This window comes from Mustela putorius, unplaced genomic scaffold (assembly GCF_011764305.1).
Source record: "Mustela putorius furo isolate JIRA1106 unplaced genomic scaffold, ASM1176430v1.1 tig00000592_pilon_pilon_pilon, whole genome shotgun sequence".
In the NCBI taxonomy this organism is placed as follows: domain Eukaryota; kingdom Metazoa; phylum Chordata; class Mammalia; order Carnivora; family Mustelidae; genus Mustela; species Mustela putorius.
This window is the reverse complement of record NW_025421426.1, coordinates 2715473-2787561: the sequence shown is the minus strand read 5'-3', so window position 1 is coordinate 2787561 and position 72089 is coordinate 2715473. Positions and strand designations below refer to the sequence as shown.

At 43.5% G+C, this 72089-nt stretch overlaps 2 long non-coding RNA genes across 4 annotated transcripts; both read left to right on the top strand.

Moving 5' to 3' along the window:
* Window positions 1–31993: 31993 nt before the first annotated feature.
* LOC106006580 lies at window positions 31994–42171 on the top strand. Of its 3 annotated transcripts, none has more exons than XR_006607344.1 (4): window positions 31994–32362; window positions 36465–36585; window positions 39535–39672; window positions 41447–42171. It is a non-coding gene; the product is annotated as an uncharacterized LOC106006580 (long non-coding RNA). The 3 variants fall into 3 exon arrangements; XR_001180724.2 differs by having other exon boundaries at window positions 39535–40913; XR_006607345.1 differs by lacking the exons at window positions 31994–32362; window positions 36465–36585 and adding an exon at window positions 38739–39042.
* Window positions 42172–55982: 13811 nt separating this feature from the next.
* On the top strand, window positions 55983–60540 carry LOC123392629. The gene is made up of 2 exons (XR_006607381.1): window positions 55983–56759; window positions 58726–60540. It is a non-coding gene; the product is annotated as an uncharacterized LOC123392629 (long non-coding RNA).
* The last annotated feature ends 11549 nt before the right edge of the window (window positions 60541–72089 follow it).

The following is a 72089-nucleotide window of genomic DNA, read 5'->3' as shown; positions in this document are numbered from 1 at the left end:
TGGGTATGGAAGGGGTCATCTTACTATCCTCTCCACCTTTGGGTACATTGCAAAGTGTTTATTAAAAATTCTTAAATTGGGGTGCCTGGGTGGCTCAGTGGGTTAAAGCCTCTGCCTTTGGCTCAGGTCATGATCCCAGAGTCCTGAGATCGAGCCCCTCATCGGGGCTCTCTGCTCAGCAGGGAGCCTGCTTCCTCCTCTCTCTGCCTGCCTCTCTGCCTACTTGTGATCCCTATCTGTCAACTAAATAAATAAAATCTTTAAAAAAATTTGTTTTTTTTAATTAGGGGGTGCCTGGGTGCTCAGTTGTTAAGTATCTGCCTTTGGCTTGGGTCATGATCCCAGGGACCTGGGATCAAGCTCCCCACATCAGGCTCCCTGCTCAGTGGGAAGCCTGCTTCTCTCTCTCACACTCACCCTGGTTGTGTTCCCTCTCTTACTGTCTCTCTCTCTATATCAAATAAATAAGTAAAATCTTTAAAAAATAAAAATTTTAAATTGAAAAAATTAAGCAGTTTTTGATAATAGCATACGGATGACCTTTTTCCACCTCCTATTTTTCTCAGATCATTTTCTATAACATGCTTGAATTACCCTTGAAATAAAACAAATTAACCTTTATCTTACCAAAAAGACATTAAAAATAAGAAGAGTTGACAGTCCACAGAGATGTTTTTATTGCTGTGTAATAGTAGTGAATCCCCAGAATGCCGTGATAAGCCCGTGAACCTTAACGTGAGCTCATAAATGGTCCAAATCCTCTCTCTGGGCTAGCACCCTGCCATCTGAGACTATGCTGTAAATATGATCTGCTGATAAAAAGCCCAGCTGCCATGGGCCATTTTAAAGATTAGGAACCATTTAAACACACACACACACATCACCTCTTGCCTCTTAAATGTTAAGTGGCAAGATACTCTGGTTTTACTTCCAAAGTTTCATGCAATAATCATGTAAGTAGCAAGCAGCAGAGGTCCACATACCTCCCAGCTGACTCAGAAGGAAGGGTTCCACATTCCTTAATTAGAAGCATCAGAAAAGCTGCTCTTCCTGCAGCCGAGTTTCCCTTTTCAGCCAGCTACTCATGGACTCCACACACCCCCACAGGTTCCCACAGAGGAGTTCCATCAAGCCTGGAAACAGACACGATGTTATTTATTTAATGCACGTTAACAATTTCCTCTGTTCCCTTCTGTCCTGTTTTATTCTCTGGTACTCTATTGTATTCTAATTTTTGCAGATCGATGATGTCCATGATAACACGATGCATTTTCTTCTTTGTCTCCAGACTTTTATGGACACCCTGTGTATACGGAGATCACAGTTGGGAGCAGAACAAATGAATACTTCACCAACTTGAAAATACAATTCTCTCGGTTATTAATAGTCAAAAGATTCAAAGTACTGGGCCAGAAGTTTCTTTTTTAGTACCAATGACTTAAATTAACTTTCTGACTTGTATTAAAGTTCTCTGGCAGAGCTCATACAGGACACAAGAGCATGAGGAAGATTTCCAAACAAGATTACACGGTTTTCCAATGCGATATATTTGATCATCTTTGAAAAGGCAGGGGCAACACTACTGCCATCTTAATTGAAATGTCAAATTCGTGGGAAACATTCTCCTTGTAAACATTGGATTTAATTGTTGTAACAATTATTTACTTTGAACTTTAGAGGTTTTGAAGAAATGTAAAATAATCCTTAGCAGGGGTGCCTGGGTGGCTCAGTGTGTTAAAGCCTCTGCTTTTGGCTCAGGTCATGATCCCAGGATCCTGGGATCGAGTCCCGAATCGGGCTCTCTGCTCAGTGGGGAGCCTGCTTCCCTTCCTCTCTCTCTGCCTGCATCTCTGCCTACTTGTGATCGCTGTCTGTTAAATAAATAAATAAAATCTTAAAAAAAAAAAATTATAATCCTAAGCAGGTGAATGACAGATTTGACGGGTACTTAAAAAATACTATTTGGGAAACACGGTTTTTGCCTTTGAGGGATTTTAAAAATCTGTTCTATGAGGCATTATTCCATTTTTTTCCTTTCAGTCTTCTCTTCCTTAAACTATGTCTTTTCAGATAATGCATCTCCTCTTTGACCACGAGGTTGAGAGATTTATATTTGTTTTTTAGTTAAGGACCTTAAGTGTAAGTAGGGAATAGAAAAGCCCATAGTCTTACACCCCAAGCGAAAGCAAATGTTTGCCTCAGTGGCAAACCTGCCTTCTTGGGGGTTTAAGAGAGAGCCAAGAAGCCCCACTTGGGAATTCTGTTTCTTCTGAAGACATCTTCTGTCATTTGAGGACATCTGATGTTGTTTAGTGGGATAAACCAACCACTGACAGGTTCTTTTAAGAACAAAAAGCCTTTCCTTCTGGCCCCAGAGAGTAATGTGTACTTATAACACTTAACACGATAATTACAATGAAAAATATATTTTAAAATTAATGTAGTTTAACAAATATGTTAAGTGGAATTCAGAGTCAAGGGCACTGGCTTAAATTAAATTGATTTAATGGCCTTCTGGCATTCTTGGGTCATGTAAAATCTTGGTTGGAACTTATCCCTGACTCAGTTTCTCTACTCCCTTCTTAGAAGACACTATGAGGGACATAAAAGGGCCCTGTGATGATGATGATATTGTCTTTTTGGAGACCTGAAGATGTCATGTATATTTTTTCTTGAAAATAAAGTTTATAGGGGTACCTGGGTAGCCCAGTCAGCTGAACATCCTACTCTTGATTTTGGATCTGGGCCATGATATCTGGGTCCTGGGGTCATGACTCTCCCTCCCCCCATTTGCGCACACTCTCTCTCTCTAAAATAATCTTTTTTTTTTTTTTAAGATTTTCATTTATTTATTTATTTGATAGACAGAGAGAGATCACAAGTAGGTGGAGAGGCAGGCAGAGAGAGAGAGGGAAGCAGGCTCCCCGCTGAGCAGAAAGCCCGATGCGGGACTCGATTCCAGGACCCTGAGATCATGACCCGAGCCAAAGGCAGAGGCTTAAACCACTGAGCCACCCAGGCACCCCTAAAATAATCTTTTTTTAAAAAAAATTTTTTTTAAAAAGATGATTTATAGGGACACCCGGCTGACTCGGTCAAAGGAAAAATTGACTCTTGATCTCTGGGTTGTGAGTTTGAGCCCCATACTAGGTGGAGATTACCTAAAAATAAAATCTTAAAAAAAAAAAAAAAGGGAAAAAACGTTTATAAAAACAGTACATTGTAAAACAGGATCATGAACTCAAGAGGTTGAGTCTTCTTTCACTTCCAAAGAAGTCAAGATTGAGATAAAATTTTGTATTAATATTTGGAGGAAAGTATTCATATCAACATAAGAATTTTGCTTGTGAAAAAGAGATACCTGCACTCACTCTAAAACATTCTGTCTCCTCCCATTTCTGTACATTCGAAAACCATTTCCTCCCTCCTCTTTACTTTTCCCGGTTATTAAAGATTTTATGCCTTTTTTAGTATATTTAGTATGTTTCTAAGTAGGCAGCAAAACACTGTAAATATATCAGAGAAACACTGGAATTTTAACTGGTAACAATTCCAAGCTTCTACTTTGCATGCAGGCACAACCACCACGTACAAGGTATCCCACCGTATTCTGTTTACAGGGAAGCCAGGGGAATGTACCACCTGGAGTTGGTTGGACCAAAATAATCTTAGCAAACTGTGGGATGGTTTGGGTACAGTCACTGCTACCTCGTCATCTCGCTGGGCCCACTGCTGGTGCCACCGTCTGTTAGATAGTGACCTCCAAGGCCTCCTGGCCTGGTTGATATTTCTTGGCCTATCAGGAGATCATGAGCTGGAGTATTTCCTTAGTCATAGAGACTGGCCGTTTGTTGGGACGTTCTCAGTAGGAACTACAGTTGAAGATAACAGAATAGTTATTTAAACATGCATGTGAAAAACAAAACAACAATACCTCTTTCTTCTTGGGGGCTTAAGATTGTTTCTGTTATTTTCTGACTCTTAAACTTTTAGTTCCTTCTAAGAGCAGAGATCTGATTTTTTTTTTTAAATCTTTCCTATGACATTTGAATGTTTAAGTCTTTTGAAAATATTTATATTTTCCGACCAGCTTATAACACTTAATATTGTCTATAGTTCCAAAGATTAGGAAAATAAGAGAAAGCTAGAGAGTTGGCAAGCAAGTGTGTAATAATCTGGCAAGGAAATTCTTGAGCAAGAATATATGGGTTTGAGTTTATTGGAACATTTGAAAGCAATTAAAATGTTTTTTTTCCCCTCAGACTTATTTTTGTCCTTTTTACTTTAAGCACACAAAGGCATACAACTGAAAAATAATATTACAAGTATAAATGAATCATTAAGGTAATCAAGCCAGGAACCTACTGCCAAGGGTCTTTGTAGAATATTAGGTAGAATGTCTATCTCAGGCTTATTGGAGGGGTCAGGACTAGCCCTTTAAGAAAAACTGATCAGCTCCTCAATATTCAAATTTATATTTTTTGACCTGATACATAATGTCCTGCATAGTGTTAAAAATACCATCTTCCATGGGGCGCCTGGGTAGCTCAGTCCTTAAGCATCTGCCTTCAGCTCAGGTCCTGATCCCACCTGGGATCCTGGGATCCTGGGATCGAGCCCCACATTGGGCTTTCTGTTCAGTGGGAAGCCTGCTTCTCCCTCTCACACTCTCCCTGCTTGTGTTCCCTCTCTCACTGTGTCTCTTCCTGTCAAATAATAAATTAAATCTTAAAAAAAAAAAAAAACCCATCTTCCAAATAGATAGATAAGACAGTGAGCTCTATGACTAAACTACATATAAATGTGTGTTGAACACATGTAAATAGAACACAGTAGTAGCCACAGTTGATGAATTAGAATCATTCAGGATAACTCCACAATGAATTAAAAGAATATCACTAGGTCTAGTTACGTGCCTTATTTTACAATATAAGCATACTCAAACTTCACAATATCGCCTAGGAAGGATTACAGGGTACACTCTTAGTATGCTGTGGACAATTCTTTAAAAATGCTTTATTTTTATGATTAGAAACCTTATTGTTCATTGTAGTTTTTTTGGTTTTGTTTTTTGGTGCTTGGTGTTTTGTTTTGTTTTGTGAACGAGAGAGAAAAGAGAATCTTAAGCATTTCTGTGCTGAGCGTTGACCCTGATTCGGGGCTTGATCTAACGACCCTAAGATCAGGACTTGAGTCAAAATCAAGAGTTAGAAGCCCAACCAACTGAGCCACCCCTCCCTGTTCTTTGTAGAAAATTTTAAAAACTGCAGAAAACACACCTAAAGTTAACACACAACACTCACATAACACATAACAGCCATGGTTCCTATGTTAGTGTGTTTCCGTGCAGTTTTTTAAAAATGGCCCAGTATTGGTAGTATCCTGCTTTTCTTCCACAGTGATGATTCCTCTCAGGTGTTAAAATAATGTCAGATTCTTAAATCACGTTTTGTTTTCTTCCTCTTTTAAAATTTACAGAATAGGAATGCTGTATGCCCATCCTGGTCACCCATTCACTCCCCCCATCCCCAACTCCTCCTGGTCAAGCAGGATCATACAGAGTATCTCTGAAAAGTGAAACAGGAAAAAAAAAAATACAGTTTGAGCTTCCCTTCCAAAATGATGACAGGTGCTTCTGGCTTGTATAAATGTTGCAAGATTTGTAATTTGATATGTAGCGAGAGAATCCACTGTGGGGCGTCTCTCTTTTTTGTCTTTCTCTCCTTTAATCGGAGGGCCTGTCTGGCTTGGAGAACCAGGCAGGGACCGAGGTAGGGATGAGCCCAACCACCCGAGCAGGGGCCACTCCTGAAACCCGAGTCGTAACAGAATCAGTCCTGACCTAACACCGCCAACTCCAGCGACAAAAAGTTTGATTGTGCAATTTTCTCAGTAAGATGACCTGAGGCTAGTCCCGTGTTTGCTTTCTACATTCTAGAAAATGTTTTTAATGGGTTTGGGATTCTTCCGCACTAAGCACTTTTTTGCTCGTTAACATGGCTTGGCGTGTTGTGCCTTATTATGAAGTTGTATTTGAAAGCCTTGTGGTGAAAGTCAGGATTTTTCTCTTCCTCCTCTTTTTTTTTTTTTCCCCTCCTGCCTTAAAAACAAGATAAGCCTGTATGCAAATAGAGTCCACAGTGACCACAGTCCTAGTCTCAGCTTTATTTATCATATCACAGAGCCTTCCTTCCCCCATTATGCTCTATTTCTCTATTTGCATACCTTTAACATTAGAAACATTTATTCCAGTAATGAGTCATTTGGGACATCTTCTGGGTCTATAGCTCGGAAGCTGTATTCAACAGCATGGACGACGCCGGAAGAATGGATATCTTCTGTATGAAAACCTCAGGATTGTTTACGTGCAGAGGGAGACAGAGAGGAAAAGAGGTTTCATTTGGCTTTGGGGTTTGTTAGTTTTTGTTTTTTTTTTTTTTTTCCTTCTTCTTTTGAATTCGAAGATGGAAATGTGCTCGAGTGAATTAAAGATAATATTAGAAATACATTCAGTTACATACTTCCTATATTCAGAACTATTCTGTGCGAATGAAAATGTCGTTCTGGGAAGAGGCGAATGGAAGACTTCTCTTTTTGAGGCCAGTGTAACTAGTCTAAGCAGAGGAATTACTTTATACTGTAAATATCCCCACCCCAGACGTAACTGACATACAACATTGTGTCAGTGAAGGTGTACAACCTGTTAATTTGATACATTATACTCTGAAATACTTCTCAAATGGAAAAAAAAAAGGGGGGGGGAGACAGAGAGAGAGAGAGAGAGAAAGAGACAACCCCAATGCTTTTCTCAGAAAGAACAGGAAGCCAGAAGGAGGAAGTATGTGACAGTTTATTTTTCAAGGAGCCTGCATTATCAAGTGAATGAAATCCCTCTGGAAGCTATAAAAATGAAAATTGGAAGGTGGCTGTATTCAGGTAGCACAAAAGGCTTCTCAATATTTAGAACCTTTTTTTTTTTAAAGCGAAGTTACTCATGAAAGCCAATTATTGCGCTTTTCCAAAAGGAAACACTGAGTCATTCATGAAATGATCTAAGATTTCGAAACTTGCTTACACCATTTTTTCTCTCTCTCTCTCCTCCTTTCCTACCTGTGCCAAAAGCAGACTCAGAAAAGCCAAGCAGTAACCGTGGCCTAAATCCAGGGAGCCGGCCAAAGGAGCTGAAGAAGGGACTAATTTAACAAAGACTCCGACGCCCCCGAGGGTGACTGTCTCACCAGAAAGGCAGGGGAGAAAGTGGCGGCGTGCAGCCCGAGGCCAGAGCGCCCGAGGGGCCTCTGACCCCCGCCCCGGCTGGGGTGGGGGGTTGGGGGAGGCTGTGATTAACCAGTTCTAGCACAGCAGCTCTTTGCCCATACCCTGGCCTGCCTCCAAGTTTCCTGTGCAACAACAAGTGGGCGTGGGCCCGCAGATAGGCAGGCCCGTGTTCCAGGGAGGCATTACATATTTATGGCCGGAGACCTACAGAATGGGGCCGGACCCGGGATCCGGAGGAGAATGCGTTGGGCGAGGAAACGGCCGCTTCTTGATCCGTTTATCAAGCGTGTTTATGTTGAGGCCATTAACGTGTGCCCAGAGACAGCAAACACACGCGTGGGGCGGGGTATAAGCTGTGAGTGAGGTGGGGGATCATCCCCTCTCTTTCTGGCTGTGGAAGAGGGTTTCCGGGTCCTCATTTTTAGAAAAACAGAACTTTTAGCCAAGAGTCCTTTAACTTTAAGAGTTAAGCCACCGAACTTTCTGAACAGGCACGGTGGAAACCTCCTCTTCCATCTTTATGAACAACGATAAGGCCTTGTAGATAAATAATGTAGACACGGAAATGATGTTTGGGTCCAAACAATACAGAAAAAGCTTGGAATTGTGCCTGGTACTATGAAAAGGATTTCACAGATACTTTATTTCAGAGGAGTCTGCAGGAAGGAGAGGAGAAGCATGCGTGCCCATTTTACAGATTAGGAAACCATGGCTCAGAGAGACTGTGACCTTTCCAAGGTCACAAACTTAATGGCAGAGCCCAAACTTCCCTCCAGGCCTCCTGGGAGAGTACTATCCTCCCCCTACACGGCCAGTCCCTTAAAACTAGGGTGTGACTGTTCCCTTCTGTGTCCAGACTCTGTACTTTTCCTATGCTTCTTGCTTTTACATTCACCCTATAATTTCCAATTCTTCGGATTCCCAAGGGATATTGAATTGTTTCTATGCCCTTACCTTGAAGATTCTGGGCCTTTTTCACAACGGGCGATGCACCTATTTGAAAAGGAAGTGGTGTAGATTCTGGTATTGGTGTCGAATGACTTCCTCTTTTTCTCCTTGTGTTTATTGCAGTATCAATTTTATCCTGACACCTAAAAAAAAAAAAAAAAAAATCCCAAATTCTGCACCACACATGAGGGACTTTTTCAAAAACTCTTTCTCATCTACTAAGATGTTAGTAATAGTCACCAGTGATTTTTAAATTTCCTGTGTGTGTGTTTCTTTTTCACATTTTTTTTCACTGATTTTCTTTTTCAGGACATTTAGGAGGAAAAAATATTTTTTAAGAAACTATCCTGGCTTTTTGCGTAAATCACATGGTGTAATTCACACCATGGGTGGTTCTTACTAACACCAGGAGGAAAAACATTGCAGAGTTTTTCATGACAAACCATTAGGTCCTTTCATAGGCTCACTTAACTTCAAATAATGTCTGGTAAGCACTGGTTAAAAATTGATGATTCCAGGGCAGTCTTTCTCAAGTGATTTTTGTAAAATACCTTGGAGACCTTGAACATTCTGTTACAGTTTTACAATCACGGAGAGAAGGCCGGAAGGAATATGGCTTTATTACTCAGCCAAAAGTCCCTTTGGCTCTCAAAGCCCCTCCTCCTGGGCGCTGCCCGCTGGGAGGCCGGGAGAAGTCAGCATTTTCTCCCCCTTCCTGAGAATGTTCCATTTTCAAAACATGTAAAAGAAAACTCTGTTCTTTCAATAAATGGTTCCTCCCTCAGTGGGCAGAGACCACCCCCCTCTTATGAGGGAAGGAGTTGTCCCCAACTCACCTTGCAATGGTGGCAAGGCTTTTTTACATGCTGTTCACCATGTCTCAGGCACTGTTGTGTGCTTTTTCTATGGATTAGCTCAGTGAATCCTTCCTACAGCTGTAGGGGGGAGATGCTGTTCTGTAGAAGAGGCACAGAAATGTTGACCAGCTACCCAAGAGCACACAGCTAAGCGCTGCGGTCCAATCCATTACCCTTTGCTGCCTCCAGGCATTAATGAAGCCTGCATACTGACCCTTGTCCCGGAGGCTGAATTTTTTCTACTAGCCCCAGAATGTGGGTGAAAATCCAGGTGTCTCAACGCAGATACTTGTACTGAACGGTGAGCCGGAACCCACTAAGAACTAGGAGGCCTGTGACCTTGATCTTAGGACAACGCTTTATGTCTACCCACTAATAGTTTCTTTAAATCTACGAGCCGAGTCAGTTGTTGCAACACAAACACCCAGTTCTTCCCCAGTTAGGTAAACATAGCTTCTGTCTTAAGAGTAAGTCCTTGATGGTCTAGCTCTGGACAGGTAGATTAATTTTAATCCATTTTAAATACTTGTAAAACTAAAATACTCACATGTGAAAACTTGGCGGGTTTTATCCTCTAGCTGAAGGACTCATAGTTACTATCTTTAAAAACAGCAATCAGTAAGCAAACCAGAAACAAACAGCAAAAACAGGAGGGGTAGGGGAACAGCTGTACAACCAGGCAAACAAACAACAAATTAGATCTAGCTGTAATGCTTAAGAGAATATGTATTTTGCTTAATTATATTTTCCAGTTACTCGGATGTCCACAAATAAAAGTTCTGTTTCATCTTTTATATATTATAATTATATATTTTAAAAACATATGTATATGTCAAAAAATTTTAAAAATATGTATATGTCTACATGAATCTTTCTTGCACATTTTTTAAATATATACAAGAAATACTGCTGATGTATTGATTTATTTTTAAGATTTTATTTTTAGGAAATCTCTCCACCCAACATGGGCATCGAACCCACAACCCCGAGATCAAGAATAACATGCTCCACTGACTGAGCCAGCCAGGCGCCCCAGAAATACTCTTTAATCTTTAAATGTGTAATGTGGTAAATATGTCATCTTTTATAAAGCAGGTTTGGATGTCAATAAACTAAACCACAAGTAGAAAAAAAATATTTTTCTTGGATAATTCACAATTTTTTGGTGCCCTCATTCTGTACTGAATAACCATCCACAATGAAATAGAAAGAACATTCAGTCAAGTTGTATCTACATGGACAGCATGACTGTCCCTGGAAACTTCTTTTCTTGGGCCAAATTCCTAATATCAGTTCTGTTCTTACGATCTATCTCTTCTAAAGAGAAAGTGAGAAAAGAAAAGGGCTCAATTTAAAACACACACACACACACACACACACACACACTCACATACACACTCACACTTTTGTTTATCTGAGAAAGAGAGAGCGAGAGAGAGCATGAGCAGGAAGAGCGGCAGAGGGAGAGGGAGTAGAGGGGAGCCCAATGCCGGACACGGTCCCAGGACCCTGGGATCATGACCTGAGCTGAAAGTAGATGCTGAACCCATTGAGACACCCAGGCACACAATCCCCACCACCACCCCATTTTTAAATGCAGCACACACTCTATGGATATTGCAGTACAGTTTTATTTTTATTTTTATTTTTTTAAAAGATTTTATTTATTTATTTGACAGACAGAGATCACAAGTAGGCAGAGAGGACAGCAGAGAGAGAGGAGGAAGCAGGCTCCCTGCTGAGCAGAGAGCCCGATGTGGGACTCGATCCCAGGACCCTGAGATCATGACCTCAGCAGGAGGCAGAGGCTTTAATCCACTGAGCCACCCACGTGCCCCTGCAGCATAGTTTTAACAAGAGAGAGAAAAGCTATGTCCGGAACACTAGTGAGGTATGCAGAATGTATATGGGTCATTAGAACTTATCTTCATTATCAAGTTGCTAAACACTCAGGGACACACGCAGATGCTATGACAAGTATAATTTAATTAAGCTTTCCATTCTGTGTTTGATGAAAAGACCTGAATTTAGTGTAAATCCCACAAGAAAAAGTCGAAATGGTTTCATTGAATGAAAGAGTTCAGTGAGCTTTTTAATTCTTATTGAGCAAAATAGATTTATGCCCATAAGCCAAACACCATGAACGCAATATGCTGTCCCAGTCCCTTCATAGAGAAGCGGGACAGTTTCCGTTCACCCAGACCTGAACTAAAGGAAAATATAGTAAGCTGATGCCGCCAAACAAATCATCTGTGTCAAATTCGTGGGTTTCTTATGCATTTGACATTACAGATCTTGAATTCAAATAAACCTAAAAATACCTGTGAACCGATTAATCTGTATTCCGAGTAAAATCACGGTAGTGTGTACTGTATGAACATCTTACACCCACGGACAGCTATTCAACAACGTTTTTCTGTTGCAGACCTACTCTACCATGCAATATTTTAGGGGGGCGGGGCTGCATTGACTCCTTGAAGACTCACAGGACCTTGAAAATATAGCTACTTTCCTACACCGTGACAAAAGGGGAGTGTTGCAACATAGGGCCTGGCACCTTCCTTTTCTCTTCCTTAGTCACTGAAAATTAATTGAGCATTTACTAGGTGCCAGCCTCTGTGTTGGTGCAGAAACACAGAATCGCACACACAGAAACAGTCCTAGTGGGAGGCAAGGCTGTAGCCGGGTAGACAGACATTAAACAGCTAATTCGCATGGAATTCAACCATTTGTAATCATTAGAATTACTAACAGCTTGATTAAAAATGCAGATTGGCCAAGGTCTTCCCTGGGAGACTAGAGGTCACTCATGCTCTGAGTGTTACCCCGGGGCTTAGATTCAGGTGTTCCTAGCCTCACGGTGCAGGAAATACTTAACCACAGCTGGAGTAAGTGCTCAGTAGAAAAATGACACAGCAGTGAGGGCGGCTTCTCCCTGAGGAATTAGGGTTGATACTTCGGTCCCATGATACTTTTCAGGGCCCACAAAATGTTTATCTTAATTTCTCCCAAAGCTAGAAGAGAAATGAATGTAGTACTAATGAATACAGAATAATAGTCCAGCTGGGATTTTATTCATCTTTAGGCCAATGCAATGGCCAAATGTAATTTTTAAGATCCTTTTTTGGAGGAAGGGACTCATAAAGGCTAAAATACTTGGGGTCCTAGCTCTTTCTGTCTTTCTGAAACCTTCCTGATCAATACCATCTGTCTGTCCTATCTTCAGTTCGTAAGCTGTGTGACCTTGGACAAGTTACTTAACCTCTCTGTGCTTCTGTTTACACACCTGTAAATAACTTTCGGTCTTGCTGTGAGGACTAAATTAGTTAATATGCGTAAAGGACTTAGAGCAATGTCTGGCACATAATAGGTACTCAATACATACTAGTTAGGTGTATTATTTAATCCCATCGTAATTATCTTTTGTGTATCTTTCAGTGCAATTGAAAAATCCTTTGTGTGTTGATTCTACAACTTTTATCTTGCCTTTCTCAAAGCAATTAGCATGATACAACCTACAGAGTAAATATTCAAGACGTATTAGGGAATTGATAAAAATAAAATTAGCAACCATGTGAATTAGGATCACAATCGGCTGTGAATAACAGAAAAACATCAAGTAAGAGTTTATTTCTCCTTCATGAAACATGGGTTGGGTCTGTCTAGGGCTGTGTGGCACTCCATCATGTCAGCAAATGGGCTCTTTCTATTTTGCTGCCTAGCCTGCCTTTCATGTGGCTTTGGCCTCATGACCCAATCTTGCTGCTCAAGCTCCAGCCATCAGACCACATTCCAGTAAACAGAAAGAATGTGGGAAGATCAGAAAATGAAACAGCTTCCTTAAAGACAGTTCCCGGAAGCTGTCTATACCACTCCTCCTTACAGACGATTAGTTAGAGTACTGTCATATATCTACCCCTCTAAGTGCCAAGGAAGCTGGAGAAGCACTCTTTTATCTGGGTGGCCATGTGTCAGCTAGAAGTTGGGATTTTATTGCTGATAGAGAAGGGGAAACATATTGGGGCAACTAGTGACCTCTTTGCTGGCAGTTTGGGTTTGGTACGGGAATACAGAGAATGGGAGTGATCTCCGCCCTCTTCAAGGAAGCTGGTAACATGAGGCCTGGCTGTGACTTTTGTACAAGCACCGTTTTATCTTCCTTTTAAAACTCTAATAATACTTCCAGAATTGATGTCTTTTTGTTTAGAAATGTCAGTGTTCACTTATGATGAAACTTCCTAAGGAAGAAAGACAAAGACATCAAGCCAGATGATTGCAACATTTTTCTTATATATGGACAGTTTCAAGGGAACTAAAAGGGCGTAGTGAACCTCTACCTACTCATTATACAGCTTCAACCACTATCGACTCCTGAACCTTTTCTGTCATCTACACCTTACTTCCTCTGGTGTTATTTTATGCAAATCCTAGACACTGTATAATTTCATCTATTGATATTTTAGGATCTCTAAAAGATAAGGACTTTAAAAACTGTGTCTTTATTTTATTTATTTATTTTTTGAGAGAGAGAGAGAGAATGCGTCCACAAGCAAGTGGGAAGGGCGGGGAGGGGCAGAGGAGGAGAGGGAGAGAGAAGGGGGGTGGGAGAGAGACTCCCTACTGAGCCCTTCCTGGGCCTCAGTCTCTTGACCCTGAGATCATGACCTGAGATCATGACCTGAGCCAAAATCAAGAACTGGACACTAAACTGACCAGGCCACCCAGGGGCCCCCGCTAAGGACTTTTTTAAAAAGCATCATCACAGGGGTGCCTGGGTGGCTCAGTCATTCATTGAGTGTCTGCCTTTGGCTCAAGTCATGATCCCAGGGTCCTGGGATCAAGCCCGGCATCGGGCTCCCTGCTCAGCAGAGAGTCTGCTTCTCCTTCTCCCACTCCCCCTGCTTGTGTTTTCGCTCTTGCTGTGTGTGTCTCTCTCTGTCAAATAAATAAAAATCTTTAAAAAAAAAAAAACAGTATCATTACAATATCATCATCACATCTTACAAAATTAGCAAAAAGTTTTTAATATCATCCAAGATTTTTGTCAGCGTTTAAATTTCCCTCATTGTCTCAGAAATGAATAAATTAAATAAAACAATTTGCCCTCATTTGTCTCATGGCTTTTGTTTTGTTTTGTTTTGTTTTGTTTATTTGTTTGAGAAACCAGACAAGGTCCTTACGGTTTGGTTGGGTGACGTGTGTCTAAGCCCCTTTTAATCTAGCTGCATGGTCTGACCCAGTGGCCGCGGGCCATGTGTGGCTATTTAAATCAAAGGATTTTAATACAGCAAAAAAAATTCAGTCAGCCACGCAAGCCACATTTCAAGTGTTCAGTAGCCTCCTGTGGTGCGGAATAGCCCATTCCACGCTCGACAACGCAGATACAGAATACTTCCATCATTCCAGAAAGTTCTATCAGGCAGCCCCGCCCTGGAGGATGTGCGACCCCTTTTCCCCTTGCAGTTTATTTGTTGAGGAAACTGAGGTGTTTGTCCTGTTGAGATCCACACATCTGAAACTGTGCTGATGGCAAACCTCCCATATCAGTTCATGTGTTTCTCTGTTCTCTGTACTCACTAGACACCAGTTCCACCTGCTGTCTTGATCCAAATTCAGGGTCGATTCCTTGGGGCGGTTTAAGATGACAAGCAACCCAATGCTGGTAGTGTGTTACAAAGCACACGGCGGGGGGGGGGGGGAGAGAAGCACACAGAGAGATCAAAATCTGGAAGAAGGATGTACATCAGAACATTATCAGTAGCTATTTTGGGGAACTAGAATGACCTTGGTTTTTTTGCCTTATTCTTGCTGATCTATATTTCATTATTTATTCCACAGCGAGCATGTCTTTCTAATGGTAAGTAAACAATAGCTATTATTTATTGCACACAATGTGCCAAGCGCTGTGCCGAGCCCTTCGCTCTCATGAGCTCATGGAATCCTCGTGACAATTCTATGAGGTAACTACTATCTCCATTTTGCAGTAAACACTCCGGAAGATTAAGTAACTTGCCCAAGGTCATACAGTCAGTATTTGGTGGACTCTGGATGTGCTCTCTCAGCTGCCTGACTCTCAAGGGATTCTGACGTCGGTAAGTGCGGTGTGGAGCCCGGGAGTCTTCATTTCTGGAAAATTCTGTCAGGTTATTCTGAGGCAGACCCAGGTCTGGGAACCGAAAGCCCATCCCTGCCAACCACACGGCATCATCCTCCGCAAACATGTTGTCTCCCCATGCTAACCCCTGCTCTCAGCTGGAAAGTATTCCACATCTGGCACGCACGGAGCGTCAAGCCTGATGCTTGCACAGAGCGTGTGCTCAGCAAATGTGCCTTCCTCTCTTGCCCTGCTGCTTGGAGACGGTGCTTGAGAATGGATACCCCCAGACACGTGGGTGCTCTTTTCTCATGCAGCAGCTTGTGCTGAGCTCCGCCCACATGCCAGGTACGCTGGGGACATCAGGACACATGAGTGTGCCCCAAGACACAAGTTCCTGCCCTCGTGGAGCTTACAGCTGGAGCTTTGGGAGGAGAGAGAAAAATGAAGATAGTAAGTTAAACAGAGAGAAAGGGGAGCTTGGAGCTTGGGTGGCTCAGTCAGTTAAGCAACTGACTCTTGATCTCGATCTCAAGGTCTTGAGTTCAAGCCGCATGTTGGCCCAGTGTGGAGCCAACTTAAAGAAAAAGAAAAAGGATAAATAGAGAGAAAGTCAGGTCATGAGACCCTATTCAGAAAGGATATGAAGGGGTGCCTGGGTGACTCCATCGTTAAATGTCTGCCTTAGGCTCGGGTCCTGGTCCCAGGGTCCTGGGATCGAGCCCCGCATCAGGCTCCCTGCTCAGTGGGAAGCCTGCTTCTCCCTCTCCCACTCTCCCTGTTTGTGTTCCCTCTCTCTGTCAAACAAATAAATAAATAGATAGATAAACAAATAAGACCTTTAAAAAAAATAAAAGAAAGGATATGGAAAATGGGGAGTGTGTCTATGTCCACCGATAACTTGAGGGCGGATGACCAGGGAAGTGGTCTGTAAAGCAGGAGTTGGGTTTTCCATGTTCAACTCATTGGAATAAAAAAATTTTTTAAAAGGACCACATTTTGCAACACATGACAATTATAGGAAATTCCACTTCAGGGTCCATGAATAAAGTTTTATTAGAACACAGCCGTGCTTGCTGTTTATTGTCTATTAGGTACTTCTGTGTGATGATGGCAGGGTTAAGCATTGCCAAAGACATCGTGTGGTCCACGATGCCTAAATTGCTCACTCTGGACATCGGAGCGCATGTCCCAGGACATTCAAAAGCCTGAGACCGGACCACGCCTAGTGTGTTCTTGGCAAGACGTGGAACTCATGGTGTTTGGAGCAGAGTGGTTGAGGTCAGAGAGTGTGGGGACCAGATCATGTGCCGTCCATCATAAGGACTTGGGGTCCTAGCGTGAGCGAGACGGGGGCCATGGCAATTGTGTGGGGAGGGCTGGCTCATTTTCATAGATTTCCCTACTTTAAGAACAGACTGAAAGCGGTTGGGAGAGAATGGAAACAATGAAACCAGCTGTGAGGGCACCCTATCATCTGTGTAGGAGATAATGAGGGGTTGAGCTAGGAAAGTGATAGAATTGCTGGGATTTATCCAGAGGAATTCCTTTTATTTTTTTAGCTTGTTTTGTTTTGTTTTGTTTTTTAAGTAATCTCTACCTCCATCTTCGGGCTCGAACTCATAACCCCGAGATAGAGAGTTGCTTGCTCCTCCGACTGAGCTAGCCAGGCACCCCTATTTAATGGAAGTCATAATCAATTTTGAAGGTAGTGTCAACAGCATTTGCTCTGAATTAGAAACAGTATCTGAGTGAAAGCAGCGGTCAAGGGTGGTGACTCCAAGGTATTGGCCCGAGCCAATATAAAACTAGAATTTTCATCAGCAGAGCTGGGGTAGATTGTGTAAGAAATCAGTGGGGCGGGGGAAGATGAGGTACTCAGTTTGGATTGTACGTATCTGAGATGGTTTTAGACCTCCAAGGGTTGAGTAAAGACAGAAAAGATGAGCTATAACTCACTGGGTGCCCCCCATCCCCGGCCAACCCCCAGACAACCTCCCCAGTGGGCTCTTTTTCATAGTAAGATCTGAACTTCCTATCATGTCCACACTCTCTGACCTTTGGGGTTACCCACTTTCTGTTCCTCCTATCAGCTCTAAACCCACCATGCTTGCCCTTCCGGCAACAGCTCCAGCTCACTCGGTCCTAGGCCCTGTGTCCGCTCCCCCCCTCGACCTGGAACCCTGCACCTGCAGACCCTCACCGGGTGTGTGCGCTGGCCCACTCCGCTCGAACACCAGCTCTGCAGGAACCTTTCCTGACTCACCTAACCAAATAGACACCTGCCCAACAAACAAGCATGCTTTATTCTCTTTCTGCCGCTGAGTTCCTATCTTCAGTATTTGTCTTCTTCTGTCAGACTGTAAGCTCCATAAGGGCAGAAACTCTCATTCTCGAACAGAGCCTGACACAGGGTAGAGCCTCAAATATTTGGGGCATGATTTAATAAAGGAATAAATAAGGTATGGTGATTTTCTACTTTTTACATCCTGCATGCTCTGCCCTCAAATTGTCTAACCCCTCTACCGCCTCCACGCTCAGTTAAGAAGTCTGGTTGTAACGTTAGGCTTAGGAGTTCAACACTAGACACTCATGCAATAATGAAGGGGGTTTGTCCCAACTTCAAGACGTCACAACTTCAGCATGGCAAGAAATAATTCTGTGTCTGGGCAGCTTAATAAGCTAATCAGAGGGGCACCTGGATGGCTCAGTCAGTAGAGCATAGGATGCTTGGTCTCTGGGTTATAAGTTCGAGCCCCACGTTGGGTGTAGAGATTACTAAAAATAAGTAAATAAACTAAAAAAAAAAAAAGTAATCAGAATATGCAATTGTAGAACCAAGTGAGGGACAAGTGCTTGTTGGACACACTCCTTCCAATTTCTAGCTTGTTTGCTGTATCATTTTGGGGGAAAGGGGCTTCCTCTTGGGTGTTTGGCAAAGCAAGTTTTGGTATTTTCTTGCATGGGCAAAAACACAGCAGGAGAGGAGATCTACCAGGGATATGTGAATTGCAGCTGGGCAAAGTGGCTTTCTATGGGTCTCTGCCAAAAAGGAGAATCAGCTGTCATCTATTCCTAAAATAAAAGTCCCTTGGAGAAGAGAAAAGGGGGTGGGGGTGGGGGACAGCAATTATGTTGAAAGTACAGAATTTAGCCTTTTCCCTACTATTACGGTGCGTAGGGTGGACGGTTCCTCTCCATGTCTTCTCACACGACTTTCAGGATCAAGCGATTCCTGGCTGGGAAACAAAAGCAGATCTCCCCATTCCCCAATAGATTTGGATGGAAACTGGTAATAAAATCGAATACAACCCCAAGGGGAGGCATCGAAGAAGATTCAAGCCGGGTCTATAAGGGATCACACTGGAGACCGCACTCACGGTGGTGCTGCCTGAAGGTCACGTGCTCCTATCCTATCCCTCTGTAAACATCACTAAAGCCTGAACAATAGACAGGTTTTATCAGGAAAATGATGTTTCTCTGTTACTGTGCTTCTGCACTAGTAGCTTAAGTATGTGAGAACTTCTATTTTTTTTTCTTAAAAAGGGCAGAATTTAGAATAGCTGCTTGCTGGAACAAGAAGAGGGAATTTTGGGACGCCTGGGTGGCTCAGCTGGTTAAGCAGCTGCCTTCGGCTCAGGTCATGATCCCGGCGTCCTGGGATCGAGTCCCACATTGGGCTCCTTGCTCAGCAGGGAGCCTGCTTCTCCCTCTGCCTCTGCCTGCCATTCTGTCTGCCTGTGCTCACTCTCTCCCCCTCTCTCTCTCTGATAAATAAATAAAATTAAAAAAAAAAAAAAGAGGGAATTTTAAGGGCAGTGAAACTGTCCGGTATAGCATAACGCTTAGACACGTATCCTTACACATTTTTCAAAATCCATAGAACTTTACAACATAAAAGATGGACCTTAATGTTGTCTGTGGACGTTAGTTAATAATCAGGCATCGGTATTGTTTCATCCGTTGTGTCAAACGGACCCCACTAACGCAAGAGGTAAGTAATGGGGAAATTGTACGGGGCAGGAGTGGAGTGTGTATGTCCACCTTCTGTATACCTATAACCACTCTAAAAAGTAAAGTCTATTAATTAAAACAAATACAAGTTTACAGGGCATACTTTTTAATGAAAGCAAAACTTGTAAAGATACCCCTTGGTTTCACTATCACACAAATGGAAACAGAAACATTTTTAAAGCCTGTGTACCTCTTGAGAGGAGGTGGTGGAAAACAATGCCAGCCACCATTCATTAATTTAGAACTGATCCAGTGATCCTGAGTTTGAACCGTGTGTGGCTTTGCCTTTGTTGTTATTGTGCTCAGTATTTTGTCATCCAAAGAAAGCCCACAGAGGGCTGTGACTCTTAAGACAGTATCAAAATGTTTCAACAACTGACAAACCTCAGACTTCCTGTATTTCTGTAACTGGCCTTTCTCCCTCCCTTCTTTTAATTTGTTAATGATCGCTCAGCCACAGGCTCCCTCTGTCACACATCCCTAACTAGATCAGTAGATCAAAGGTGAAGCTTTGCTAAGTAATCAGTGTAATTTCACCCATGTAGCCAGCTAATAAAAACAGACCTATAGGGTTTTTCAAGGACAACCAAGGTATTTGGCACCAAAACAAAACAAAAAACAAAACTCCTGTAGCGTAAGCAGTAACACACCAGGACCAGTGTTTCCAAGCGGTCCCTGTTCCTTATTCACTTGGTCCCCAGTGAAATCCCGCAAGGCTCAGGAAAGGCTAATACACCCAGACTCCCGCCCGCCCAGCCCAGTTCCTGCCTTCAGAAAGGAATTTCACTCTTACAAACAAGACAAGGGAAGAGAAACCTCCTCCTTTCGCTGACAAGCATTTTTATTACTTTTTTTTTTTTTTTTAGAGATTTGTTTTCCCATGCATTAATTTTCCTTCCCAGTTATTACACTTTTATGTGGATTTTTTTTTTTTTTAAAGAACACATTTCTTATGTAATCTGTTTTTGCATTTCTGGAATAAGGAACCTTTTTTGCTCATATTGTTAAAATCTAGACAAGGCACCCGTGTGATAGATCACCCTGAACCGTGGAAGGAAATGATTCACCACAATACTGTAACTGAAAGTGTTCTAACACCAGGGAAGAAGGTAGGTCATTAATTGTGTCCCCTACACAAAGCCGCTATGGGGGCTCGGAGTCTTAGCTTAGCCTTTGCCCTCCGAGGTACCCTGTGCCTGGCTTAGCCTGCTCCCCTCGGCTCTGCCCCCTCTTCTGATTCCTCTGTCCACATACAAACAATTGATGCTGGGAACTCATGTTCCATTTTTAATTTTCAAAAGAACCCTAACTTTGTGATTTTTAATTGTCCCCACCTATTCATCTGCTTCCAAATGTCCTTCTCAGGCTCTTCTTTTCTGATTGTTGTGCTTAAATTTGTTAGAGGAATAAATACATAAAACCAAAAAATGTCCAGAATAAATCCAGAGTTATAAAAGTAAAATAGATCTTTTAAAAAAAATTTTTAAAATGAAATACATTTTTATTTAAACAAAAAAAAATGCACTAAAGCAACTTGTGGGAGAGGTGAACACAGAACACACCTATTTCTGATAAAAAAAAGATGTCAAGCAATAAAATAAAAACAAGGGGGAAGCTGAAAAATGAAAAATGTGTATTTTATTTCCCTCTCAATGTGTTGGTGAAGGCAGATCACAGACATACCCAGAGTTCATCATTCTTTATGAAAAGCGACACAAACTATTTCTCACCTTCCCTTACTTAGTTACATTTCAAAATTGAAAATTAATCACTATCGATGGAAAGTATATGAATATTTTACACATTGAAATTCAAGTTGTTACTTTTATTCAACTTATCTCACATGGAAGAGACCATGTGTTTGATTTGATCCGTGTGTTTTGAGCAAGCATGCTAAAACTAGGTAGGGCAGTCATCTGACTTCCCTGGGTTCCTGCCTTTATTAAAAAAAAAAAAAAAAAAAAGAAAAGACATTATATTTTATAACTGCATCAGTATAAAATGAATCAGATGTGTTAATATTAAATATTAAAACATTTTCTTCAACCTAAAAGGTCATGTTTTTCTTTTGATTTTTTTTTAAAGATTTTATTTATGTATTTGACAGAGAGAGATCACAAGTAGGCAGCAAGGCAGGCAGAGAGAGAGGGGGAAGCAGGCTCCCCACTGAGCAGAGAGCCTGATGTGGGGCTCGGTCCCAGGACCCTGGGATCATGACCTGAGCTGAAGGCAGAAGCTTTAACCCACTGAGCCACCCAGGTGCCCCTTTCTTCTGATTTTAAGAAGACACTAGAACTGGGGTACCTGGCTAGGCTCAGTCTGTAGAGCTTTTGATCTCGAGGTTGTGAGTTCAAGCTCCATGTTGGGTGTAGAGATTACTTTTGGAAAATATTAAAAATTAAGTAATTAATTAATTAAAAATAATAAAAAATAAAAGACCCACTCTGGGCCCGCTCTGTCTAATGAAGTCTGTCCTGGAGGAAGGTCATTTTATAGAAACATAGATTAATAATAATAAAGTCAATGACAGAAGACAGATACTTCTTAATATTTAAAGAGTCTGTTAGTGAATTGTCATAATTATGAAAAATATTTGTATTCATTTAAAAAAAGAAAGAAATCCTTCAACACAAAATAAATCCCAACTGAGTGTTCATACTGGGGGTATTGAGTAAATTGTGTTACCTCAATGGAACATTATTCCATCACTAGGAAAACCAGTTTTCAATAGACAACCATTTTTTAATGTTATTTGAAATGCAAAAAAATTTTTTTTAGTGGATTTTCTCTCTGAAGTTAGTGAAGGTTGGTGGGAGTAAACACTCATTCATTTAGTAGGTAAACCAGCATTGATTTTTGGAGCATTTTGGAAGGCTTATTGCTGATATCTATAGATATGTAAACTCCAATTCACAAATTCTACATCTAGGCATTCATTCTATAAATCCATTTCCACAAGTGTGTGAATATATAAAGTCATATATGTAATTAACTACAACAACAGAGAACTGGAAAAGGAATTAGTATCCATCATTAGTATCCATAAATGGTGGTCTATGTTCACTGTGGAATACTGTATAGTCATCAAGAAGAATAACATAGGTATGTCCTCCATAGCTCATTGGCCAGGATTCTAGAACCTCCTTATTCCTAAATTAGTGTTTCTCAGTCACGTGCATTTTTGCTCTCCAAGGCACATTTGGCAATGTCTCCTGGAGACATTTTGGTTTGGTTGTCACACCTGGGGTGGAGGGAAGGGTGTTGCTTCTGTCATTTAGAGGGTAGATACCCTAAAGCACAGGACAACCCCACAACAGAATGATCCAGCCCCAAATGTCCAACGTTCTAAGGTTGAGAAATGCTCTTAACTGATCACTGGTGTTAGATTAATCAAATTTTACTTTCTGGGACAAGGGCAGGTCCCACCTTCACATGAGGTGAAACACCTGAAAAGATTCAGGGTTCTGTGGACAAGAAAGAATAGAAGAGAAGCCTTGATGTGCTGTGTAAGCAGCCAACAGCATCTGCCACAAACACAAAATAGAGAATGATATAAAACAAAGGACATTTTCATATGTATGTAAAATACTGGAAGGGTTTGCACCCAAATTATTCAAGTCTTTAGCTGGGAAAGAGTACAGTTATGAGTGATGTTTATTTTTTGCTTTTGCACTGCTTCATATTTTAAACATTTTCTGTAATGATCATGTCTTACTTTTATTATGAGAAAAAACCATAAAAATATTTCAGTTTAATTTAGCTATAAATCTGGCGATCATACAGGTTTTGAGATTTTTAAAAATTTTTCTATGACGTTTCTGTTTGTTAAAGTTGATGGATGAAATTTAAAAATGAGTGAATGGGTTTATGAAACCTGACTACATCTGACAAAATCTTGATTTCCCGGATTACAGCGGATGCTGAGTTAAGCTGATACAAATATTTAGTTTCTTTATTCTTTTGCTTTGGGTGATCTTAGTTTCCATAGATAGCCTTGAATGGAATGGAAAGAGAAGGGAAATGGGTGTCAGTCTGGCCTCTAGAACAGTTCGTTAGGCTTCGGAACCTGAGAAAGTCGTTTGTCTATCACAATAACAACAGCACTAAAAGGAAACGGAATCGCTATCTTGATGAGGTATCTGTACCCCAGTGCTCATTGCATCATTATTCTCGAAAGACAAGATATGCAAACAGCCTAAGTGACCATCAAGGGTAAAGAGAAAGTACATAGCATATAATGGAAACATTATATTAGAATATATATAACAGAATATATATATTTCTATTATGTATTATAATGGGCTATTCTAGAATGTTCATGCTCCGAGTTATTATTCAGTCATAAAGAAGAAGAAAATCCTGTCATTTGCAACAGCATGGGGGAAACTGGAAGGCTTTATGCTAAATGAAATAACCCAGACAGAGAGAGACAAACACTACATGGTATCACTTAGATGGCGAATTTTATCTTTTATTTTTTAAAGATTTTGTTTATTTGACAGAGAGAGACTGCGAGAGAGGGAACACAAGGGAGGGGAGTGGGAGAAGGAGAAACAGGCTTCCTGCTGAGCAGGGAACCTGACTCGGGGCTCCATCCCAGGACCCTGGGATCATGAACTGAGCTGAAGGCAGACGCTTAATGACTGCACCACCCTGGCGCCACGAAAAAAAATTTTTTTAAGTTGAACTCATAGAAACAGAGAGTAGAATGGTGGTTACCAAGGGCCAAGGGTGTGGTCTTTGGGGGGTGGGAGCAGAATGAGGAGAGGCAGGTCAAAGGGTGTAAACTTTCAGTGGGAAGATGATGAAGTTCTGAGGATCTAATATCCAGCACGGTGAGCGCAGCTAATGATATCATATTACTGTACACGCTTGAAATTTGCTACGGGTTCTTTACACACATAAAAGGTAACTTGAAGCAATAAATGTTTCAACTTGATGATGGTGATCACTGGACAGTGTGTAAAACAGAAAAGCGTCCCGTTGGGCACTTGAAGTGTATCACTATTTTATTCGTCAATCACACCTCAGTTAAGCGGGAGGAAAAGAATCCTAGCGAAGACCGACATAAAACCTACTGTGCGCTGGGCACTGTTGTCTGTATGCTACAGCCATCTGCTCTATGTCCTCACAGCTGCTTTGTGAGGTAGGTGCTTCTATGGCCCCTGTTCTTGCAGGAGGACGCAGAGCCCTAGCGCCTTTCCCACGATCCCAGCGCTGCGTGATGAGTTCAAGATCTGAACCCAGGCGTTCTGGGCTTGGAGTTCATGCTCTGGGTCACCACGCCTCGGGTACGCTGGGGCCCTATACTGGCCTCCGGACTTGTCCCCACCGATCTGTCCCATCCCCTCTTACTACAAGAGTCATTTTTCTAAAACACGACTCCTATCAGTCACCTTCTTAGGAATCTCTCAGTGGCTTCGTAACCCTGTTGCAGGGAATCAGACAGACCTTCAGTCCTGAGACCCAGACCATGGCAAGGCGGATCCCCCCCACCCCGACCTCGGAGCTCGGGCACTGGTGGCTGAATTCAGCTTGCGGACACGTGCAGTTTGTCCTCACAGTGACTGTGTGTGTGTGTGGTTTCATCTTTTATAGATTGCTTTTTCACATCTAAAATCCTAGAGAGGATTTCCTAGAGACTGACCTGGATGTCAGTCTTTAAGCGTCTGCCTTCAAGCTCAGGTCATGATCCCAGGGTCCTGGGATTGAACTCTGCGTCCAGCTCCCTGTTCCACGAGAAGCCTGCATCTCCCTCTCCCACGCCCCGTGCTAGCATTTCCTCTCTTGCTGTGTCTCTCTCTGTCAAATAAATAAATATAATCTTTTAAAAAATGACATAAAATGAAAAATCCTGGAGAGGGGCTCCTGGGTGGCTCAGTGGGTTAAGCATCTGCCTTCAGCTCAGGTCGTGATCCCAGAGTCCTGGGATCGAGCCCCACATTGGGCTCCTTGTTCATCAGGGAGCCTGCTTGTCCGTTTGCCTGCCACTCTCCCCTTGCTTGTGTGTGTGCCCTCTCTTTCTCTGACAAATAAATAAAAAAAATCTTAAAAAAAAAAAATCTGGAGAATGAGGAAATAGCCACACAAATCACTCCAAAAAAAGACATTCTACAGGTCGACGGGCCTGGCCTACTTAACAAGACATGAAGGAAGGGAGAAGGGACTGAGTCTGACTGGAAAAGGCGGCATGACATAATAACCCAGTTCCAGGCCTGGGCTTGGACTACATCTCGTTTGGGTAAACCAGCTGCAAAAGATGTTTCTGGGTCAGTGGGGAAATTCGAATCTGGAGCGAAACCAGATTTTTAAAAAAATGTAATGAAATAGGAAGGTGGAGACGATAAACCCAATAAATCAGGGGCGATCTCCTTGTGGTCAAAAATACATGGATGTTTATGTATGCATACAGAGAAAGATCTGGAAGCATAAAGCGTTCACAGAAATTGGAGTCTCATGCTTTTATGTTTACATTACTGTTTAGCTTTACTTTCTAACTTTCTACAAAACGCATGTGTACTCTACTTAGAATAACAAAAGGTTATTTTTATTTAAGACAAAATGAAATAGCCTGGAGACTTCATAACATCCAGATTCGGGGCTTATCTTGAAAAACTACAAGATGCTCCTAGATTCCCTTTGGGCTCAGTCAGAGGCGCTTAGAACGAGGTGCCCCTTTGGATGGAGTGTGGACTCCTTAGTTCAGAACTACCCCATCCGGCCTGCTTGTTGGGCTCTCTTCACTCATTCATTCGTTCATTCCCTCATTCATTCATTCATTCAGCAGATATCCCTTGCAGGCTTTCCCTGGTCCTGGCACTGCTCAGGACACAGAGAATACAAGTAACCCTCTGCCTTCCCGTAACTTAGGTTCTTGTGATGGTGAGCAGATAACAATCAAATGATTACTCATGCTTCAGGTGAAAGTATCACTTTGCAGAAATACAGAGCCTGGTGAAGGGTGGTCTTGTCTAAGCAGGCAGACGGATAAACAAGACCAGGGTTTGGGCTCAAGGACTGGGCTTGCAGGGGGTGAGGGGTGGGAGGGGCAGTGTGTGACTCTTTAGCAGGTAAATGAGATGTAAAGCCCAGGGGGATGGCTGGGGTCACAGAGACAGGGGATGTGGTGTCTGTTTGGATCCAAGAGAACTCAAAGGTGCTAAGGAACTTGGCAGTGCCCTTTGCCTATATCTTGACCCAAACGCCAGACAAGAAGGGACAAAAAAAAAAAGGTGATACGGTGGAAACCAAGAAAACCACCGTAGGGAAGAGGTAAGGTTCTTGGTACTGAACTCCAGACTGGCCAGGCTTAGCCCACAGAGACAGGCAGCCCGAGACCACTGGGAAAGTCAGCTTGAGGGCAGGACCCTGACACAAAGCTTGTCCCTGGAAAGCTTTGACCGCACCTGCTCTTTGCTGGCTCCCAAGAGAATAAGCACACAGAAGAGGCTGAGCTAATCCAACCCAGGTCCCCATCCAAAGTCCGTGTCAGATGAAACCACTGACCCGCCGTGGGTAGGAGATGCGGGAGGCCAAGAGGCCAGGGTGTCCTGCTGGTGGCACTCCTCCTGCGTGGAAGGGAACATCAGTGATGGGGAAGCAGTGCCCTACCTCTGGCTGGTGCCCATCCACGCTGACGTTTCTCGGTTCTCTTCTGACTTGCCTCTGCCCGGGATGCTTCTCTGTGGACCCTTCTCTTACTCACACCCACACCCGTAATGCCTCCATCTGTGCCTTGTAATCACAAAGGGGACCAGCGGTTGTTCAGTGACTTTGTCCCGGGCTCCTCTCCATTAGCTCCTTTACGCCTTACTAAGGTTAGACAGGATTCCGATCTGGTCATGCAGAACAGAGATGAGGCAGGAGGATGGGAGGTCGCAGCTCAAGCCCGTGCAGGCAGTAAATGAAGGAGTCAGGATCTGAACCCGCCACTCTGGCTCGAGTCCGCACCCCTGATAGGAGAGAGAGCAGCTCACACTCCTTTCCTTAACAGGGAAGATGGGCATCCAGGGGCCAGTTTCCTGTAGTCACTGGCTGCGTACCCACCTTCCGTCCAGCTTGTTCCCTTCTAGAATGGGATGGTGCTCTCAGCACTCATGCTGGCTTCAAGGGTGGGCTGTGACCGCCGGATGACTCAGTACGTCGAAAGCAGATCTCAGCAATTTCCCGCCAGAGACTAATCCCACCAGCTGCCTGCTTTTATAAATAAAGTTTTATTGAAACACAGTTGTGCCCAATTCACTTATGGACTTGCTGTCAGGGGTTGAGACAGATTATACGGCTCCCAAAGACTAAAACATGAGGGTCCCTAGGTGGATCAGTCAATTAAGCATCTCCCTTTGGCTGGGATCATGATTCCGGGGTCTCAGGATGGAGCCCCATCTCAGGCTCCCTACGGGCGGGAGCCTGCTTCTCCCTCTCCTTCTGCTGCGCCCCCTGCTTACGCGCGCTCTCTCTCCCTCTCTCTCTCAAGTACATAAATAAAATCTTCAAAAGAGAAAAGACTAGAACAGGTGCCAGTTGACCTTTAAAAATAGGTTTGCCAGGGCTCCTGGGTGGCTCAGGTAGGTAAGCATTGGACTCTTGATTTGGGCTCAGGTCCTGATCTCACCGCCGGGGAATCGAGCCCTCCCTTGGCCTCTGGCCCCAGGCTCAGTGGGGGGTCTGCTTCAGGGTTCCTCTCCCTCTCCCTCGGCCCCTCCCCTGCTCACAACCCCGCGTTCATTCTCCCTGTCTCTCTCTCAAATAAATGAATAAATCTTAAAAAACAAAAAAGAAATGTTAAAAAAAAGAGAACAAGTTTATTAACTCTTGAGCTACACAGTCTTTTGCACATGGGAGGTATTTGATACTCATATTTAATGTAAAGTCAAGAGCAGATACTGGTCCTGCTTATCATTCTTTCCCCAGGTCTAGCAAAGGCCTTACATAAATTAGGTGCATTACAAAAAAATAAAGGGAGCAGGACGCCTTGGTGGCTCAGTCCGTTAAGCATCTGCCTTCTGCTCAGGTTGTGATCCCAGCGTCCTGGTAGGGAGTCCCAAGTCAGGCTCCCTACTCAGCGGGGAGTCTGCTTCTCCCTCTCTCTCTGCTGCTCCCCCTGCTCGCTCACTCTCTCTCTCTCTCAAATAAATAAAAAAATCTTTAAAAAATAAAAAAATAAAGTTACCATTATTTTTTTTTAAGATTTTATTTATTTATTTGACAGAGAGAGATCACAAGTAGGCAGAGAGGCAGGCAGAGAGAGAGAGAGAGAGAGAGAGAGGAGGAAGCAGGCTCCCTGCCGAGCAGAGAGCCTGATGTGGGGCTCGATCCCAGGACCCTGAGATCATGACCCGAGCTGAAGGTAGAGGCTTTAACCCACTGAGCCACCCAGGCGCCCAGTTACCATTATTAATGATAATAAAATGTCATAGTTATGATGCAGGCTTCGGAGGAAATTACTGAACAATAAAACTTCAGGCTCATTTCTAGGTTAACATGACCACAAGTTTTCGTAAGTAATCTGTATAGCGTTGGGATGTCTCTGGGCTGGCTCACAATTACATGGAGGAGGTTTGGTTGATGTACGTGACCAATCTTGTCATCTTTATTATTTTTTGAGCTAGGATAAAATGTAAATATATTCTGCTAACTTCAAATTGTGTGTTTTAATGGCTTAAGCCCCTACTAAAGCTAGCTTTTAGAGCAGACACGAAACAGAATAGGGTATTGGATCCCAACTGATGCAGTGTGGGGACAGAGTAGGAAAGATGTCAGAGGAAGAATGGGAGCAGGTGTCCCGCGCAGCACCCCAGCTGCAAATCAGTAGGACGCAGTCCCACACCACCCAGAACTACTCAGTACAGGCATATCTAAGGACACTCAGCTGGCACCTTTTAAAAGAAATTTTATTTATTTATCTGAGAGAGAGAAAGAGCGCGCGCGAAAGAGCAGGAGCAGAGTGAGGGGGTGGGGGAGGCCGAGTCCCCGCTGAGCAGGGAGCCTGATGGGGGACCCGATCCCAGGACCCCTGAGCTGAAGGCAGGTGCTTAACCGGCAGAGCCACCCACACGCTGGGCATTTTGGTTTTAAGGGAGGAATGTTAAGTTCCAGGCAGAGCTTAATAAGTGGCAACACTCCAGGATTCCCTGGAGAATTATCCGTTTTGTAGCTTCTCCCCAAATCCAAGATGGCCTTGCTTTATTTGATTTCTTAGGTTTTTTTTATGCAAAGACTGCGACCCATGAAGACAGAAACCGGCTAATAGCTGTATTGGAGTGTCTAAAACATCTGACAGGTAGTAGGTATTCGGGGCTATCTGCTAAGAGGGAGCGTAAACTGTGGCGATACAGTGGTGGGCAAGAGAGATGTTTTCTCTGCCCTCCTGGTGCTTATTGGCTAGGGAGAGGCTGACAATGATCCAGAGAGCAAACTAGTTCATTCGTGCTAATTTGGACACATGCTATGCAGGCAACAAGGAGTCCCATTATAGGTCTGGGGTCTGATGGCGGACTGTTCCCACCCATGTTATTAGTCCTGTGAAAGTCCATCACGGAAGAAGTGCTTAAGCAATAAGTCAAAATACTTCGGAACACCAAAGGGGCTAGTCACCGTATTTTGTCAAATCTAAAACGTCACCTTGTAAGACGCACCATTATTTTGTGAACTGTTAAGAAAGAAAGAAATGCTTCCAATGATAATTGCAAGAGGGAATCGATTACACCAGGCACACTAATTTCAGTTGTGTTAAAAATGTAAAAACTAGGGGCGCCTGGGTGGCTCAGTGGGTTAAAGCCTCTGCCTTCGGCTCAGGTCATGATTCCAGGGTCCTGGGATCGAGCCCCACATCGGGCTCTCTGCTCAGCAGGGAGCTTGCTTCCTCCTCTCTCTCTGCCTGACTCTCTGCCTCCTTGTGGTCTCTATCGGTCAAATAAATAAATAAAAATCTTAAAAAAAAATAAAATAAAAATGTAAAAACTAAAGTGAACTTTAGAATTGGTCAACTGTGCCACTGAGCACCCCAGTTCCAGTGAACTGAGGGAAGCAGAAACGTGTGTCTTTTTATTTTTTTTTAAAGATTTTATTTATTTATTTGACAGAGGAAGACACAGTGAGAGAGGGAACACAAGCCGGGGGAGCAGCAGGAGAGGGAGAAGCAGGCTCCCCAGTGGGCAGGGAGACCAATCCAGGCTCCAGGGCAGCACCTGGGATCACGACCTGAGCCAAATGCAGTCGCCTAACCATCTGAGCCACCCAGGTGCTCCCAGAAACGTATGCCTTAAAGATGATTTATTTCCAAAAGATTGAGTGCTTAAATAAGTACTTTTTTTGGAAATTTTAGCCAGTTCATATAATCGAAATTCTAAGATCCCTGAGCATCTAGACCAGTCTTGGTGAATGATTGTTGAAGGAACAAATCAATGAATGGAGGACGAAAGACGTAGAGCTACAATTAAAAAGGATCTCTGTTTGGCAACAGCCATTAGAAAGTCTATAAAACAGCAACAAATGCCCTAAGAGAGCTGGATGGAAAATTATGATGATACAAACGTAAAGGAGACTTGCATAGACATTTTCTTAATTAAAATAGCAATGTCGACGTAATAATACTGTCATGGTTAGCTGGAGTGTTATTATTATTTTTTTAACCTGGAGTACTTTTAGAGCTCTACATCATTTTGACAAAGACTCTATCTTAAAATCCACGCCTGTCCTGTCTCTATCCTGTATATGTAAATTGGTCATCACCATTTTTAAGAGGTGGGTCCTAATAAGTATTGAATAAATAATGAATTCTGTGCAAATGGAAGTCTGAACTTGATTCTCAGACCAAACGCAATACAGTCCACAAATTTCATCAGTTCAGTTTTCAACTCCAGGAAAGTATTTGGGTTCCACCCACAGAGCAAATATCATAACTAGCAAGCATCCCTTCAAAGCGATTGGGCTTATTGTACTATATTGAGGGTTTTTTTTTTTTTAAGATTTTATTTATTTATTTGACAGACAGAGATCACAAGTAGGCAGAGAGAGAGAGAGAGAGGGGAGGAAGCAGGCTCCCCGCTAAGCAGAGAGCCCGATGCAGGGCTCGATCCCAGGACGCTGGGATCATGACTGGAGCTGAAGGCAGAGGCTTTAACCCACTGAGCCACCCAGGCGCCCCTATATTGACGTTTTTGACATTTAATTTGAATGAAAAACTATCCATTTTGAACACTAGTATTTCCAGACATTTTATGAAGAAGGAGTCACACACATTTCTGTAACTAATATACTATTTTCCCACTTAGAGTTAAATTTTTTTTTTTTATAGTCATGTTGCTTAGCTCCATGAGCTAGTTTTTTCCCCAAGACTTACTAGTTTTTTAGTGTGTTTTGGTTTGTTTGTTTGTTTGTTTGTTTGTTTTTGGAAGATTTTCTTCTGAATTGCCTTGGAATATTACCACCATTCTGTTTTGTTTAGCTAAACACATGCCTTTGCATTTATATCATTTTGTAAATACTATTACTCTACCTTTCTAGTTATGTTCTTTTGAAGAAAGCAGGGGGAAAAAAAATTATCCCTCCTAGGTTGAATTAAGAGGACACAGGCTTCTTTTTCCTTTTTTAAAAAACTGTATTTTGGCAGTTGAAAACAGGTGTTCTTTGGTTCATTTACGATATGAGAAAGATCAATGTGCATTTGAAACTCCCCTTTCTTCAGAGCAGAAAATTGTGAGCGTTGAGCAAAACAGAAAACAGAGCCCTTTTCTAAATTTAGCAGTGTCATATGACCCTACTCGTCTTTGTACTCAGAGCATTAAGGTATTAGCCACATTGCTTCATGGGTGCCGCGAATAATTACTCTAGGAAAAGAGGAGCATGACCAACCAGCACAGAGATAAGTGTTGGGCTTCTGTCTGTCCTTTTTGATCTAAGGAAATAGACTTTTTAGAATGCTGTTGGGACGTCCCACATGACAGCTTGTCATTTGGGTAAACTTTCCCACTGCACACAGAAAAACATTTCTTCCATCTCTTTGGTTTTATTTTTATACATCTTTTCAGAGCAGCCCATGTTTCAATGCTTTTCACATAGATTTTTTTTTTTTTTCCGTTTGTTCCTTTAACTGCGAGATCTCAGACGGAGGCGAATTCACTTTTGTCGTCATGATCCCTCGTGCCAACATTAGATAGCTTTCAGGAGATCGGTAATTAATCTCTGAATGTGGTGTTCTGTTTGTTTTACTTTTAAAGGATTGTTTAGAGGGCAATTGGGACATGGATCCTTACAGCTTTTATTTATTTATTTGTGTGTTTAAAAAGAAAATTTTTTTTTTAAGAGCATTTCAGGTTTACTGCAGTTCTGGAACTTTCTTTTTTTTTTTTATTTCAAGTTTTCACTTGAATTCTAGCAAAGACTGGAACTTTCAGTTAAGGATGAAGTTGGGAATGAGTGTCTCGAGAGCTATCACTGCCTTTAGACGTGTTTATCTACAAACTAAAATTCTTAAAATGCCATTTCTGGTTTGCAGAAGGTGGACCTTTCTAACCAAGCGAAGGTTTGCAAAGCCCTGGTTAGGAAGGAAGACTTGCTTCTACAGCCGTGGGGGCAGGGAGGAACTGATACATGGGAGAATTGAGTAAAGGCCTAGCCCAGCTTTGGGGGAAAAGCAGTGGCTCTCTCACGGTATCAGCCTCTAGAAGGGGGAAATTTTTTACCCTCTAGGCCTGCAGGAGGGAAGGAGGAGGAGGAAGTAACTAGGATTGTCCCATACTTGAAGGAAGCAGAGGCCTCAGCTGGTTGCTAAAAATTCAAATAAAAAGAAAAAATGTATCTCAGGCATATAGAAAGCTGTGGACCAGAATTGAGAATTTGGTTTTGGGGTTCTGGTGTTTCTACCTGGAAACTTGTCACCCTGTTTCCTTAACCAGCCTTTAAATATATTAAATAATGATGCCCACTGATCAGTTTTAGATGTCCTTTATAAAATCCATTTTCTCATATATCTTTCACTATATAGTGATTTTTTTAACACTCAGAATGTATTGAGATTATCATATAGTTTTTTTTTTTAAGATTTTATTTATTTATTTGATAGACAGATCATAAGTAGGCAGAGGGGCAGGCAGAGAGAGAGAGAAGGGAGGAAGCAGGCTCCCTGCTGAGCAGAGAGCCTGATAAGGGGCTTGATCCCAGGACCCCGAGATCATGACCTGAGCTGAAGACAGAGGCTTTAACCCACTGAACCACCCAGATGCCCTGATTATCATATAGTTTAAGCTATTTTTTTAAACTATTCCTGAAAACCAAAAGTCTCTCAATTTTAAAAAAATATATATTCTTTCTTTTTTTTTTTTCTTCATAATCTCTATGCCCAAGGTGGGGCTTGAACTTACCACCACCCCAAGATCCAGAGTTCCGGAAGCTACCAATGGAGCCAGCCGGAAGCGCCCTAAGTACCCCTCTTTTCAAAACCACCCTCCTGAAGTTAGATTAAAAGTTGAGTTGGTCTCTGTGACCTTTACTTGTCTTAAAACAAAAATAAAATTAAACAAACTGCTGTTTTGGAATGTCCCTTGCAAACTGATAAATTATAACTTTATCAGCTTCCCCAGAGGCCTTCAGAACGAAAGGGAAAAAAAAAAAGTTCAGCTCTGTTCATTTGCTCTGTAAATTCATCCTAAAAGGTAGCATTCCTGGCTGTGTATTCTGTTCACAGGGCAGTAGACACACTTTCCTTTTCAACTGGCTGAGGCTCCTCGGTGCAAGGGAAGTCGGGGCAGTGGGCAAGCAAGCTTGGCCCAGGAAAGGCCCAGGGGCAGGGCTAACTCCCTCGGGAGCAGAGCCAATGGCTGCTGCTGGCGGCCTGGAGTGATCCATAGCTCAGTCCCAAAATTCAGGAAGCAGTTGATCCATTCCCAAGAGTTGTCTTCCAGAAAACTCCTGCTTCTAAATATGGAAGCTTCCTTTGTTTCTCCCTGCTTGCTTGTGCACACACCATTTTCCAGTCTGTGACCGACTGCTCCCCTCTCTCCCTCCCTCTCCCGGAAAATTCCCGTCTCTTAATAATCCAGAGTACTTGAAAGCCCATGAATGCTCAAGAGGGTTTTGTACCTTATAAAATGTCTAGCATGTCAAGAAGGGAAGAGTTCCTCCAATGACATTATCTATGGATATTTTCTGCCTCTTTTAAAAAATCTCCCTGAGTCCTACTCCTCACTACAGGTCTGATTAATTTCTGGGATCACAAGTTTACTCAGGAACCACACTCCACTGGCAGTGAACTATCTTTAGGAGATGAATTCACTAAAATTCACTGTTTGGCTCCTCGGATTGGCCCCTGCTGCAGCGTTTTCCCTTCTAATAATATCTAGATCTTTCTACCTTTGCACTACAGGAATGAGGTGGGTTTTTAAAAGACTTGCTCTTTTCCCTTATTTCTCTAATCATTTTCATTTTATCTCAAAAATGGAGAATTACAAATCTCCAGAAACATCTGGCTTTCCTTTTCTTCTTATATAGTTAATAGGTCAGAAAACCCACGGGGAGTAGTAGGAAGTGGATACATTAGACACACATTTTAACAATTCTGTCACATGCAAATCATTGTAGAACTTTTCACTGAAGTGTTATATTTTCATGTATATATAATGTATATTGATGTGTGTTTATGGACATATAAATACTTAGGCTCAATGAAGTTATTGAGAGAGCCACCTAAAATCAAAATACTAAAACCACAGCACTTGAGAATTGGAAATCATACAATTTTGTTTATCCCAGTGCTTTAGTTATACGAAGGGAAATTTAGGCTGAGGAAAGCTGTTTCACTAGCCTTACAGTCTTTGGATTCTGGTTCTGACTTTGCCTTATCATTTTACACTGATTCCCTATGACCTTTTGTTTCCTCATCTGTAAAATGGGTACATCGGGAGACACTCTCTTACACTATATATCGTGTCTGATTCTGCAAGCATAGGATCTGGATCACATAGAAGAGGTCATCCAGGACTCCCTGTTACTAGTCAGTCTACCTCTTCCCCCGTGGCTCAACTTAATTTGGCCCTGGACAGGCATTAGCCCCCCTTCACTAAAGGGTTGGGTTCTGGCAGCTGGAGTTTCCTGCCTGTTTGGGTTTGTATATTTTCGCCAGCCTTTGACTCAGAAACGTCCAATTCAAGTCGATTCCCTCAGTGCAAGTGGCAGCAGATACTAGAATATCCAGAATTGTCAGAATCTTGTTTCCTGCTTCACCCGGCCTCCCTGTCTCTGTCTTGCATGGCTCTCAGCTTTGCCAGAACTGGCCCGTTGTACTTTGGGGATTCCTTCCACCACTCATCATTTCAGGCTGAACATGAAGGATTTATCCAGCAAGAGTTAATAAAATTGACTGTGGTCTCTGAAGAAGGGATAGTTTGTCAAAGCTCTATCTTCAAACTAATTGAATATATTTCTCATGAATTGTGATGAATGCCAGGTAATTTCAGAGGATGGCTTTTGCTAATTAATAAATCAATCACCTTGACTCATTTTGGCAGACTAAACTTTAAAAGTTCACTGCTGCCTTGTTCAAAACCAGGATCCCATCCGTACCTAGTTTAGTGGTTTAATGTAATTCTTAAGAAAGCAAGCAGATTGAGCAATACTTTAATTCAGAAACAAGTTGCTCAATGTGTGTCCGCGGAAAATAACAAGCCTGAGAAGGGGAAACTATAAAACACAGGCAGGCCGCTAATGTATTCCTGCTTCTTGATTGATTTCACATTTACAACAAAGCTCGCATTATTATAAAGGATTTGGAAAGGTCAGCTGGAAGCATCTTTCTACCCATCGAAGGATTTCTGAAGGAGCTGAAAGCACCAAATTAACTTAAAACAACAAAATAAAGAGAAAACTTTATCTGAGTTATTGTAACACGTCTGGCTTTCAAACTCTACAGAACTTAGAAAATAAATGCAGGTGAATTGTTATTTTTTTTTTTTCCCCTGCTCGCAGAAAAGTTTATTTAAAAAGGCACTGGAGTTATGGTTGCAAGAAAGGAAAATGGTTGGTGTTTTTCTTATCACATCAAAGGGGACGGACACGCCCTTTAACAGAAAGCAATTAGGGGCTGTTCAAAGCCCGAGCGAGCCTCCCTGCCGCGAATGGCAGTTGGTTCTGAAGCAGGTGATACACACACCTAGAACCTTTCAGGGGAAAAAGAGAGAAACTGAGACAGAGAGGGAGAGAAAAGGAAACAGTTAATTCCATCAACCCATTCATTCAACTCAAATGACATTCGCAGGGGCTCTTCTGTTTTCTGTTTCTAGGACATTGAAAACATTTCTCATGGAGGAACAGGTATTCCCTGAATGTCTTTTTATTCAGAAGAGAAAGGCCTGCATCCCAGGCTTGCAGGAGTTCACAACCCCACAGGAGCCTCCGAGAACGGTAATTCTGCCCTTCCAGGATATTCCCTGATGTAGACCTCGGTGATCCTGGGCCCAGGACCCCACAAACTTTTTCTGTGCGGTGTCTCTGGGTGGGGAGAGGACGCCAGGGGGTGAGAGGGCGTGAACAGCTTCCCGAGGTGGGACAGGGAAAAGGGACAGGGATGAGAAGAGCTTAGAAGGATCCAGAGCCTCCAGAACATTGCTCCACACCTTCCCGGAATAGCTCGCCTTTGGAATGCAAACACAGCGTTCGCAGCCAGTCGGGGCTTCTGGGTGGATTCACTATTTTTTTTTTTTTTTTTTTTTTTTTTTTTTTTGGCGAGGGGTGGGGGGAAGAGAGAAGGAAAAGAACGAGGAAAAAGGATTTTTCTTTTAATTAAGAGGAGGCGGAGATAGAGTCCTCACAACCGCGAGGACTGGTAAGAATGTTTCTGAAGTTCCAGATCTGGGCTGAGGGAGCGCTTTCTATTCTTGGTCCCTCCACTTCCGGTTAGGTAAACCTCCTCAACCGACACTCCCTCAGTTTCCTAAAATCCTTTAGTCATCTTTCCTGAGGGCAGGGGATGTTCTTCCCACCTTAAACACCCACTCGTGCTAAGGGCCGTCTTTGTAAGGCAGGGACAGGACCCAGGGTGAAATGGCAAGGTTCCCAGTTAAAAAAGGGGTCAGGGAAGAACTCGCTGGATTCCTGTATGGTATAATGTTCAGGTTTTCATATCCTCAACAGTCACAGTCCTCTTTAAACGGGATCCCCATTCAGCGACTCACAGCTGTGTGACCTTGGGCAACCCTTCGCACCTCAGTTTCACCATCCATAAAATGGGTATCATGATGGTATCAAGCCCTACGCGTCATTGTGAGAAGCCCATACACTAATACATATAATAAATAAAGGCTGGCCATTGTTTTTGTGCTTATTTTCAGGTGATTTGTGAAGAAACTGCCAAGAGTGCTCATGTAGGGACCCTCTTCAGCCTAGAAATGGATTAATTAGTATGGGTCTAGAAATATATTAAAAATCAGTGATCCTTGGGCGCCTGGGTGGCTCAGTGGGTTAAGCCGCTGCCTTCGGTTCAGGTCATGATCTCAGGGTCCTGGGATCAAGTCCCACATCGGGCTCTCTGCTCGGCAGGGAGCCTGCTTCCTCCTCTCTCTCTCTGCCTGCCTCTCTGCCTGCTTGTGATCTCTCTCTGTCAAATAAATAAAAAAAATCTTTAAAAAAAAAAATCAGTGATCCTTGAAAAAATTGATCTCACCCTTATCATGACTTACCCACGACAGGAATTTCTAACACCTTGATGTTATTTCTATATATGAAATTCTATTTTTTTAATTTTTATTATTTTTTTCTCTTTTTAAAAAGATTTTATTTACTTATTTGTCATAGGGTGGGAGAGAGAGGGTGCACAGCAGGGAGAGCAGCAGGCAGAGGGAGAAGCAGGCTGCCCAGGGAGCTGACTGCAGGATTCGATCCCAGAGCCCTGGGATCATGATCTGAGCCAAAGGCAGATGCTTAACCGACTGCTACCTCGGCGTACCTCTTACACACATCTTGTCTCCCCAGGATATTGTTATTCCAGGAGAAAAGTAACAGTGTTTCCCCTGCTCCCCCCCCCCCATCCCCAATTTTCCTACAGTGAGCATTTAACATACAGTACCTCAAGCAAGCAGGTAAGGAAAAGTAATACTTTTCAAACCAAATGGTACATAATATTGTCTACGAAGGTAAAAGTCTGCTCTCTATGTGGGATTACAGTTGTTTCCATTCTTGAGGTTGTTGTAAGTGTGCTCCCTGATTCTCTTACCCTTTCCAGGCAAAGATCTGTCTTAATTTTATCGGACTTTGAGAAGACCCAGGGATTGATACTGGGTAGTGGTGGTTGTTTTTGGTTGTTTTTGATTTATTGTCAAAATGTTCTGCTTTTCGGTTTGCTAAATTCCTTCTTCTATTTACGTTGTTCGATAACATCCACATTTGTATCAAGGGAAGGTATACTGAGACTCGCACTTGGGGTGGAAACCAGGGAGCTAAAACTTCAGAAAGAAAAATATACTTAGCAGATGACTTCACCCCTAACAGAAATGAAGGTTTTTTTGCGGGGGGGTGGGGTGGGGGTGGGGTAGGTAGGAGGAGGAGGAGAGCGGGTTGTTTGGCCTTAAGATTTTACTTTTTTTACAATAAGAATATATTCAGGTATACCTTGAAGAATGAAAAATGCAAAGAAAACACTCCAAGACTCCCTAAGCATCTGCGGTGGGGTGGGCTCACCAGCCCGGAGGACAGGAAGCAGGGAGGGGGCTGAGCAGGGCAGTGGGAGGGACCAGGGCCAAGCGGCTGCTCTCTGGGGTCGCCCTGTTCTCTGCCGTTGGGTCTCCCCCGCCCACGAATTTCACCCAAGTGTGCCAGGACCTGCACCTCGCCACACGCTGCAGGGGCCACGGCAACTGTGTAAAGGTTGGGGAGCACAGCCTGGCTGGAGGGAGGAAGGAGAGAGATAGGGAGGGGGGGAGAAGTGGGGGCGGGGGGGGGGAGAGAGAGAGAGAGAGAGAGAGAGAGAGAGAGATCACGTGATTTTCTGGAACGCAGACCAGCTTCTTTACTTTGATTCTCTAGCAAACGCGCTATCTCCAAACTGCGTGGAGCGCGCGGAAAGAGTAAAGTCACGTTCCACTGGAAAGGGTCACTTCTTCGGTTCACAGGAACTTCTTCTTTGATCTCCCTCATTGCTCTGAAGATTTACTCCTCTTTCAAATCAAATAATTTGTTTCTCATTCTGAGAAAAGCTTTCTAGATGTGATTTCCCTTCTGAAAGAGCCACTTTGAAGTCTTCCTGGGGCACATCCTTCCTTAAAGGGATATGGAAAGAGGAGACAGGCCTGCAGGGAGCTGGTTTGTTTTTTCTTTTTAAAAGTCACTTTCCGCATACCCTGTCTTTCCATTGAACAGTCTTGAACTGAAACCTGCCGGCTGCCAAGGAGACCATTCCAAATGCGGCTCCCCCCACCCTGGGGCTGGGACAGCCCTGCTCCCCAGGGGAGCCCCCAAACTTCTCCCTTTGGACCCAGGAGCCTGGTGAAGGTAAAGGTGAGCAGAGCCGAGGGGAAGCTGCGTTTTTCATTTTTGAGTAAAGCCACTTCCGTGGGAGGGCTCTTGGCTCTGAGTTAGCAAGGATTGCCGGATGCGTTTAGGTCTTGTCTCCCAGGACTTCAGGGTAGGGACCGCTGAAATCAGGGTTGTCTGTTTCCTGGGATGGTTCGATTTCAGGCTCCTGGTCTGGGGAGTGTCTGTTACCTGGGTCCGGCCTTGGAGCAGCTCGGTGGGCTGGGCCAGGCCGCGCACCTGCCCCACCGTGGCCCAACATGCCGACGACAAATTCAAGCCTCTCAAGTACGAAATGAGATGTGTGCACACACAGTGACCTTTAATTGTGTCTTAGAAACTCATGTCAGATCAACATGTGGTTTCACTTACTCAGGAGAGGTGATTACATTTCAAGCTGTTTTGTGTTAGTTTTCGGCATTTAAATAAAGCATTTTCTCTGTCATATATTTGATGTGGCTCAGAGAAGCTTGCTTCTTTTTTTTTTTTTTCTTTCTTCCCCCCATAGATTTTGTTGTTTGATTAGTTCTTTTTGTCAAGTGAGATCAAAGATGGCTTTCCTTTCTTTAGGAGAGAGCTTTCTTAAATCAACAGAATGAATTCCATGGTAAAGAGGGATTTTATTTAAAAGATTTTGAAAAGGGAAAAGATTTCAGTGGGAGTAAAGAAACGATGGTTTTATGTCTGCATTATATTTATCTGTCACAGAGTTCGATGAAAGCAGATACTAGGAGGGCCTGCCTGGCTTCATCCGTAGAGCATGTGACTCTTGACATATGACTCTTGAACTCGAAGTCGTGAGTTCGAGCCCCACCTTGGCTCTAGAGATTACTTAAGAAATTAAAAAAAAAAAAAAGAAAAAGAAAAAGGAAGTAAATTCTGTGGGATGCTGAACTTTGGATTCAGTTTAGAAAGGCTTTTGCAGTCTTAGCTGGGATATTCTGGGAAATATCCACTTTACATTTTGTGATCTGGGAATATCGGGGAGCTGCCTATCTCCACTCCTGGCTTTGCCATCAAGTCCCTGCTGGCCTGCGGGTCTTTGCTCATGCCGTTGTAGCCACCAGGAATGTTCTTTCCATGCCTCTGCGAGACACTCCTTCCTATATTTTGAGAGGAAACCGGACAGTTTCCAGAAAACACGTGTGTTGTATTTACTTCTACCAAGGACCAACCATGTTATATTGAAGTGATGTGTTTACTTGTGGACCTGCCACTTCTTTGGGGTACGAAATGTTTTCCTCACCCTTAAAAATATATATTTATTTATTTATTTGAATGAGAATGAGAGAGAGAAAGCGAGCAGGGGGAGGAACAGAGGGGACGGACAAACAGACCCTGCGCTGAGTGCGGAGCCCAATGTAGGACCTGATCCCAGGACCCTGAGATCATGACTGGAGCCAAAATCGAGCGTCGGATGCTCAACTGACCGGGCCCCCCAGAAACCCCATGTTCTTCACCTTTGTTCCTCTCTCCTCCCCGTGCTCGTTGGAACTCAGCACATTCTGTCCATCTGAATGGAACAGAGACAGAATTGTGGTCAGCATTCACTTCACTATTAAAAAAAAAAGATGATTCGGATTATATCGGAGTATTTGGCAGTCCCACAGTAAATCCCATGCATCAGATATCACAAATAGAATTCACGGACGCTCCCAGACCGCGCTTACTATGATACTCAAATGATAACGTATTTTTCTCATTTCCTATTTCCAAATATTGTTTGTTTTTTTAAGGATTTTATTTATTTATTTGACAGAGAGGGACACAGCAGCGAGAGATGAAACACAAGCCCGGGGAGCGGGCGGTGGAGAAGCCGGCTTCCTGCTGAGCAGGGAGCCCGATGCCCGACTGGATCCCAGGATCCTGGGATCATGACCGGAGCTGAAGGCAGATGCTTAACGACGGAGCCACCCAGGGGCCCTGCTCTCATTTCCTGTATTAATCCATCTTTTTAGTTTAAAATGCCTGCTCCTGGAGGGCAGGAGTTTTGTCTCATTTTCTTCCCCGCTCTATCCCTCTATTCCCAGCATTGGTGACGACACCACAAACAGTGCAGTGGCGCCAAAATTAGTTGTTGAATGAAGGAAGCAATCTAGACACCATTTCACCCACTTCCAGGCATGGTGATGGGGGAAATGGAGATAGTCATCCAACTAATTCAAACCAGAGATTACTGAGTAAGTCCTGGGGATGGGGGGGGACTAGAGTTAATAACACCGTATTGCATATTTGAAAGTTGCTGAGAGTAGATCTTCAAGAAGTTTGCGACACCAGAAAGAAAAATTTATAACCATGTGTGGGGACAGATGTTAACTAGACTTACTATGATCATTTCATAATATAAACAAAACCCGAATCATTATATTGTATATCTGAAATGAATATCGTGTAATAGGTCAATTATGTCTCAATTCTTTTTTAAAAAGTTTACTTTTGGGGCACCTGGGTGGCTCAGTGGGTTAAAGCCTCTGCCTTCAGCTCAGGTCACGGTCCCAGGGTCCTGGGATTGAGCCCCGCATCAGGCTCTCTGCTAGGTGGAGAGCCTGGTTCCCCCTCTCTCTCTGCCTGCTTGTGATCTCTGTCTGTCAAATAAATAAATAAAATCTTAAAAAAAAAAAGTTTACTTTCTTTTGAGTTAGCTTTCAAAGGGCTTCTGTTAGGTGGGTGGTTGATATAAGTTGTCAGTTACCCTGAATGTGAGTTTGGCTTCAGGCCCCCAAGTAGCATATCACGTGGTTGATGCCTCTTCAAGGCTCCAAACAATATATTCTTTGTTTATTCATAAAACCAGGGGTGCCTGGCTGGCTCAGTCAGTCGAATGTGAGATTCTTCTATCTCGGGATTGTGGGTTCAAGCCCCTCGCTGAGTGGAGAGATTACTTAAAAATAAAAAATCTTAAAAAAAACAAAAACCAACCCCCCCCCCAGATAATTGCCTGGGGGATAAAAAAAACACCAAAACTATCAGGAAAAAGAATTGTTTGGTATCCTAAAGTATCGCCAAGACAACATTTTAACATTCTGCTTTTGCTCTGATTTTGTCCCTTCGTCTTCAAAGTGTCGATGCTTCATAGAACTTTCTAGACTTGACCTTAGCCAAGAAAGGTCAAAAAGTCAGAGCCTCCAGTGTGTAGAACCCATGCTCCATAATGCCAAGAACCAGGCAGGGTGTGTTCTCTGCTGCATCCCACACTCCCTGGCCAAGGGCCTAGCACACAGTAGGCTATCAAGAACTGTGTTGATGGGGGGCCTGGTTGGCTCTGTCGCTGGAGCCCGAGACCCTTGATCTTGGGGGGTCATGAGTTTGAACCCTGCATTGGACGTAGAGATTACTTAAAAATAAAATCTTAAATGGGTGCCTGGGTGGCTCAGTTGGTTAAGCGTCTGCCTTTGGCTCAGGTCACAATCTTAATCTCAGGGTCCTGGGATCAAGCCCCACATGGGGCTCTCTGCTTAGTGGGAGGCGTCTTCTTCTCCCTCTCCCTTTGTGCTCTTTCTCTCAAATAAATAAATAAAATCTTAAAAACAAAACAAAAAACCCCTTGGGGCGCCTGGGTGCTCAGTGGTTAAAGCCTCTGCCTTCAGCTCAGGTCATGATCCCAGGGTCCTGGGATTGAGCCCGCAGGGAGCCTGCTTCCCCCCACTCCCCGCCTGCCTCTCTGTCAAATAAATAAATAAAATCTGAAAAAAAAAAAAAAAAGAAAAACAAAAAACAAACAAAAAAAACAAAACCCAGCCTTAAAACAACAACAACTGTGTTGATGAATGAATGAGTAAGTGAATGGAATAGCCCATCTCCGCAACTGTCGTGTAGTTTCAACTTTAGGCATCATTTGAGATCATGAACAGCTGTGGAAGAAATTTCCCCTGCCTTTACAGAGTAGTGGTTGAATGGCTAACCATTTAATTTGAACATCTAGGTGGCCACTTGTCTGCCCAATTAAAAGTTTCCAACCACAGTTTTGCTTGTGTACATATTACCCCTGCAATTAACCATGTGTGTAAAATACACTGGGTTTTCTGTAATAGAGGAAACAACAAGGAAACATATACCTATGGGAGAGAGGTGAGCATTAAAAAAAAAAAAAAAATCATCCGAGGAGTGAAAAACAACCGGAAAAAAAAGTTGTTTTTTTTTTTTTAAACTGAAAAAATTAATGCAGAAACTAGTGCAATTAGATAATGTTTTGTATTTTGTTTTGTTTTGTTTTTTTCCTTAGAGCACAAAGCCTCTGAGAGAGGATCTAGGCCTTGGCAAAAAAAAAAACAATAATAATAAAATAAATAAATAAATAAAATTAGGGCCCATAGGCCAACGCAAGATTTGGCCATCTAAATATCTTTACTCAGTATTTTGGTTAGCTTTTTCTGCATAATGAACTGCACCAAACTGTGGTAACTTAAAAAAAATTACTTTAATTTTTAAAAATTAAAAATGTATATTTTTAAAGCAGTTTTGGGGTCAGGGCAAAATTGAAAGGAAGGTCTAGAGATTTTCTGGGTATCCCCTGCTTGTACACTGCTCTTGCTGCCCCCAACCTCTACACAGCCTTTCCCCAACCATTTATTCCCTAGATCATACTCTTCTAGATTAAGTCAAACAATCTGATCCCTGTTGGACTCCCTCGTGTATCTGTGTCCAGCTGCTGAATGATGAAGGATGGCCTCCCTCCCGTGGCTGCTGCCTGTCCAGCTGGATAGTCTACGAGTCAAGGATGGCTTGTCTCTGTTCCCTATGGTCTCTCCAGTACAGTAGCTCCAAGTTCCTCCCCTGATGATCTCAAAGTCCCAAATGGCAATAAGAGGGCAATATACAAAATGCCTTGAGGCCCGGGCTTAGGGCCTGTGCCTATCACCAGGGCCTGAAGATAATGGTCACAGAGTTCTGCCATGGGGGAAAACTGGTTTAGGCAAAAGTAAATAATATAATCAGTAAATCAGCTGAGTCTGGCAGACATCAACCACTGAATGTAAACACGGGAGAGAGCCCAGGATTGGGAGATCTAACCAAGCACGATTAGCATACAATACTTGGGCCGTCCTTACATTAAAACTTGATTTATTTATCTCCAAGTCCAATTGAGATGAAAGCCTAAGGTCTTTCTTACTATTTTCATATAAGAAGCAAATAGAAATGGAGGTTGTAGTGTTTTTCCTTTGTCACCCAGTGGCTCACGTGGCACCGGCCACCCTTTCCACTTTGGAGACACTTCGTACTCTGAGCTTTTAGGGTAAGAATCTCTTCTCCCCAGGACTAATTGTGGGCTTCTTATAGAGCATAGGACGGTGAGTAAATGTTTAAATCTTCGTTTCTCGGTTTCCCCATCTGTGAAATAAAGCTAATTGATAGCACCCACCTCTCAAAGCCATGTGAGGGTCATGTATGGAGAAAATGCAGGATGTTTAGAGCGTCAGAAACATGGTGGGCTCTCAGTACGTGTTTTTTATTTATTATATTGCTGTTAGTGACCTCATTGATACTGGGAATCATGGTTGGTCAAATTCTACTATGAAAAAACTGTAATAATGAAACAGTTGTTTGGTATTTTATTGTTTCCCGTTTTTAAAAAAATTTAAAACAATTAATTAAATAGAATGTGTTACTGGTTTCAGTGGTAGAGGTCAGCGATCCCTCGGTTTTATAGAACACCCAGTGCTCATTATGTCACGTGCCCTTCTGAATGCCCATGATGCGGTTACCCCACACCCCCAACCTGCCTCCCCTCCAGCAACCCTCAGTTTGTTTCCTATGATGAAGAGTTTCTTGGGGCGCCTGGGTGGCTCAGTCGGTCAAGCAGCTGCCTTTAGCTCAGGTCCTGATCTCAGGATCCTGGGATTGAGCCCTGCGTGGGGCCCCCTTCTCAGCGGGAAGCCTGCTTTCCCGCTTCCCTTGGCTTGTGTTTCCTCTGTCGCTGTCTCTCTCTCTCTCAAATAAATAAATAAAACCTTTAAAAAAAAAAAAAAAGGTCTCTTACGGTTTGTCTTCCACTCTGATTTGGTCTTGTTTTATTTTTTCCTCTCTTCCCCTAGGGTCCCCTGTTTTACTAAACAGTTTTTTTTAAAAAAGGAATCTTGGGGCGACTGCCTTCCTCTCAGGTCATGATCCTGGAGTCCCGGGATCAGCTTCTGCATCGGGGTCCCAGCTCCACGGGGAGTCGGCTTCTCCCTCCGGCCTTCTCGCCTCTCCTGCTCTCTCTCTCAAATAAAATAAAATCTTTATAAATAAATAAATAAATAAATAAAAGGAATCTTAAAATTATTTTTAAACTACACACACACACACACGCACGCGCGCACATATACTTTTTTTTTGTTTTTAAAAAATATCTAATGCTACCGACAGTACACAGAATTGGTATTCTCAAGAAGGCTGGACCTCACTTCCACTTCAATTTAGCATTACAGTGGAGATCCTGGGGGTACCTGGCTAGCTCGCCCAGTAGAGGATGTGACTCTTGATTGTAAGTTTGAACCCCGTGTTGGGTGTGAAGATTACTTAAGAATAAAATCTTAAATAAATAAATAAAGGGGAGATCCTGGAGCGTGTTCCTGCATACACAATTCTGTATATATATACCCCAGTCTTGGGAAAGTATATTAGACATCTTAAATTTGTACAAAGGGATATGTCCCAGCTCCCTGGAGGCTTTGGGATTGGGATATGACTATAATGAGAACAAAGACATCATACTGATACTTGAGCGGAGGTTGATGACAGTGTGACCTCATGCTTGTCACTTAGGCCCCTCGAGCCTTGGTTTTCACACTCTACCTTCCTCAAAGACTTACGAGCGGCATGAACACTGTGTGAACAAGCACATTATTTTAAATTCCAAAATGCTGCTCATACATTATCAATTATACGCAGGAAGAACTCCCTTTTACTGGTTGGTGAATATAAACCCATTTTCAGACTCAAGAAAGATACATTAAAATTATGTTCACATTTATGGTTGAAAATCAAACATCTTACTTAATTTTAATTCCAAGCTCTTTTAATTCACCATGTTGGGGGACAGTCACTGTGTTTGAAGGAGGGTCGTGGAACCTTGCCTTTGTGGGCTCGACATAGTATTCATGATGTGAGACACAATACCTAGATTCTAATAGATACTCAAGACTTAGTGGCTCAGTGGGTTAAAGCCTCTGCCTTCAGCTCAGGTCATGATCCCAGGGTCCTGGGAACGAGTCCCTCATCGGGCTCTGCTCAGCGGGGAGCCTGCTTCTCCCTCTCTCTCCGCCTGCCTCTCGCTGCCACAGTGATCTCTCGCTGTGTGTCAAATAAATAAATAAAATCTTAAAAAAAAAAAGGATAAAATGAATGAATGAGTAAATAAATATGAGTTCACAGCTGCTTTATGTTGGAGAAGATCCTGTCCATGTTTATGGGGCTTATTTCACTACTGTAGGTCGTTCTAAACCTGTGCTCCTTTCAGAGCGGGTTCCTCAGTGTTCTCGTCTGTGGGACTGAAGTCCAATCTAGCCCAGAGAACCACACCCTTAAACAGAGCATTTAGCGCAACAGAAGCATAATAATAGCTGGCCAATGAGCTTTTGCTCTTCTCCCAGGCTCAGGGCTCTCTGTTCATTAAAAGTTTCTCTGGTTCAGAGTTTCAACTCATAGATCAGCTGATCTGGGTTTTAATGTTTCCCTGCTCTTTCCCTCACTTCTGTGTGAATTTGTGTGACTTGGTTTAACTGTCTGGACCTCCATTTTCTCATCCGTAACCTGAGGGAGCCAATAGGCCCCATCCCACTGAGTTACTGTGGGCGCCTGGGTGGCTCAAGGGGGTTAAGCCTCTGCCTTCGGCTCAGGTCATGATCTCAGGGTCGTGGGATCAAGCCCCACATCGGGCTCTCTGCTCAGCAGGGAGCCTGCTTTCTCCCCCTGCCTCTCTTCCTACTTGTGATTTCTGCCAAATAAATAAAGAAAATCTTAAAAAAAAAAAAAAAGGTTGTGTTTGCCTAATACTTATTGGTACTTATTAAATGTCAGTCACATTCTCTTCCCTTACCATTGCCCCTAGAATCCATTGAGGTAGGTAAACTATGTCATAAAAATAGATCCCACCCAACGCAATAAAGCGATTCCTCTGTGAATGACGTATGTGTACACATGTATCCTTTTACAAACATCTTCAGTTTTTCTGGATTGTCCTTTATGCAAAAATCTCTGTACAGTCCTGGTCCAGGATACAAGGAGATGAAGAAATACAACAGACTTGGGCCAATAGGAAATAGTAGTAGAATATAAAAAGGAAGGATTTTTTTTTTAGCAAGGATGGCTCACACATTATTATCTTTTTGAAGAACTTAGTTGTTCTTCAGGGAGGGACTAGCTCCATAGCCAATAAATTCAGGAAACACAATCTCCTCCCTCTGAAAATCCAGAGCACGTTTCCTGTGCCGGTCTGACCACAGGAACAGTTGCTGTCGTGTCCTCTATCCTTACTAACATTGTGAAACATCGTCTGGATATCCGTAGCATCCTGCGGTGTCTGTAAGCACTCTAGCAAACATGGAGTTTGGGCATCTGAACCTGAAGACACCTTCCTTCGAGCCGGGGGTAACATTCCAGGAGGCAAGGCAGATGAATGACCATCTCATTAATTTTTCAACTGATTCATGTGGTTGGGTGCAGAGATAACTTTAAAGGCTGAATCACAAAGGCAGACGACCTGGTGACTAGCAACTGGTACTAGGAAAAAGAAAGGTGCTGTATGCAGAGAGCCCCAAAGGCTCTCCATCCTTGTAGCACAGCCCCATTCTGGGTACCGCTCTGTTGCCCCAGGGCGAGGAGCAGAGGTGAGCCTCCGTGGTATCCTGTGGTGCTTGTTTGTATAGTAAGTGTGAACTGTTCTAACCAGGGCGATCACTCAATCTGGGGTCAACACTCACCATTATTTAATTGAGAAAGTTGTTTATTCAGCTTTCATAGTTACACTTTGCTTTTTCTCATTCCCACTCTGCACTAAGTTGTCTCTCTGCTTCACGCATGCCTCATTCTTCGGAAAAGAGGTTTTTATTGTTGGTTAAACCACCTGTGTGCAGCTTTTTTTTTTTTTTCTTTAAGATTGTATTTATTTATTTGTCAGCAAGAGACCGCACAAGCAGGGGGGAAGCAGCAGAGAGAGGGAGAAGCAGGCTTTCTGTTAGCAGGGCACCCCATCTGGGTCCGGGACTCGATCTCAGGACCCTGGGATCATGACCTGAGCCGAAGGCAGAGGCTTTAACCCACTGAGCCACCCAGGCATCCCTGCCACTTGTGTTCAGTTTATTTTTTATTTTATTAATTTTTTAAAAAGATTTTATTTATTTATTTGACAGAGAGAAATCACAAGTAGATGGAGAGGCAGGCAGAGAGAGGGGGAAGCAGGCTCCCTGCTGAGCAGAGAGCCCGATGCAAGACTTGATCCCAGGACCCTGAGATCATGACCTGAGCTGAAGGCAGCGGCTTAACCCACTGAGCCACCCAGGTGCCCCTTGTGTTCAGTTTAAAGAAAAGTTCCCAGAGTAAAAATCATGAAGATTGTACCACACAGAAAAGGGCACTCCCAACATCTTATGAAAGTCATTCTTGACTTTTCTTGCACACAGTAATTTTACAAGAATTCTGTGCTCTAAGTCCTAGACCTTGCTTTTTCTTTTTTTTTCTTAATAATAATAAACATAGATAAACATTATTTTTGTTAATGGCCCAAAATATGCCACCGCGTGGCTTTGTCATGGTTTATGTAATCCTCTGTGCATTTTTGAGAAACCTTCTGGTTGTTTGCAACTTGTAATTATTCCAAATTGGGCCTTGTTCAAACACACTTGTGTAGGGCGCTTTTTACACGTGAGAAATGTTTCCCTTAAGGGAAATCTCTAAAGGTGAGATATCTGCATCGAAGTGCACCTGTATCTTATATTTGCCTCCATATTGCCAAATTGCCTTCCAGAAAGGTTACACCGGATGACCTCCATTCCAAATGTGCAAGAAATTGCTTCTTTTGATACCTGCAATCTTTAAACCATTTATAAGACCACTCTCGATCTCCACTTTAATGTATGACTATCCCTAGGGAAAAGATGTGTTCTGTTGTAAAGTGGATCACTTCCAAGGGGGAAAAAATGCCTGCAATACAGAAACCAGTTAATTTTCCATTTTGTCCACCTACTGCCAAATGATAAGCGTGAACGTCCCTTTCAGGGAATTGCCAGTGTTTCAAGCAGCACAGAGATCAAATCTGAGCTCAGTACTGTGACACAAACACAAATGGGACAAAGTTGCCTCTTCTCCAAGATTTCTAAGGCTTGGGAAATCCTAAATGAGTGTCTTTAAATAGATGCGAATCTATGAAGTTAAAGATTTCATTATTTCTCGGACAATGAGCAACTTGCTAATGCAAAAGTGGATACCATCTCCCAAGCCTGCTTTGTATATAACCTTTCTAAAATGATTGACTGGGTATGTCCAAAAGAACAGGTTTCTGATGCTGGGGTTTCCCTTTATTTATTTATTTATTTATCATTTAAAAAATCGATTAATTAATTAATTTTTTAAAAGATTTTATTTATTTATTTGACAAAATGAGATCACAAGTAGGCAGAGAGGCAGGCAGAGAGAGAGGAGGAAGCAGGCTCCCTGCTGAGCAGAGAGCCCCATGCGGGGCTCGATTCCAGGACTCCAGGACCCTGGGATCATGACCTGAGTCTAAGGCAGAGGCTTAACCCACTGAGCCACCCAGGCGCCCCGCTGGGTTTTCCTTCAGACAAGAGCACTCTTCTATATGATGCCTCCTTCCTGGCAGCTAGGAAATATTCAGTAACACTGAGTGGAGTGGATGCACAGCATATGCAAAGTTAAGAAATAAAGTGTCCTCCCTATCAGTCAGAATCTATCTAACCAGCCAGAGTTATGCAGGAGCTATTAATAGGTAACCAGAGGGTCTAAGTATATGCTGGGAGCAAATCCTTCCTGGATGCTCATGTTTTCCAGAAGCAGCGACAGCAAACCGGTGGCCAAGGTTTTATTGTTTTTTTGTTGCCCTTGTTGTTGTTTTTGGTTTTTGCTCTGGTGGCATTTAAACATCTTGAAACAGTTGCCAACATTTCTCAAGTCACCTTTCCATAAAAATCTGGATTTCTTGCTTTTCTCAACAAAACGTGAGCTCGGGCCAGACCAAGTCCCAGCACGCAGCCCCATGGCAATAGAGGGCCAAGGGTGAACGGCGGCCCCTCCCCCAGACTGCCGTAGTCCCCACCGGGCTGCCAGGCTCCCCTCTCCCCCTGCCTGGTCTCCGCTTGCAGCTGGAGTTTGCCACACCTTTTTTTTTTTTTCTTTAAGTTTGGAATGTGTCCCTTGGAGGTCTTCTTATCTTAGATTATTACCCCCATTCAAAGAAACTTAACTTGCCTTCTGTCTCCCTGATTTCTAAAAGACTGTGTTCCTTCTGAGCTTTCCTCGAGAGCTTCTATTTTGTTCTTTGTCTTCACCAGACTAGCTGGGACAACTCTCTAGAGAGACGGTCTCTCCGCAAACTCTCTACTGCAGCTTGGTGACAATCAAAGATATTGGAATACTTTCTCCCGGGCACGTGGCTGGGGGAGGGGAGATTCCGAGAACCGAAAAGACACAGTATGATGGAGAGTTATTGCTCAATCTTCCTGCTCTCGGCCAATCCTGGTTGTCACACTAACCCCAGCAAGACATTTACTTGAAATATTTATTTGGGGGAGGGTGGGGGGGTGAGGTGGGAATCTTGATTCTACCCAGCTTTAAGGAAAAAAAAAAAAAGCTGTTGACTATTATATAATTAGATACCAAAATACAGAGGAACATTCTTAATACTTTGCGATCAGAAAAGCAGACATTTTAGACTTCGCAGATCACATATGAGATAAGCACATCACCCATCCCCCACCTCCCCTAATAACATAAGAATACATGCCAAACTTCTATAACCAATTTGTAGATCGTCTAAATCGATTCATTTTTTCCTCCAACAGTAGGTGCTGGGTGTCAATGGACATTTTTCCTACCAAAATGCTTCCTGTCCCCAAACTATTAATTTTGTTTTTATGAATAATACAGTATGCCCCAGTTATTATTTAGTTTGATTGTATGCTAGCCTCATGCTCTGCATTTTAATTTAAGTGTAACTGCTCAGGAAAAATGCAAATCTCTTCTATTCAAATTCAAAAGAAAATAAATGGATTTTTTATGGCCTAAAGGATCTATTCATTACCAAATCATTTATCTTTTCAGAAGGAACAGTTTATATATCCAATATGCTCCAGTGCTGTCTTTATTTTCTTCATTTTTTCTCCTTTGATAAATATGCTTGCTCTTTCAAATCTCCCTTGAATCTCTGCCGATAGGGGCAGCTTATAGCCGACTGAACAAGAAAATAATTAATAGCATCAAGCAGAAAGCAAAGGTTGCATAAGAAAGCTTGCACATATTGGATTTTTAAAAAATAATCATAAACAACTCTAAAACTTGGATTGCAATGTTAAAAAAAAAAGCTACAAGCCTGGCCTTATCAGAGTTAAATGACACAAAGGGGAAGGAAAAGACAGAAGTCCGGGGCTCTTACACAGACGTGCTTTTTGTGACTCGTGTTGCTGATTGCCTTAAGAGCTGGGAACACTCGTGTTCTCATCGTACGCTCTGACTTGGCTTCTAGCATTATCTGCTATTAGAAGTTTGGCATTTCGAGGGCCAGCCTGTATTTTTTTCTTTTTTAAACTGAACACCGATTTATGTATCTTGATTAAAGAAACCGGTTTAGAGAGCGTGGCTTCCGGGAGGTGGAGGGGGGTTGGAATTCACAGACAGCTGTGATACACAAAACAATTTCCACTAAATACCTTTCATCTTAGCAGCTCCAAAGGGACCGGACCGGCTTCCTCCTGAATTAGGAAGGCCCTTCAGTGAGAAATAGTGATGGCAGGTGTGAGTTTGTGGCCTTTTTCTTTTCTCAGATATTTGCCTTTTCCTGGTATACTGTACTTGAAAAATCTTACGATTGCGTCGAAGTTATGCAGAACCTTGACTTTTCCCGTTCATGTTTTATGTATTCAGTCGGATTTCAGGGCAAACTGAATGGATTTCTTTGTTCAGACTAGATTAAGTCCAGATAGATAATCTAGTTGAGTTATGGCTACATTGTTCAAATAATGCTAATTACAGTGTTTACAATACAAAGGCAGATTTCAGTGTTCATTTGGAAGACGGGAAAAATCATCTGCCCAGCCCCAAAACGTGGCGGCCCTCTCTAACTTGCTCCCCAAAGGCTGTTTTAAAGACTGGTTTTCAAAGAATTGTTTACCTTGAAATTTTGAACACCAGCCTCTCTGTAGTAATCCCGGGGCTGGGGGGGCTGAGGGCTTCCCAAAACAAAATTCGGGTTTCAAAAGGTGATAGAAGGATCTTTGAGGGAAGAACCTATGGGGCTGGGACTCCAGGGCCAGGGCCAGAGCCCGCCAGAGAACGTCTAATAAGTAACTCCTTATTAGACAGAAAGAAACCAGGCCTTTCCGAAGTGCTTCTATTAAGCGCTGTGTGTTTCTTATACAGAGAAGTTATGGGATTAGGATGGGAAGGGAAATGAGGGGGCACAGAAGCAAATGTTTACCTAGGCTACTTCACTTCTTTCTGGATGCTGGCTTGGCTCTTTTGCCATTTTCCCTCCATTTTGTGATTTATTTGGGAAATTCCTGAGGTGGGAGCCAAGTGATGGATCAAGCTCTTGGCAGCAGAAAGGAAAACGAATAACGCCCTGGACTGTATTTAGCAGGTGATCATGCAGAATACAGGAAGCTAGATGGAGGGTCGATTTAATCATAATCATAAAGGATTTCATCATAAAAAGAAATAACTATTGCCAGGCTGACTCCGAAGTGATAAAATACTGAACGCAAGGCACAGATTATTTAGGGAATGTGTGCAGGATTTTTCTGCCTAAATCACCTGTCACTCAGGGTCTGGGCGACTTGATGAGGTGAGTAGACAAAAACAGCTCCTCTTGAGGAAGGAAAGAAAAGGCATGAGAATCGCCATGGCAAGGACCACTTTCTTGTGTAATATGTCAAAAACAGAGAATAGATTATGCTTAAAAAAAAAAAAAAATCAGGTGTAACCTACAAATAGGATCCTGAGGCAGATTTAAAATGTTTCCTAGGGATGCCTGGTTGGTTCAGACAGTTAAGTGTCTACTTTTGGCTCAGGTCATGATCGCAGGGTCCTGGGATGGAGCCCTGTGTCACCCCCTCTCTGTTCAGCCGGGAGCCTGGTTCTCCTTCTCCCTCTGCTGCTCCCCCTGCTAGTGCTCTCTCTTGCTCTCTCTCTGCCAAATAAATAAAATCTTAAAAACAAAAAAAAAAGTTTCCTATAAGGGAGATGAGCTAGACAATAGGCAACGTTTGAATAAGACTATTGAATTAAAGAAGAGTCCTGTATCAATGCTTATCTCATGATTTGGTGATTATCTGTGATTATGTAAGAGAATGTTATTTTTAAACAAACAAACAAAAAAATACACCTAACAAGGGGCCAAACAAAACAAAACAAAACAAAACAAAAACCTGGGAATGTGGGAAGACAGCTAACTTTTGCTTGTCACCACATTTCCAGGAATTGTCCACAACTGGGAGCTCCTGTGATTTCACACAGATAATAATTTTAGAAGAGAAAGTGAACTCTTCGATTGTTGGGCTGACCCGCTCTGCTGGGCTGACCCGCTCTTGCTGCTGGGCAAATTAATGAAGCACTTGCTTTGCACCTCCATTCCCTCGGCTACAACACTGGTTTAATCATAGCTCATCCCATCTACCCCTGACCTTTGAACACCAGCGTGTGAATGCTGACGCCCCACACAGCCAAAAGTCCAAGAATACTTTTTTTTTTTTTTTTTTTGAGCTCCACACTGTCTAGTGTGGGGCTCGAACTCACAACTCTGAGATCTGTCACTTGCTTTACCTACTGAGCCAGTCAGGCTCCCCATGAATAACTTTTGACTTCCACACAGTTTAACTACTAATAGGCTACTGTTGACCAGAAGCCTAATTGGTAACATCTGTTTTGTATGTTATATGGATTATGAACTGTATTTTTACAGTAAAGTAAGCTGGAGAAAAAATGTTGTTAAGAAAATCATAAGGAAGAGAAAATACATTTATAGCACTGTGCTATATATATATATATTTACATACATATATATATATTTACATACATATATATATATATTTTTTTTTTTCTTTCCATGTATAAGTGGACCTGCACAGTTCAAACCTGTGTTACTGAAGGGTCAGCTGTGGTTGTCACAAGGATTCAAGGAGAAATGCACACAGAGCATTCCACTAGCACCCGGCTCAAGGCAGTTATCAGAAGTGGTCTGATAGATGGTCATGATTTTAACGTTATTTCTAGAGCTTCCATTTTGATGAGTTGGCTTTTGTGTGTTTGGTAATAACCTAAAATAGCATGGCTTGCCTGCAAATCCATGGACCTGGAAGATGTTCGTGCGCTGTAGAAAACACAGTGTTGGGAAGTTGGACTTAATTCTTACCAAGATAAACACCTTTATAATTACATGGAGGTTACGTTCTTTCCTGGTGGGAAAAGAATATATGAAAAGCATAATCAACTTGGGCTTGGGGGAATAAAGCTATATTGGTAATAGTGAGTAGCTATTGGTTTATGTGTGTAAGGGGAAGAGGGAGGGGGCACCTGGCTGGCTCAGTTGGTAGAGCCTAGGACTCTTGATCTTGGGCTCGTGAGTTCAAGTCCCACTGTGGGTGCAGAGCTTACTTACCCAAAAAAAAAGGGTAGGGGGAGGAAGATGTCCACAAACAGACACTTAATAGTAATGCACTAACAGCAGCCCTGGTGAATATAGCGGAGCCCAGCTTCCAGAACCTTCCACTGAAATGGTTCTTTTTTTTTTTTTTTTTTTTAAGATTTTATTTATTTAACAGAGAGGGAGCGAGCACAGGCAGACAGAATGGCAGGCAGAGGCAGAGGGAGAAGCAGGCTCCCTGCCGAGCAAGGAGCCCGATGTGGGACTCGATCCTAGGACGCTGGGATCATGACCTGAGCCGAAGGCAGCCGCTCAACCAACTGAGCCACCCAGGTGTCCCTTCCACTGAAATGCTTCTTGACGGGTGAATCCTGCAGGTCCTGTAAGTTTCACAGCTTCAGCTAATTTTTCACAGTCTAGATTCTGGGGGTTGCTGAGAAAGGGAAAGAGCATTACAAATGTGATTTCAGCTGTTACTCCTTGCCCTCTTTCTTTCAACCAGAAAGGCGGTAGCTGTTCAGAGGAGAAAACCAGGAAGGCTCTGCGGCCACCAGCATGAAGTAGAACAGGGACAGACCTCCACAGCCCTCTGCCCAGAAGTGTCAACGTTTTCGGCGGCTGGTTGTAAGCAGTGAACACGTTTCCTGAACATCTACTTATCTACTTGCTAATGCACTCTGGTGTCATTTGAGGACAGGAGTATCACCATGTCCCTTTCTGCGCGGTGCACATCACTGCGGGAGCTGTCAACTATCCTTGAAGCAATTGGAGTATCAGATGATATGGAAAGGCACGCTCTGAGAGGGACAGATAAGGCCTCGGAGGGGCCGTGCAACAGGCCGGGGCTGATTGCAAAAGACTGAAAAGGTCAAAAGTGTCGGGAGAACTAACCAATGATATTATCAGCAGTGTCACGGCTGATCTGAACTTCAGATCCACCCGCCCTGCGTTAAGAGTCCTGGTGACCATCGTTGGACAGGCCCTGCCACCTTGAGCGGGCTCTTTAAGGGTTGGGAAGCCTTTGTTTTCTGATCTGCAAAATGGGGTGATAATGCATGTGCCGAAGAAGTGACAGAAGGATTAAAAGAGAAAATGAAAGGACAACACCCTCGAGAAAGGACCGCCGCTTTTTCTATGATTACGGGTTATTTAGCAGTTTTGGAGAGAAGGCAGGATGTCACCATTCCCAGCAGAATTGAAGGCTGCCAGTGGTAACCCAGGAGGCCTTAAAGCATCTGCAGACCTGTGTTGGCTTCGCGGAGTTTTTAAACGTTTTTGGAATGAGGTGGGTTCACGTACACATTCAGACATTCCCTAGAAAAACAGGAAAAGCGGGCAACTTTGGGTTCCTATCCTTCCACATGGCCACCTCTGCTAAGTAACGGCGACTTGACTTGGCTTGGGTCGGCAGGAACTTTGGTAGGATCCATTACCCCTCAGGATCTTCCCTGATCCTTTTGGCATTTGAGTTTCACTCTCTTTTTGAGTTTCTTTCTTTCTTTTTTTTTAAAGATTTTATTTATTTGACAGAGAGAGATCACAAGTAGGCAGAGAGGCAGACAGAGAGAGAGAGAGAGAGGGGAGGAAGCAGGCTCCCCCGCTGAGCAGAGAGCCAGATGTGGGGCTCGATCCCAGGACCCTAGGATCATGACCTGAGCCGAAGGCAGAGGCTTTAACCCACTGAGCCACCCAGGCACCTCGTGAGTTTCAGACTCTTGAGTTAACTTCTTCCTATGCTACCTGCATTGAAGGGGATGGATGTTCACAGACGAAACTGGATGATTCGGCCATAAAGAAGAATGAAATCTGGCCCCTTGCAACGACATGTTAGGAGCTAGAGAGTTATCACGTTAGGCGAAACAGTCAGCCAGAGAAAGACAAATGCCCTATGATCGCACCCCTATGCGGTATTTAGGAAACCAAACAAGCGAGCGAAGGGAGGAAAAAGGGAGGCAAGCCAAGAAACAGACGTTTAACTTTAGGGAACACACTGATGGTCATCAGCGGAGAGGTGGGGGGATGGGGGAAACGGGGAATGAGGACCAAGGGGGACACTTATCAGGATCACAGGATGACGTGGGAAAGTGTTGAAGCATTATATTGTACACCTGAAATGAGCTTAACAGTTTATGTTAACTAACTGGAATTAAAAAAACAAAACAAAACAAAAAAAACTTAAAAAAAAACAACCCACAGAAGGTATCCACGGTAGAATCTGCGGCATCACTAGGATGGCGTTTTAGGGAGTGTTGCGGATTCTTCTGCAGCGTACTGTGGGACACGGAACAGAGTTTTTCAAACTCCAGTTATGTATCAGAATCCCCTGGAGGCCTCATTAAAGTGCAGGTCGCTGGACCACCCCCAGAGTTTCAGATTCAGTAAGTCTGGGGTGGGGCTGAGATTCTGCATTTTTCTCAGGTTCTGGGGTGATGCCCATAGGGCCTAGGGCCGGACTGGGATCCACATTTGGGCATCCACAGACCTATAAAATGGATATCTTTACTTTGCTTTCTTTGCAACAAGGGTACTTGCTTGCTTTAAAATAAAATGCAGGGGCGTCTGGGTGGCTCAGTGGGTTAAAGCCTCTGCCTTCAGCTCAGGTCATGATCCCAGGGTCCTGGGATCAAGGCCTGTGTCAGGCTCTCTGCTTGGTGGGGAGCCTGCTTCCCCCCCCCCCGTCTGTCTGTCTGTCTGTCTGTCTGTCAAATAAATAAATAAAATCTTTAAATATAAAATAAAATAAAATAAAATAAAATAAAATAAAATAAAATAAAATAAAATACATACACTGCGGGAAGGGATAGAGTCGAAAGTGACCATCTGTAGTTTTCCCACTAGGAAACTGCAGTCAGTAATTAATTTCTACCCTTCCAGAAGAATTAAGGAAAGAAGTTAATTTTTTTTTTAAAAGTCGCTGTTTGTTTCTTTACAAACCCATGTGTTGAAGCCATACCATATAGTTTAAGAGCAGTGAAGTTTTCTTTTTTTTTCCTCTCTCTCTCTCTCTCTCCCTTTTTTTTTTTAGATTTTATTTGTTTGTTTGTCAGAGAGAGACAGAGCACAAGTAGGGGAAGCAGCAGGCAGAGGGAGAAGCAGACTCCACGCTGAGCAAGGAGACTGACATGGGACTCGATCCCAGGACCCTAAGATCCTGACCTGAGCCGAAGGCAGGGGCTAAACTGACTGAGCCCCTTTATTTTATTTATTTTATTTTATTTTAACCCAGGCACCCCTTTATTTTTATTTTCTAGACTGGCTTGAGGCTATGACAAATGAAACAGAAGCAGCACGTGACGGCCCGAGGAAGGTAAAATGAACACTGGGGTAGACGTAGGTCCATGGCGTTCCCCCGCTGTGCTCAGCGATGACCTCAGTTTAACTGCCGCAGCAGCTCAGCGTGCGAGCCTTTAGCAAGGCACGTGACTCGTGTAAGGTCACACCTCTAGTGCAGTGGAGTTGGGATTCGAACAGAGCAACCTTTGTGATCAACCACTACCCGTTCCTCTGCCTACCTTTCCGAGTTGACATTGACTGATTGTTCATTAGATGCCGGACGCTTGCTGAGCGTTGGGGAGCTTGAAGATCTCCGGGATGTAAACCTCAGTGGGGTCCCAGCTCCCTGTTCTTGTGGTCACAGATTGTCCCCATGGACTGTTTCCCCAGGGAAAGGTGTGCACAGACACACACACACACACACACACACCATTTGGGGCACGATTTCCGGGGTTTCACAGTCATCCCCCATACTTACTTATGAGCCTGTCTCCTTGCCTCCCAATGAGGGACCCTCGATCTTGTGAAATAATGCCCGAGATTTGCCCCCATGGTGGTGTGACTGTGTGTGAGACTTAGCTGAGGCATGGTTTAGTGTCTTATAAACTATGTGAATGAACATTCCGGCTCAGCCCTCCATCTCTAGTATACGGAGTTATTAGACACGGGGCTGGCGTGTGTGCTGGCGTGTGTGGGGCAGGTGCCTGGGCCCTCGCCCTCAGAAGGCCCCACATTTGATGCTCTGCTGTTGCTGTCTTTTGAGATTCCTCAGAATTTCTGAACACCGGTCCCTGTAAATGATGGAGCTGGTCCTTCTTAGACGCCGTGGCAACCACAGGAGACCCTTGCAAATACGTAATTACTGGGCCGATTCGGGTCCATCTCACTGTTAAAGTGACCCAGGAGTGATGGGTTCTAGCTTGACCCATCACAGGTAAAGGAAACATTCTGCACACGCACTCAGGCCTTCAAACGGCTGGCTTTGAGCCATTAGTGGGCCTCCTCGGTGAGTGATGAATCTAGAATTATGCCTATTTGTATAAATTCCCCATCTATTTTAAACACACAAAAAGTTGAGTCTCTGGGGACCTGGCCCAGCTGTACCGATATTTTCTTTCTGAAAACACCGAGCTGTTGTCTCACGTATTCTGGTATTCTCGCGCGGAGGCATTTTGATCTTGGTTGAGCTCCCAGGTCACGGCAGAGTCCAGCTCCTAATGATCATGGGTCTGATGGGATCCCCCCGGATGGGGCTGCGTCCGCGGGGAGCTCCCCAGCTTCCTCAGGATGGCGGTGGTGTGGCTGGGGGTGCGGGGAGCAGGGCGCGGCCTGTGCTTTCTCACAGCTGGAAGCAGGTGGCCTGTGGGTGAGGCCACGGTCGCTGCGTTCTGGGCTCCGGAGTGCTTCTCCTTCACGGCCAGTCCTGTGAGGAAGCTGGCCCCGCAGGCCGCCAGTCAGAAACTCCGATTCCACCTTCAAAGCTCTTTGACCCAAGCCGCTTCACTGCCCGGGGTTCTGCGCGCTGCCGAACGGCAAGGATTTAAGAACAAAATGGATTGCTAACTCAAAAGAGAACTGAAAGTTTTCTATTTATGTACTTAAAAAAAAAAAAAAAATCTGGTACCGTTAAATGCTAAAATACTACATTTTCCAATTAGTCTTCTCTAATAAAATACTTCTCACCTTTCTCTGTGCCAAATGGCCTCCTGTTCCCATAACTATTTGATTTAGGAGGAAAGGAGTTTTTTGAAACTATATTATTATATTATTAGAATTAAAATTAAATTTGTTGTTTCTTGCTATATTGCCTATGGCGCTTTTGACCTTTCTCATTTTACCGGTTGGTGTGGTTTTTTTTCCTTTCCGTGGGAAAACCCTGCGGCCTGCCCTTGCTTCTTCCTTCTTCCCTCTCTCCCTCCCTCTTTCTCTTTTATTCATTTTTAAAAGATTTTACTTATTTATTTGACAGACAGAGATCACAAGTAGGCAGAGAGGCGGGGGTGGGGGGGTGGGTGGGAAAGCAGGCTCCCTGCTGAGCGGAGAGCCCGATGCGGGGCTCGATCCCAGGACGCTGGGATCATGACCTGAGCCGAAGGCAGAAGCTTTAACCCACTGAGCCACCCAGGCGCCCCTCTTTTTCCCTTTTAAAATCAATCCAACTAGCTTCTCATTTTTGTGTGTTATGAGTTGCTCCATAATTTCAGGCATGAGCTGGCTTCCTCCCACGAGTAACTCATTAATAATAATAATAATAATAATAATAATAATAATACACTGTACTTAAAAATACATCTCTTAGGGGCGCCTGGCGGGCTCAGGCCGTTAGACCATGTGACTCTTGATCTTAGGGGTCGTGAGTTTAAGCTTCATGTTGGGCACAGAGCTTACTTTAAAAAAAAGTATATATATATTATATACATAACATATATATAGTAATTGAGTTTGATTGCATTAAATATAACTTGCCAACTGGAAGTTGAAAGAAATTCCCAAGTATGTTTTTAAACACCCAAGTACTAGGTTCGTGACTGGCACTGAGATCACTGAGCCAATGAAAACACAGGCTGAAAAACGATTCCCTCATTCTGAACATGCATTGACGTCCTGTGCTAAGAACTTTATTATTTAAAAAAAATATATATATTTATATATTTATAAATATATATTTATATATTATATACATAATATAATAATTTATAAGATATTAATAATATAATAATATATTATATATAATACATTATATATTTTTATATATTATATAATATATAATTATATATATATATATATAAAATAAACTCTATGCCTGATATGGGGCTTCACATCACAACCCGAAGATCAAGAGTCAAATGCTATAGGGATTGGGGCGCCTGGGTGGCTCAGTGGGTTAAAGCCCCTGCCTTCGGCTCAGGTCATGATCCCAGGGTCCTGGGATCAAGCCCCACGTCTGGCTCTCTGCTCATCAGGAAGCCTGCTTCCCTTCCTCTCTCTCTGCCTGCCTCTCTGCCTACTTGTGATCTCTGTCTGTAAATAAATAAATAAAATCTTAAAAAAAAAAAAATGCTGTAGGGGTTGAGCCAGCCAGGCGCCCCCTATGCTAAGAACTTTAAATGGATTATTTTTTAATACTCATAATCATCTAAGTAGATGATATTATCATCCTTATATTATCCGTGAGAATAACCCAGAGAGGTTATATACCTTGTCCAAGGTCACACAGCTATGAAATGGTGGTACAAAGGCAGATCAGTCTGACTGGTGGCTCCCTTATTAACTCATGTGCTCTGCTTGATGATTAAAATTCTTTTTAAAAGTGCACCTGGGTGGCTCAGTGGGTTAAAGCCTCTACGTTTGGCTCAGGTCATGATCCTAGGGTCCTGGGATCAAGTCTCATATTGGGCACTCTGCTCAGCAGGGAGCCTGCTTCCCTCTCTCTCTCTGCCTGCCTCTCCGCCTACTTGTGATCTCTCTCTCTGTCAAATAAATAAAAAAAAAAGTCCTGGAAGTGAGCTGGTGTAGATGTCTTTAGTTAACGGCAGGTCATTTCTGAAATTAAGTAGCTTCTAGACAGGTTACAAAAGGTCTTCAATAAAAACAAGGTTTGGGAAGTAGGAATTCACTGAAGGTTTTTAAACATAGATGTAGCATGATTCAGTTGGTATTTTAGGGAGAATCACTTAGGGATTTACTGTTGACTGTTTACATACTTATTATGTGCCAACCACATAGTAAAATAATTTGGGGAAATAATGATGAGTCAAAACAGGCATGATGTCTTTGGTAGGCAGCCTCTAAGATGGCCCCAGTGACCCCCAACTCCTGGTATTTGCACCCTTGGGTAAGGGCAGAACCCAGTGACTCAATTTTAATGACAGAATATGACAAAGGTGAGGGGATGTCATTCCAAAGGTTAGTCACACAAAGACTGTGTCTTCCATCTTGCTCGCCCTCTGTTGCTCTTTCTTGTGTTCCTGTTTGCTCTGAGGGAATTCAGACACCATATTGTGCACTATGGAGAGGCCCACTTGGCAGGAACTGACAAGGTTTCCAACCAACAGCCAGAGAAGAACTGTGTCCCTCAGTCCAACAGCCTGTGGGGAATGAATCCTGTGAACACCCATAGCAATGGTCTGGAAAAGGGTCCTTCCCCAGTTGAGCCTTCGCACAAGACGGCATCCCCAGCCAACACTTTGCGTCTCGAGCTAGATGCATCCGCGTAAGCTACATCTCGATTCCTGACTCACTGCAGTAACAACCATTTTTGATGCTACTATGTTTAGGGATGATTTGTTATTCAACAATGGGTTAGTAATACAGCCACTGTCCTCAGGGAACTTACAGCCTAGTGGGGGCAAAAGATGTCCATTAAATATGATACCAATTGGTGTGGTCTTGCAGCTGTGCCTGCTGCGGTGGGGGAGAGAGCTGCATGGACTTACAAGGCTGCACCATGGAGCAGCCTGACCTTGTGTCCGAGGGGCCAATGATGGCTCTGCTGGGAAATGATGGTGAAGCTGGGAATTGCAGCCACTTGGCGCTCTGGGATGGGAAGAGCAGTTTTGGCAGCAGGACGAAGCGCATGCAAATGTCTCATGAAAGGGGGAAGCCTGAAGGATACAGAGGGCTGGAAAGATACTTGAGGCTACATTCCTGGAAGCAGCTGGAAGAGGCGGCAGGGGCTAGATCCCACAGCATCTCATAGGTCAAGTTAAGGAGTCTGGTCTTTATTCTCCGCCCAAGAAGAAGGGTTCTAGCAAGGAAGCAGCATGCTCAGATTTTCAATTTTCAAAGTTCACTCATGTGGTGGAGTAGGGAAAGGGGATTGTACAAGGACCAGAGTGGAACCAGGAGACCTGTTTGAGGCTCCTGCGATTATCCAGTTTTAGAAACTAGGTCGGATGCGTGCCAGTGAGGAGATGAAGACGGATGGACAGTCCTGAGATGTTCCTAGGTGGCAAGATTGGTAGGACTTGATGGTTCGGACAAGGGAGGGTGAGGAGGAAGAGATTGTCGAGGAGGAAGAAGTTGTCCAGGCTGACTCATAATGTTTTCAACACAGGACAGGTCGAAAGAAGGGAAGATATTCAATTATCTAGGTAAGAGGTTACAAAGATGCCAAGGCATTGACAGTAGGACGGGCACAAAGACCTCCAGGGGATCATAGGAAAAAAAAATCAATAGGCTTGAGTAACTGATTGGCTAGAGGGTGAAGGCCTTGTGGGAAAAGAAAGACTCTAGAAGGACAACAGCCCCAAGTGTTTTTGCTGCCTCTCTCTTGAATACAAAGAGTGTGATTATGAATACACACCACACGAAGCACCCCCAAGTCTGTCCATTTATGCAGAAGGGAGCAGGTCTGTGAATGGTTAGAGGAAACAGCATTAAAAGAGAATAATAAAGGTTTTCAGCATGACAAAGAATGATTATTAATGCCAAAGGAAAAAAAAATACTGTTTTAATGGATCCATTAGACATGCTTTGGGACTTAAGTGCTGTCGTAGAAGCTGACCTGGATGCTTTGAGTGGTAGAAGACCCTGTTCCTATATGAACAGGGTTGCACTGATTCCTTTTTTTTTTTTTTTAAGATTTTATTTATTTATTTGACAGAGAGAGAGATCACAAGTAGGCAGAGAGGCAGGCAGAGAGAGAGAGGGAAGCAGGCTCCCAGCTGAGCAGAGAGCCCGATGCAGGGCTTGATCCCAGGACCCTGAGGTCATGACCTGAGCGAAGGCAGAGGCTTAAGCCACCCAGGCGCCCCCGTTGCACTGATTCTTAAGTATAGAACCCTTAGTCCCAATGTATGTGAATGGAACTGAATGATTTTGATTTGTGGGGACTCAACTGAAGCAATGCAAACTTGATACAGGTCTATGTAGAGAGGATCAAAGAACATACAAACATACGTACACACACAGACACACATATTTAGTATATGATACACCAAATTTAATATAACATGTTATTACTATAATAGACAATATTATATATAAAGGACAGATATATGTAATATTTTAAATAAATTTTATTAATTTATAATTTAGTTTATTATTTAAAATGTATTTAAAATAAGTAAAAATGTATTCAATTTTAATTTATGTATTGATGTATTTATAAATGAAAGGTATAATATATGATATATGTAACATGTGTAATACATATATGTATATGTATATAATATAGCCTCCCTTAATTCATAGCATTCAAATCTTTAGTAATTGTTCATGCCATTTGACCTCTGCGAGCAGGTGAGTGACGTACACTGTGTCCTGGTATTGGGTATCACGCCGTAGGACACTGTGGCTGATGAATAATGACATCCACTCACAAAAGCATTCGATCTGGTCAAGATAAAGAACTTACATTCATACACAGATAAACTTAGGCATAAAGCCCTTCTGCATTTCAACTCTCCCCTCTACATTGTTGTTCAAGCTGATTAGGCTCGTAAATTGTTGGGCGACTTTGACAGCAAACGAAGACCCTTCACCCTGTTCTTGGGACGAGAAGGACAACACAGAACGGGGCAGCAACTGCAGTCATCTTCCAACTGTCCCCTTTGCTTCACTCTTGCGCCCACAGGCCATTCTCCACAAGGCGGCCAGGGTGCGTTTTTCAGAAAGTCAGTCACATCCTGAACTCTGTCTTCAAACTTTCTACAGTTGCTTCCCATCTGACTTGAAACAAAATCCTTACAACAGCCTTGGAACCTAGGTGAACAGGCCCCTGACTGCCTCTCTCTTTCCATCTCTTGCCTCGCTCATCCCTTGCTTATGACCAAACCACACCAGCTTTATTTCTATACCTGTACCATGTCAAATCTGGCCCTACCACAGGGCCTTTGCAATTGCTGTTCCCTCTTCTGGGAACACACTTTCCCTGGAGTGTCTCGTGGCTGGCTCCTCCTCCTCATTTGAGACTAGATCCAAATGGAACCTCAGCTGAAGGCTCTCCCCTCCTCCTCCAGCACTATCTACCATGATGCTGGATTATCATAGGAGCACTTTCATTATCACTTTCTGAAATTGTCTTATGTATTATATATCTTAATTATTGGTTATATTGTGCATGTATTCACTGGTTTTTGGCTTTCAGTTGGGTGCACCTCCATGAGACCAGTGTCCTTTTCAGTGTCCTTCAGTGCAATATCACTGCATTCTTTTTTTTTTTTTTTTAAGATTTTATTTATTTATTTACAGACAGAGATCACAAGTAGGCAGAGAGGCAGGTGGGGCGGGGAGCAGGCTCCCCGCTGAGCAGAGAACCTGACACGGGGCTGGATCCCAGGAACCTGAGATTATGACCTGAGCTGAAGGCAGAGGTCCAACCCAATGAGCCACTCAGGCACCCTCCCAATTTTTTTTTTTTTGAAACGGAGTCATTGAGTGGATTGGACTACGTCACTCTGAGTGCTTCAAGCCTAGTTTTGGGTGCACTGTGGGGACCATTCTCCTAGGTTTGAACATCTTCAAATTCACTGCTACAGGCAGAATCCGCATCACACAAGCAGAGCTCCACGGTGACCGCCAACCTAGCTCATGAGTCAGTGGGCTTGGAGGGCTGGCAATTAGTTACACACTCTAGTGAGCTGTAGTGTTGGTCATCCAACCTCTCCCAACGCGTACGTCAGCTATTTTTAAAATAGTTCTATTGAGATATAATTCATGTCCTGTACCACTCACCTATTTAAAATACATATACAGTTTAATGGCTTTGAGTACATTCACAGAATTGTGCAACCGAGGCTGCTGTCTAGTTCCAGAACATTTCCACCATCCCCCAAAGAAACATTTTATTCATTTTAGCATTCGCTTCCCATTTCCCCCAATCCCACCTCCTCTAATCCTAGGGATTCCCTAATCTACTTTTTGTTTCTACAGACTTGCCTTTTCTGCACATTTCATACAGACAAAGTTATACCATATGCGATGCTCTCTGACTGGCTTCTTTTTCCTAACATCGTATTCTCAAGGTCCATCCATTTCGTAGCATGTATTCAAGCTCGATCCTTTTTTATTGCCAAATATTCTCTTTTGTTTGTCCATTCATTCATCTGCTGATGGACGTGAGGCTTATTTCCATTTTCTGACTTCATGCTTTCAGTTCTCTTGGGTATACACCCGGGAATGGAATTGCCAGGTCATATATAGTAAACCCGATGCTTATCCTTTTGAGGAGTGGCCAGACCGTTTTCCAAAGTGACCGCACTGTTTCCTAATGGTGCCTGAGCTCTGGAGGGCCAGCCCGCTCCGCCGGCAGCACAGTGCTTCCCGGAGCCAGACGTCAGGCCGCTGCAGAATGCTGCCCAGGGCCGGTGAAGGAAGTGGGGATCCCCGCCAGACAAAAACCTGATTGTGGTCATGTGAATGGAGATTTGATGATATAACAAAGTGTTTCCCTGTTTGTGGTCTGGGAGAGGACTTTAGTGGTGCAGGGACAAGGCTTTAATCACACAGAGTCCCAAAGTGAGAACATAATACCCTTTTCATTGTCTGGTCCCTCCTTATGATTACTCAAAGAAGAAAGTCTCAGTGTGACGCTAATATGTCTTTAACACCTCTCTAACACTTGCAAATCTCCCTTTGGAAATGAGAGCAGGTCACTGGCTCATCCAAGCCTTTAACAGGCAATGCCATATGGCTAGAATTTAGCCTATATATGCATGGGCCATATATGTATGTGTGTGTGTATATATATTATACATTTGATTACCCTCTATTTATGGAACATGATATTGATTTTTGATTGACAGTAGTGATGCAGAGTTTCTTTTTAAAAGTTTATTTAAAGTGGAAAAGTGTCTCTAAAAAATAAGCAATGGTAATAATTTTAGGTGGTCCATAAAGGAATTTATTTATTTTTTAAAAGGTTATTTATTTATTTGACAGAGAGAAAGAGATCACAAGCAGGCAGAAAGGCAGGCAGAGAGTAAGGGGGAGCAGAGAGCCTGCTGTGGGGCTTGATCCCAGGACCCCAAGATCACAAACCGAGCTGAAGGCAGAGTCTTTAACACACTGAGCCACCCAGGTGCCCAGGAATTTAAAAAACAGTAAAAGCTCAGGGCACTTTGGTGGCTCAGCCAGTTAAGTGTTTACCTTTGGCTCAGGTCATGATCCCAGGGTCCTGGGTTCTCCCTCTGCCTCTGCTGATTTCCCTTTCTCAAATAAATAAATAAAATTTTCAAAAAAAAAAAAAAAAAGTGGGGGAACGCCTGGGTGGCTCGGTGGGTTAAGCCTCTGCCTTCGGCTTGGGTCATGATTCCAGAGTCCTGGGATCGAGCCCCACATCAGGCTCTCTGCTCGGTGGGGAGCCTGCTTCCTCCTCTCTCTCTGCCTGCCTCTCTGCCTACTTGTGATCTCTCTCTGTCAAATAAATAAATAATATCTTAAAAAATAATAATAATAAAATAAAAAATTAAAAAAAAGTAAAGGCGCTTAGCAGAATAATAACCAAGTTTTTTTCCCTCCCAATCTCTTTACTGTACGACAATCACAGTTTTAAGTTTTTTTTTTAACACCGATGAATTTCGTTCACTACTGAGGAGACGGTGCACAGGGAGGCTAAGCAACTTGCTCAGGGTCATACAGCCAGGAAGGGGCAGGGCTGTGATGGGTACTCAGGCAGTCAGGACTAAGGATGAATACGGCTTGCAAACGACGGAAGTTTGCAAAGCCCAAGGTTAGGGATGCGTTTCGGAATGCCACCAGCTCACAGTGACCCTCAAACTGTCCTCTCCGCATGTCCTTGCACGGAGTGGGTCCCAGCCACGTGCTTGGACCCGGGGACCAAGCTCCTCCAGCTACTGTCCATGGAGCAGGGGCAAGACTCGACTCAGACAGGGCTAGTCCAACTCTCCCCTGAGACTCTGGACCTAAGATCCCAAGGGATCTGGTCTCCACGGTGGCGCTGAAATATGTCAGCCGGGGAGCCGGGGACACCTGTATTTTCTGCAGACCGTGGCCAGTCTAGGAAGAGAGAAGTGAAAGCACACAGGGAGGCAGACAGGAGAGGTGGGATCTCTGTCCCATGCTGCCTCAGGTTGCACCCCGTGCGTGATATGCCTGGAACTCAGCAACGCAGGGGCGAGTGTGAGAGCGAGGCCTCCATTCAGCAGCTTGTCGCGGGGTCCATGAGACAGACACTTGAAGATCACGCAGGCCCAGGCTTGGGCATCAGGAGCCCCCCCCCCCACCCCTGAAATGATCAAATCCCACCCTGTCTGCCCATGCGCCCTTCCCCTCCCATTTCTGTTTCTATTTTATCAATTTTTACATTTGACTTCATCCATTCCTGTCTTTCATTCTTTTTGGAATTATTTCGTTACTCTTTCCAAATTTTTTTTTTTTAAGGATTTTATTTATTTATTTGACAGACGGAGATCACAGGAAGGCAGAGAGGCAGAGAGAGAGAGAGAGAGAGAGAGAGGAGGAAGCAGGCTCCCTGCTGAGCAGAGAGCCCGATGCGGGACTCGATCCCAGGACCCTGAGATCATGACTTGAGCCGAAGGCAGAGGCTTAACCCACTGAGCCACCCAGGCGCCCTCTTTCCAAATTTTTTGAATTAAGGTATCTATTACCAATCTTTTAAAATTTTACTTTATTTCCTACTAAAGGCGTCTTCAAGCTGTGCCTTTCCTTGCCCATGCTGCTTTGTCCTCATCCCACGGGTTTGCCTGTCGACCGCTCTGTTCCGTTGTCCAGTTGCAGCTGGACCGTAATTTCCATTTTGACTTTTTCTTTAATGGGAGAGTTCACCTGAAATACGGGTAGTCCTTGTATCTGCCTCGTAGAGGTGCTGCAGGGTCAACTGAAATGGTAGAAGTAACATTTTTAGTGCACCGCCCGGCAGGTAGCAGGCACCCCGCGGCCCCTGCTAGCCGCACCCTTGCTTCATGGGTGCGAATCTCCCTACGCTGCTGCCTTCTCCCTCATTTCCTGTGAACGTCTCGGCCAGAGGCAGTCTTCCGAACTGGAGGCCTAATCAAACACCTTTCAAAAAAGAATAAAAGACAGGAATGGGTAAAGTCAAATGTAAAAATTGATAAAATAGAAACAAAAACTCGTTGTGTGTGTGGGGGGGGAGACAGGAAGGGAGCGGTGGGACCATTTTACAGATGAGAAGTTGAAGGTCAAAAAAAGGTTAAATACGGGGCGCCCGGGTGGCTCAGTCGGTTAAGCCTCGGGCCCTTGATTTCGGTGGGGGCCGCGATCTCAGGGTGCTGGAGTGGAGCCTCACCTAGGGCTTCCCTCTCGGTGGGGAGGGCGCTTGTCGGCCTCTGCCCCTCCCCCGCTCGCGCATGCGCGCTCTCTCTCTCTAAAATAAATAATTAAACAACAACATAAAAAGGCTAAATAATGTGTCCAAACCTGACCGTTCTCAAGGGGCAGAAGAACCGACCCTGGGATCTGGATCCCGCGCGATTCCAGAGCCTGGTTTTCTTCCCTTCCGGCTCTTCTCCGCTCCCCCCTTCCCTTCCTCTTTAGATTCTTAAGATTTTTAGTTTTTAAATGACCTCTATACCCAACGTGGGTCTCGAACCCACAATCCCAAGCTTGACGTATAAGGGCTCTCAGATGCTGACCATTCCTCTTTGTCTGACAGAAAATGCCCATGATTTGGCCCTAGGTGGCCCCTTCCACCAGCCCTACTATGTGACATGAATGCTGAGGTCGGGGTCCTGGAGTGGGACTTTGTTCTGTTCAGCCAGCCTCACCGGGGGACACACTCAGAGGACACCCCAAAGGGCCACTGATGTTTCTGCACATAAAGGAGCAACCCTGGACGGTCAGTCACATCCTGAACTCAGAGGGTGACCATCTGGTTCCAACGCGTCCAGGACTTTCCCAGTTTGGGCATTAAAATTTTCACGTCCTGGAAAACCCCTCCATCCTGAGTGAGCTGGGATGGTTGGTCACCTTAACAGGTTGCCCCCAGTGCTTGGGAATTCCAGAACATTCTGACGGTAGTGTCCCGAGAGTCTGGCCGGTGGTCTTCAAGGGCAGACTAAGCAGGAACATCTGCATACCCAAGGCACCTACTGCAAATCGTGCCTGTCCTGCCACCCCCCCAACCCCAGCTGGCTAACGGAGCGTTTACTGGGATGTGGCCCAAGACTCTGCATTTCCCCCGGGGGAGAGTTTTTATACACACTTAAGTTTGGAGGACCAAGGGGCTCCTGGGTGGCTCAGTGGGTTAAAGCCTCTGCCTTCAGCTTGGGTCATGATCTCAGGGTCCTGGGATCGAGCCCCTCACTGGGCTCTCTGCTCGGCGGGGAACCTGCTTTCTCCTCTCTCTCTGCCTGTCTCTCTGCCTACTTGTGATCTGTCAAATAAATAAATAAAATCTTAAAAAAAAAAAAAAGTTTGGAGGACCAAGCTTCTTAAATTATAGAATTCCAGGCCTATTATGAAGACTATGATAGCAGCCACTGGGGTCACGGATGTGGGTGAGAAGGAGGGTGTAGCGAGAAACCGGGCTTCCAATGCAAAGAAGCACCTGACTTCCCACTTGACTCTGTGCAATAAAGCGAGCGCCCCATGCCTCAGTTTTCTTATGTATAAAATGGGAATAATTAAAGGATATAGTGCATGCAACTCCCCAGTAGCTGCGTGATAAATTTTCCTTCCCTCTTTTCCGACTGTGATTGAGAATCCCCATAAGAAATGCGCAGAGGGAGCGTATCTGCACCCATAGAAATGGCTTTTCAGACGATGTGCCCATTATGACCCCAATTTTAAAAATCTCCCAGAAAGTATCTTTCAGAACTTAGGGTCTGAAAAATAAAGTCTCTTCCTGCCCTTCTACTGCCTTTACTCCCGCTCTTGAATTTGTTCTGTTTCCTTCCAGATTTTTCCTCTTTATGGCTCCATTCCTAGAAATCTCAAATGCTGAAGATGTATTCATTTAAATGCAATCCTGGTGGGGGGGCCTGGATGGCTTAGTTGGTTAACTGTCTGCCTTTGGTTTAGTTCATGATCCTGGGGTCCTGGGATCAAGCCTTGCATTGAACTCTCTGCCCGGTGGGGAGCCTGCTTCTCCCTCTCTCTGGCATTTCCTACCATCCCTGCCTCCACTTGTGCTTTCTGGCTATCTCTGCCTGTGATATAAAGAAATAAAACCTTTAAAATGAATAAATGAATGAATGAATGAATAAATAAATAAATGCAACCTTTGGCGTGCCTAGATGACTCAGTCCATAGAGTGTGTAACTCTTGATCTTGGGGTCGTGAGTTCAAGACCCTTGTCTGGTGTAGAGCTTACTTTAAAAAAAGTTTTTTTTTTTTTCTTTCTTTCTTTCTTTTCTTTTTAAAGAAAATCTTAAACAAACAAAAAAAAAGCAACTCTAAG